The sequence below is a fragment of the Mercenaria mercenaria genome, chromosome 18 (genome assembly GCF_021730395.1).
Source record: "Mercenaria mercenaria strain notata chromosome 18, MADL_Memer_1, whole genome shotgun sequence".
In the NCBI taxonomy this organism is placed as follows: Eukaryota; Metazoa; Mollusca; class Bivalvia; order Venerida; family Veneridae; genus Mercenaria; species Mercenaria mercenaria.
In genome coordinates, this window is record NC_069378.1 from 63,504,141 (window position 1) to 63,570,973 (window position 66,833).

A 66,833-nucleotide genomic window follows, 5' to 3' on the forward strand; every position below is an offset into this window, starting at 1 on the left:
GCCACCAACTACAATGACGAGAAAGTTGGTCTCTTATTCCTTATTCCTTTTTCGAATAAAGAATAAGTAACAAGGTGCTTTTTGTTACTTATTCCTTATTCAACTGCGAATAAGTAACAGACACATTAACACTAGATAAAGTCTCATCTCCTTCACCATTTTTTCAACAAGATAAAGTCTCATCTCGTTCACCATTTCTTCAACATATTTTGATTACTTGCTACAAGACCTACAAAACGTGTTCTGAACACATGTCATATCTTTTTCGTCGAGAAATGATTAAGAAATAAGCAAATAGTTTCATTTTGTTTCTTATTTCTTATTCCTTATTCAAACGCGAATAAGTAACGGACAAATTAACACGATATAAAGTATCATCTTGTTAACCAGTTTTTTCAATATGTTTTAGTAACACACCTTTTAACCTACAAAACGTGTTTGAAGATTATCTCTCACACAAACCTCAACATGTTGTACTTCCTAGAGTCAAATTTAACTGGGCTTTTGTAAAAGCTGGAGTTCCTAAGGGTTCGATTCTCGGGCCTCTTCTTTTATATTCTTATGAATAACACCGTAGAAGAAATCAGATCATGCAACAAAAATATGTTTTTCGCGAATAAATTTAGCAAGAGGATCGAGTCCAGTTTTATTGGACAGGCTACTGCCAGTTGTCAATTCAGTTGCGCTATCCCACTATTGTCTAACACGGAAACTTTTGTCTGCTGTGTTTCCACCCTAGACCGATACGTTCCTCCTTGGACCATCCAGGCTCCCCCGAGTGTCCCATATTGATGTCGAGCTTAGTGCGGACAAACACATGAACTTTTGCATTAATCACTTTTCGTGTCGGCGGGTATCAAAACTTTGTGTTGTCGCCCTTCATTTGTCGTGTCTTCGTGTATTCGCCTCGAAAGTCGAAAGGCGAGCACACGGGAAATAAGCAGCCAATCTGACTAAAGTACATCTCCTATTACGCTACGCATAGGATCTGAGAACGACCTATTCATAGCCTCGTTCTGACGACCCTTTCGCTAGCCAATCAGAGCTTAACTTACAACATTTTGCAAATCTACCTGTAGCCTTGACTTTTGATATTTACAATTCTTATGTCGTAATGTGTCAGATAGCCGGTTAGCTCAGTCGGAAGGCTACTTGCTTTGTAAGCGAGGGGTCCCGGGTTCGAGCCCTGGAATGACTGCACATTTTTCTTACTCTTTGACATTCGAACAAGTCGTCTGATTGGTTAAAATAAAAATAGCAATACTGGAAATCCAAAATATACAGAAGACGTATGTGAATGGGTCGTTCTCAGATCTTCGTTTAGAAGATCAAGTACCTAAGTCAGATTGATAAGCAGCTTTCGTTACAATTACACATATACTGCTGAAATGAATATGCTATCTAAATAATGTGTTCTACCATTTATAAAATAATATTTGTCCTAAAACGAAAAATAATGATTTATACCTGTGTATTTTATAAAGGATGTCATTGTGTAAATATTTTATCACTAGTATTAAATTTGTACATACATTAAGCTTCTGTCAGTCTTACGGGGCATGTCATTACATCGACGTGAACTTTGAAAACTATCTAGATAATGTGTTTTACCATTTGTACAAAAAAATCTTCTCAATTTATGATAGCAAATGTTTATATGCAATAAAACATGTCACTCTTCAAGTATTTCAGTTCTGCCGGTATTAAATCCATATATACATTACGCCCCATTTTGCGTCATTATTATAGTGTATTAAGGCAGACCCTTCACGAAACATTTCACGGTCGTGTGTTCGTGTCGGCAGGTCGAAGTAACGAAGTAACGAAAGGCTGAAAACAGCTCAATTTTCGTGTGTTCGCCTTTCGCCTTCCAAGGCGAATACACGAAGTAACGAAACATTGAAGCCGAAATAACGAAGTTTTAATACCCGCCGATACGAAAAGTGATTAATACAAATGTTCGTGTGTTCGCCTCTGAAATTTCGTTATTTCGCCTTCAATGTTTCGTTACTTCGTGTATTCGCCTCGAATGTCGAAAGGCGAACACACGACAAATAAGCATTATTTCGACCTTTCGTGTTTTCGTTACTTCGACATTTCGCCTCGCCGACACGAACACACGGAATGGCAGAAATCAGTCACCATAAGAACATGATGGACATTACAATGTATATAAGTATAGGAAATGCAGATCACTATAATTGCATCTGTAATATAATAATCCTACCTTTCCTGTACATGTATTACAAAACATGTTCTATTGTGACATTTTGATACAAGCAAAACTGGCTTTTCTTCACTATAAGATACTTAATGGCATTTCATTTTATTATCGCCTTATAAAACAGTCGTTTCTTTTTTACCACAAAGAAGCTGACAAAAAGAAGTAAAGCAGTTTTTAGGGGTAAATCGAACACATTTGTCCAAATTGTTTTTGTTGCGCAAAACGTTATGCCTCCCCCCACCCCCTCCCCCCACCCCCTACCCACAATTGTGTTATTGCAAAGGGAGTAAACTACATTGTAATAGATATCTCTGTCTGTAAGTCAGAGTTGTCACTCCTTGCGGTCACAAACTAGAAAAAACAAAACTGTTATAAATTTTGTAAATTTTGTAAAATCATTTTTGGTTATGTGAAGGACTTGGAAATCAATTTCTAGACTATATTTAATGTCTTTCTTAAGGCATTTCTCCAGGCGAGGCCCGACTACGCTTTTTCATTTGAGCCGCGCCATGAGAAAACCAACATAGTGGCTTTGCGACCAGCATGGATCCAGACCAGCCTGCGCATCCGCGAAGTCTGGTCAGGATTCCTGCTGCTCACTTTCAAAGCCTATTGTTATTAGAGAAACCGTTAGCAAATAAACGTTTTTCACACCGAATACAACTTGAGAAAAAGAAACACAGCATTAGAAAACCCTAAATGTTGGAGACGCAAGGTCTGCTTTCATGTTTCGTGATATCCAGTGTAGACATCAGATCATCTGCCAGTGCATGAGTTTGACGAGTAGGGAATAAAAGTTAATAATTTTGTTAGTCATTTTTGTTTTGGTCGCCATTATTATTTTGTGGAGGAATGTCACTTAGAACAGTGAATAATCTCTACATATTTTGTCAGCTAAAATTCATGTCACACATTGCTTTCAAAACTCAGTAGCGTCCCTTGACTGGCGTAAAAATATGGTCTCTCTGTCGGATTTTGAAGATCTCTACTTGAAAATGTATTGTCACGAGTTCTTATGCTTGAGATTGAGTCATACCTTCTAATATCACTATGACTTAAGGATTTGCGTATTGATGACCTTTCGTTTAAATACGACTTATGCGAGACTCTTGTCTTGTCTGTAGTTTTTATTCTTGCTGTAGATTTTGTCTTTGCTGTAGTTTCATCTTCGCTGTTTTGCCAGTCAGGTGAAAGGTATCTGTTAAGGATGGGGATCTTCTCAACCTGAAAAAAGTCCAGAGAAGACATACTAGGAAACGTGAACTTGGGATGAATAAATTTGTTTTAAAGCTTCGTGGTTTGTTTTCTATAATTATACTCTGCCTTACAGTGACTGGTTTTGATAAGACTGTGACTCAAAGCAGACCTGGAGTGCCGGTATAAATTACAGACTCCGGTATATACCGGATTGAAGCAATTTGAACTAGAAGTATCTTAAACTGTATGTATTTTGTAACCATAACCTTTAGTCAGTATATCATATACATATTATACACTAATTACGTGTTAACATGCAATAATCTGCGTATTTTTGCAGTGCGCTACAATTGATAATCACTTCCGGTCATGCGCAGAAGACCGCTCCAGTTCTGTAATGAGCAACATCGGTTTTGATAAACGCCGAGCAGATATTTCTGCCTTTCGTCCGTCAAGTATTTATGTCATAGATATTTCCCAATACCTTTCAGTAAATATTTCTGACATTCTTTATGTAGATATTTTGACCTCCATTTTGGTAGACCTTATAGCACACTAAATAGCTGTTGTTCTTTATTCTATATAAAACTGACCTATTTCCAATGGCCGCAGCACACATCAGGACCCATTTTAAATGTCTGTAACCTACATTTTCTTGAAGAATATTGTCAGTGCTAAATAAAAATCAGAAGAAAAGTGGGGGTCATGTTTGATGCAAGAAAAATAATTTCAGTCAAACACACAAACTGCAAAATCAGCTAAAAATGAGACCCCAAATTATACTGGTGGTGTATGATCTAGGTTTCCATGAAAAAGTTTGTCATGTTGTTATTTCATTATGAAAATGCTACCTACATGTGAAGCATAGATCTGTCATGTGATTTTAGCAAAAAAAATTGCAAAGAAAATAAGGAAAATAGCTCTCAGAGCAAAAAAAACTGAGGACTATTTGTATCCGCCATTGTGCGACTACCATTTTTTTCGCGCCATTTTTCTATTTAGTGTCTGTATGCCTGGTAGATATTTGCAACTAACTTTAGATCTATAATTTGTTATAATGCCGTGCCATGAGAAAACAAACATAGTGACTTTGCTTTCAAAGCCTACTGGAATTAGAGAAACTGTTAGCGAACAGCATGGATCCTGACCAGACTGCGCGGATGCAAACCCACTATATTGCTTTTCTCATGGCGCGGCTCATTTTTTTTTGTTAAATATTCTTGCAAACATTTGCACGTTGTTAATGAAGATTATTTTGCATTATTGAATATATTTTACAAGATTATTGTACAATTTATAAACATGAGGGCCGTGATAAGCCGGGTCGCTTATTTCAGTTTCACAGCTCAGGCAAGTAACAATTTTGGTGGAGACTTATCAAATTATTAGTGCTGAATTATTTGAAAACTGGACTGTAGATTCTGTGTAGCAGTGACCAGAACTTTATCCTGATCCCATGCATCAATACCCTTTTTCTCATTTGTGTCTAGGGAGTAACTTTTCAGATTTTTATAAAATACCGATTTCTTATCGATTCGAGTTTTTCTTTCTTGAAAGAAACCTGCCAGTCAAGGATACTAAGCAATAGTACTTCTGTTTCTTAAAGATATATCCTTATTACTCACCAAGTCTTCGATCGGTCCAAGAGGAACTTCTTTTTCTTTCTTTATGAAATAGAAACTTACCAAGTATTCGATTATTTCAGGCAGAACTTTTTTTTTGTATGAAATAGAAACATACCTAGATTCGATTGTTTCAAGTGGAACTCAAGCGGGTCTTCTTTCTTTGTCTGGAATCAATACTTACCCAGTCTTCAATTTTTTCAAGCGGAACTTCTTTTTTTGTATGGAATAAAAATTACCAAGTTTTCAGTTGTTTCATGCTGGACTTCTTTCTTTGTATGTAATAGAAACTTAACCGGTCTTCAATTGCTCCAAGTAGGACTTCTTTCTTTCTGTAGAATAAAAACTTACGCAGTCTTCAATTGTTTCAAGCTGGACTTCTTTCTTTGTATGTAATAGAAACTTAACCGGTCTTCAATTGCTCCAAGTGGGACTTCTTTCTTTGTATAGAATAAAAACTTACCCAGTCTTCAATTGTTTCAAGCGGGACTTCTTTCTTTGTATGGAACAGAATTACGAGGACAGCGACAAAAGAAGTCCAGAGAGATAGGAACTAAAATGTTTAACCCAGAGCGGAACACCAGCATTCGGGTCATAATCTTCTTCTTCGGACATATTTTACTGGAAAAAAGGAGAAAGAAAATATATAAAATACCTTATGAGAAAACCAACATAGTGTATTTGCTACCAGCATGGATCCAGACCAGCCTGCGCATCCGCGCAGTCTGGTCAGGATCCATGCTGTTCGCTGTCAAAGCCTATTGCAATTAGAGAGACCGGTGTTAAATGTTAACCCAGAGCGGGACACCAGCATTCGGGTCTTGCTCTTCTTCTTCGGACATATTTTACTGGGAGAAAAGGAGAAAGAAAATATATAAAATACCTTATGAGAAAACCACATAGTGCATTTGCGACCAGCATGGATCCAGACCAGCCTGCGCATCCGCGCAGTCTGGTCAGGATCCATGCTGTTCGCTTTCAAAGCCTATTGCAATTAGAGAAACCGGTAGCGAACAGCATGGATCCTAACCAGACTGCGAGGATGCACAGGCTGGTCTGGATCCATGCTGGTCGCAACGCACTATGTTGGTTTCCTCATGGTGCGGCTCAAATATGTAGTTTCACTAAAAAAATTTTTTTTTTAACAATTGATTGCTTTACATATCATTTAATTGTGAATGTTGTTCTCTAGACAGTTAGTTTATATATTTAATTGAATTAAATTCATTTATTGAAGATTTTCTAGATATAAACTTAGTATCTAGAAATAGACTATTTTAGTAAAAGATGCACACTGGATATCTTTTAAGTATTTCTACATTGAGACGTATATTACAATATCACACTTATAACACAGGTATCATCCAGTACATTTATTATTTTAAGCAATTTTACTCGTCCAGCTTAGAAAATCACATTTTGAAGAACCCCTTGATTTATACTCACTTTTTATTTCATTTATCTTTCATGCGAACAACTCAACTTGAACAATTATGATCAAGTTCATTTTTGTCTGAACATAAAAAAATAATCTTATAATCTACGTTCGTAATGTTTCAGAGCTCATTGATAAAATATTAACCCTTACATGATCAGCATGCACATCCGTGCAGTCTGATCCTGATCAGTGCACTGTTTGCCATTCAGTCGGTACTTTTTCTGGTAAGCACCCCTTTTAACAGTTAATGGTACTGTCCAAATTGAAAGATGGACAAGTTCATTATAGAAACTTAGCAGGATATGGGTTACTCAACTATGAAGAGGTACTTTTATATACATACGAAAATGGCCCCCAGTTTTTTGAAAATTTTGCAAGCTAGTAAGAACGTGCTAAAATAAAAGATTTTTATTAAAGTGATGTCATATCTAATAAAATTTCTATTAAAAGCTCGAGTTTATAGTCATAGTTTACATAAAAACTTTTAAATTTACGATCATTTTCGCCATGGTGTTTCCTTAAGCACATACAAAATGAATCAGACCTTCATCTTAAGCATTTATTTACAATATCAACTCTGACACAGACACTCAAGTTTCGTTATTTGCATATTTGAATAAAACTTATCCAAATAAGGGCTTCGCGAGCATTTATCATTCTTCATGTAACACACACAAAAAAAAAACACTCTTGTTTATTATATGCATATTTGACAATTATACACGTTAGGTAAGTTTGACAGCATCAAGTTCTTTTGAATATGTTATTTTTTTGTTGTTGTTGTTTTTTGGATTCAACTTTTACCCTGCTATATTTCTAAAACTTGTCCATCATTCAATTTGGGCAGTGCCACATATTACCTAAAGAGGTGTTCATTGAAAATTTACTTACTGAGTAGCGAAAAGTGCAGCCCAGATGTGCAGGCTGATCTTGGTCTGCTCTGCACTGGTCGCAAAGGCAGACTCACCACCAGCAGGCTAACCATTTTCCAACTGTGTTTCAATTATGTAACGGCAGTCAGATTCTGTACCGCCAGTTACTGCCATTTCCCCACTTGCATGAAACAGAGGTGATGGACGAATGACTTTAGACACATACGCCTCACCCGATGATAGACCTGACGACTCCTTTGCTCTCCCTATTGGGCTATGTGGATTGGCTCTTTCGAATATGTAGGTGCTTTTTTTAATTAATGACTTTAGTTCTCACGTTAATATACCTTTATTTACGTATATATTTTATCATTGTCTAGGAAGGGCTTCATATTATGTTGTTAGAACTTGTTGCCAAACCCATTTCTTTTTGTCAGTTGTCATATATATATATATGGGCCATTCCATGAGAAAACCTGTATTAGTGACATGATGTAACTATTGTATAATTAGTAGTGTAAAATACTGAAAAATGGCTGTTTTTCTTATGTTGCCCCAGAAACTAGAAACTAATATATTGTAATTGTTTCATCTAAGACCAATCAAATTCTACCATATTTTTCATATAAATGTTGTTTCTGTTGTCATGGCAACGAAAATTCCAAAGCACCCATGCGTCATGAAAATATAGAGGTATTTAGATAAAAGGCTCATAATGAAACTAAAAATATACGGTTAAGTTATTTTTCAGTAAAATCGCTTTAAACTGTTCCTAAATATTCAAATGCATGATGTTAAGTAAGTGTTACGCATAATTTGTTCCATTAATGACTTGAAAAATACAAGCCATACACAACGACGTCATACTGCTTTCATGACGTTCTTAACGTCACGTCTCAAAATACCCTCGGTGACTAACTTAAAAACATTGTAGCTCTTAAGATAGTGAAGATAATCACTTCAAATTTTCGCATGTGAAAGATAAAAGAATGTTCTTTATGAATATGTTATTATCTCAATTTTGATTTTTTTGTTACTAATACGGGTTTTCTCATGGAACGCCCATATATATATTTATATTATATATTAATATATATATATATATATATATATTATATATATATATATAATATATATATTATAATATATATATATACACATAGGTAATAGATATAGTTAATCAATAGTCATTGACGGAAAAATTATACATGTAATATAGTGTTTAAATTCTTTAACTAAAAGTCTATAAACAACGCGTTTTAGGCTTTAAAAATCAACTGTATCGCGTTTCTCTATAAAAATAGACCAGAAATATTTTAGAAATACAAGACACCACTGCACAATAAATCCAGTCAGGTGAATTAACTCAGTCTTGGATCGGGAGCAGTAAAAAATCACTTATCAAATGAAATGTTTTCATTGTACAATAAATCAATAATAAGTCTTCAAAAAAAAGTAAAAACTTACCAGAAAAAAAGGAATATAAGGGGAAACAAATTCCTAGTGGGGCTTGAACCTATGCCCCTTGAAAAATTATAAGTTGTACGAATTGAATGTTCTTCGAAAGGAGGTACCCTATTACATGGGCCATACCTTAAACACAGTCTAATATTGATCTAAATCAAATCAGGGTCATGTATATAACGCAGACATACTTAAACGCACAGAACACGTTCAGGTGTTTCTTTATGTATACGTTCTATATCGTAACTTTCCAGATATATTCATCAGGTGGTGTGCCTTGCATGTAAAGTATGGAGTACATTTTAATTAATATTTTCTGTTAAGATCGATATCATTATATGTTGCGTTCTTTATACGTTGTGTTTCGTTTTTTTCTTTGCTGAGGTAAACGCCACGCTGACACAATTATAGGCAATTAAGTGGCAGGGGCCAGTTTCGTATTGTCGCCAGGGTACGCTTTTTTTTTTAAATAACATTTAAAGGCATCTAGCTGGTTATTAACGATGTTTATAGAACTAAAGAAATGTCATATGATGAAGTGCTTTGTATATGCAATACATCCGCTCTACACTTCCCTCGCATTTCTCTAAATTGTTTTTTTTTTCACTCTGGTATTCACGCAAATCTGTGGAATCTTCAAATTTACTGCCCCTTGCCCCCCTTATTTCCGACAGGAGCGGGTATACCTTGGTAGAAGCGCTGACGTTTTGAAAGCCATACGAAAAAAAATCTACATCCAAGACGAGATTTCGAATGAATGTGCAAAACAAAAGCATCCATTGTGATTTACCTTAACTTCTGTTGTTCACGAGTGAATATTATCTTACAGTACAATCATTATATCATTAGGTTCGTATAGTTTGTTTTTCTCAACTATTACAGCTTTACCCATGCGACGTCACGCGTGACAGTTAATACATGTTCTCACTATATAATGTTTGCCGAAAAAAACTTAAATTGAAAAAAAAATGTTTATCGATTCAGGATTTTATTTTTGTTAGCAATCATGCACACTTACTTTTTTTCAAAGATGCGTTTGGTAGATAACATAAAATGTCACAGCAAAATGTTTACTTTTGATATAATTCACTTAGTATGTCCCGATGTTGTAAACTTCCTCATTCTTTGTAATGTAAAATATGTTTAAATCATGCATAAAATCATATATTTTAAAATAAGTAAATATCCAAACCTTTGACTGGTGTTTACATGCAGTCATGACAGGTGTTGAAGATAGTTTAGTAAACTCTGCATATCCAACATCTTATATTGTATCTATAAATATCACTGTTCTCACAAGCAGAATTTAATGATCTGATATTTTTCAGTATTATTCCAAACTGGAAATTCATGTGATAAACATCTTGAGAATATTTTGTTTAAATAAAACCCTCGTATATATAACTCAATGGTTACTTGATTTTATTGCGAGACACAAATTCCTTAGAGACAACAGCTATAACCATATATATCCGCATTCAGAGATAAACATATGTTTAAACATATAAAAATGATATCCTATGAATATTAATATTACTATACTTGATGAAGCATTGCGTTTATACACTATCAACTAAACCCCCAAAACCGTACATTTTATCGACAGTTCATTTACTTAAACCAATGGGTTACAGATAGGGAACATCCAAAATCTGTCAAAATGTGATAAAATAGTGTCCAAAAACTAGGTTAAAAACTGGGTAATTGAACCTTTGATGAATTGAATAATGTAGCCCGTAAACGTTTACATGGTAAGACTGATATGGTTACCTCCCCTGGTTTAATAATCTCAAATAGGCCTGCAAGTCAATAGCAGGCCGAAGAAGATGGCGGAAGTACAAAAAACACAAAGGTAGGTTACTTTCAGACAAGATATTGCGTCAAATGTCGCTTTGGTTTACAGATGATTAATAGATAAGTATATGGAATAAATCAAAGTTGATTCGGTGATATTATCTTACATAGGTGCCAAACATCTGCATAAAACATAACGGAATTACGGATAGTTTTATTTTGAACCGGGGATCCTAATGGTTTTGGCATTCCCTCTGGTCCATTTTGTCGCTAAGGTGTCATATTCTTGTGGAACCTAATGACTATCTTTTGGTAAGTAATTGACAACGCATTTCTTCCCTCTTTCTCTCTTTTATTCTACCTTTGACCTGTTCTGTCTTTCATAAAATCTACTTCTACATTTATGTAAATATTGTTCTTCTACCGTACACTGTCCCCTTTCCGTCTTTTTACATTATTAACGATTTATTTTTCATATTTTAAGACTATTTTCCTATCCCCATTACATATTTAAGCTCGATATGCTCATACAGATTTATTTTGTCCACAAAGGAGAAGAATTCTATAAGACTCGTCTTTCATTCTTATCCTTTCCTGTTTTGCTTTTATCATAGTAGGACGTATGTACCAATATATGTACTCTATTTTGTACGGTATTCTGTTAGGGCCAGCGCCTGCTCCCTGTTAACGCGAAGCGCGAAGGTACGACGGTATGATGGCGAAGCGCGACAGTACGATGGCGAAGCGCGACAGTACGATGGTGACAACACGACAGTGCGATGGCGAAGCGCGACAGGGTTAAAACATTAGGGTCAGTGGTAAAAAGACAGGATCGGTCTGGTAAGCGGAAACAAACAACTGTATTCTAGACCTAATTAACACTTTTGCATAAAATTTACCCCAAAATTTATAAGCAAAATTTATACAACAGTGTAGGGTTAACGCACGTTTTTTTGTGTAACAACATCTGCAGAATCCCAAGGGATTGGTTGGTGCACGAGCCAGTAGGGCGAGTGCACCAACATAGCCCGAGGGATTCTGCAGATGTTGTTTCACGAAACAAACGTGTGTTATCGCTATTCTTGCATAAAACATAACTAAAGTGCTGGAAATATCGAAAAAACAAGACTATTCAGCTGACATTAGCCGATCGAAGTCGGCCGTTTCAGGTTGTTATGGACACATGTTTTATTTATGCATTTCCAGGGCATACAGAAACAGTGCATATTTTATACTAGCTTAAGATCTTCAGCCCTCTCGGTTTATATACTGGATTTGGACGGGAGGGCTGAAGTGTACTCCGTAGGGAAATCATACCAATAATCGTGCCAGAAATCTGACACGCTCGCGTTTGTACATTTTAAAAGAAATCGGCAGCAGCACTTTCTGATCAGTTATTATACAGTAAAATCTACCATTGTGCCAAATTTTACGCATTAAAGCCCATAATTGATGGCAGAACTACCTGACAATTTCGAACTGGTCTGAAACGTTTACTCTACGCCGCCATCTTGCTCCTTTGAAATACGAGACTGAACTTTCACCCGAGCGAACCGCTAAGAGAGCACTTACATGTGCCGCTTCGCGTTTGAAGTTGCATTAGCATCCCGGTGGCAAAAAAACTTGGGAAAATGGTTATTTTTTATTGAAATTGACTTGAATATTTACTTTCGTTGATAAATCCTTAAGAAAACTTGTATGTATTAGTCATTTCTTTTGTTTACAAGGTGCTGTACATGTATATTTTTAGCGGCTCGCGCGGTTACGTCATGCGAGAATCTCGTTGTAGCTATTCAATAATGGCCGCAGAAATGATGCTGATCTAACAGTGACTTGTAAAAATCGGCGATTTTATTGTAAGGTTTGCTTGCAGAATTTGATAAATGGTGTTAACTGATGTAGAAGTGATTACTTTATCAAGACACCCATACGTCTTCGTTCAGAGTTTCAGCTGACAACGTTTGCGACGAAAAGTTGGACAACTTTTTATTTTGGTATGGTTTCATAGCAGGCCTGGTCCAAAACTCTAAAGCCGCAACTATGAAAAAAACAAAATATAAAAAAGCGGCATTTAGAGTTTTGGAAGCCAGGACTAATTTTATACATGTCGAACGGACATTCTCGTTGTGGTAATTTCTTTAATATTAAATATATGTAAAATGACTCCCCCTTTTTCCGATATATCGGTAGGAAGTTTAGCTTTAGAGGCTCGGAATTATGAGAAAAGGGCATCCTGTCTTTACACAATTTGCAGGTGAGGTGCCGACAGAACACAGTTCTGCTTGGTTTAAATTAATAGTCTGTCCCTTACGCTTTTAAATGTAAATATTATCGTTTAATAGAAACTGGTATCGATACCTATATTCTTCATGTCGTTAAATGAAATCTCTAGGCCTATAACTAGAAAATTTTGCTTTGCACCCCACCCCATCGCGATCAAAGTTTGATAAACACAAAAATTTGAATTTTTCCAACATAGATATAATCAACTTAGATTGGATTTATAAACTCAAACATGGTTGGTGAGATCTACAGATAAATTGAAAAATATATAATAAATACCTTCTGTTCATCAAATGTTCATTAACTATGGAAAAATCCTTCAAACTTTACGCTTCGTCATGTTTATGCTTTACATTACACACCATCACTACATCAGTAGACTGCATAGATTTGTAAAGTAGACACAAACATTTTTCAAAAGTTTTAGTGTAAGATTTAAAGTTAGCATGTCAACTTTCTCGACTCAAATTAATTTGGAAAACGAAATTGAATTTTTGTAAATGTTGTTTGCCTGTCATTTTCAGGGATGAAATCGCCGCGGCGTGTAAACTTACTTCGAGTCAAATACGCGTAATAATACAATAATAAGGAACGTCAATGCAGTCGCGTATCAAGAGAGGTAGCGCTTATTACAAGTTAAAGTAAAGTTAGGTTGAAAAATGATATTTTTAATAAAAATGCAGATGAAAAGATTTCATAAATCTCGGACCTTTCGACTTCGGCCAAAATTGATTCGGGATCCATAATTTAATTACGTTGGACCCGCAACAGCATATTCAAAACGTTCACCAACAGCGCGTGCTCACGAGAATCTCCTTGTTTGTACACGTTTTTTTCCCTGTTTGTGCATGCCCGAAATCGGCAAAAAACAAAGGTTTTATGCAAGAATGTATTTTTATCATTTTTAGCTGACAGTATGTAATAGTTATCGTTCGAGGAATAGGTCTGCATTGTGTTTATAGACCGGTGAGGGATTTTCAAATCTCCTCACAGGTCTATAAATACCATGCAGACCTACTTCGAGAATGATAACTGACTTACCTTAAGTTACCTACATGCTTCTTTGTTATCTAGATATCATGGCGGGAAAAGTGTAAGACGTGTTTTTTGTGTCTCACGGATTATGGCGAAAATATAGCTAAATAGTGGACTGATTTTTAAGAATTTTATATCAGTGAGTAGAGAATGTAACAGGGAATTTGATGGACATAAAACTGTTCTAATATGAAAAATAAAAAAAGAGAGAAAAGGAAGAAAAAAAAGTGAAAGTGATGATGAACAAAATCTGAGTAAAATATCAAAATACGGATTATCCCCGTCGGCTGTAGACCATACAATAGACTTAAGTCAGGTATTGAGTGAGACGAACTCTATTCTATACGAAGAGGAGATTACCCCGCAGGTAACTGTACCTGTCAACAATAGCTTTGATGTATTGAACGATCAGGTGGGTCACGAACAAGTGTCTTTGGTAGGGTCTGGCAATATGGCGGAGGCTAAGGCAGGCGAGTCAAATGGACCCACAAATGCAGACATTATTGCTATGCTGGGAAAAATTAATTTGAAACTGATCGATGTAGATAAGAAGCTCGAATCTCTTGAGTCAATACAAAGAAAAGTAGAAGCTAAGGTCCAAGGGTTAGAAAATAAAGTAGACAATTTTGATTATGAACTTAAAAAACTATGGTTACACGTTGATTCTACATCCAAAGCGACGGATTCAAAAATTGATCATGTTGTAAATCGTGTATTGTCCACTGAGATCGAAAGTGAGGTGGCTCGTAAGAGGATTGAAAATCTTGAAAAGAAAATGATGTCGAAATGAAAGAGACCTTGACATATATGCAATCGCAATCCATGCGCAATAATTTGATTTTCGGTGGAATTAAGGAAGAAACAAATGAAAATCCTGAAAAAACAGAAACTATCCTCCGAAATTTCATGGTTGAAAAACTACAGCTTGCAAGAGAATTAGTTGCAAATATGAAAATTGAAAGGGTACATCGTATGGGTCCTCCTGCACAAGATCAAACTGAAAGGCAAACTAAAATTCGCCGCATTGTTTGCAAGTTCAACCTGTTCCAGGACAGAGAAGTTGTTCGGAAATCCAGTCATAAACTTAGGAGTACGAGTTATTATATCACGGAGCAGTTTCCACCGGAAATTGCAGTGAAAAGGAAAAGTCTTTTCAGGAAAATGAAGCAGGAAATACTGCCTGGGTCTCATACGATAAGTTATACGTCAACGGCAAAGTTGTTTCCGACGCGTAGGAGCTCGCGGATGGACTTAAGTGTTTAGTTTGGAACTGCAACGGACTTAGTTCTGCTAAAAGAGCGGACAAAAATTTCACAGATTTCTTGACGGAAAACGATCTTATATACTTACGGAGTCATGGACTAGTAAATCAAGTAACATTGAATTAGACGGTTATTTTTGTTACAATTTATATCGAAAATTCAGGCATCGCAATGCAAAGCGAAATAGCGGTGGAATTGTGATATACGTACGAAATAGTATTAAAGATGGAATTACTCTTGTAAAAAATGTACATGATACGATTGTTTGGATAAAGTTTGATAAATATTTCTTCAAAAACTCTTCCGATATTTACTTGGCGGCAGTATATTTATGGCCCGGAAATTCCCCGGTTGCAAATATTTTGGATATAGACTTATTTGACTGTTTGCAAAATGATATAGAATATTTCAAAGCTAGAGGCACGGTTCTTATTTCCGGTGATTGTAACGCAAGGACATCGTGTAAAAACGATTTTATCTTATGTGATAGTTATGTGTCGGACATCGACGAGGATGAATATTTTATTGATACGCCCCTGCCAAGATTTTCAATGGATAAGGGAAGTAACTCTTATGGTAACAGGCTAATAGACATGTGCAAGTCTACCTCCCTTAGAATAGCTAACGGTCGTCTAGGCGCCGATTTTGGCAGAGGTGTATATACATGTTATAGTTATAATGGAGCCAGCGTGATTGATTATTTACTATTAAGTGAAAAAGATTTTAACATGATAAATAATTTTAATGTTAGTAATTTCAATGAGTTCAGTGATCATTCTGCTTTAAAATTTAAAGTGTTGTGTCATTCAGGGGTTGAAAATTGCTCCACATCCTTCAATTACGAGTTTGTCAAATGGGATGATAACGCAAAAGAAGCATACCGTGCTGGATTGATAGCAAAGCTACCAGTATTAAATGACATTTTATACCAATATGAGATAAACAATGCAAATAGTATAAATGAAATGGTAAACGCATTCACGGACGTAGTTAGGGGGGTGGCAGACCCCTTATTCTTAAAATATGGCAGTAAAATTGACAATTTCGAAGTCACACAAGAAGATAAGTCGTCTAAATGGTTCGACTATGACTGTAGAGAGGCAAAACGTTTGTATAAACATGCTCTTTCTCAATTCAATAAGTCTCATACGGAGTCTAATCGACTGGAATTGGTGCAGTTAAAGAAATCATACAAAGATCTTATAAAGAAAAAACGCAGGTCTTTTAAATGGCAATTAACAAAAATTTTGAAAACTTAAAAAGGTGCAAACCTCGGGAGTTTTGGCGTTATTTTAAAAGTCAAAAGGGGGCAAATAATAATGGAATAGGAATAGATGATTTTAAACTTTATTTTGAGAATATGTTCTCGGGTGTAAATCATGCTTCTAACCAGAGTGCAGAAAATTTTATTAATAGTCACGATTTTGATGATTTTAACCCTGTTTTTTCTGAATTAGATAGAAATATATCCTATCAGGAGGTATGTAAAGCAATTTCGATGCTTAACAGAAATAAAGCAGCTGGTATGGACAACCTGCTAAATGAATACTTTATTGAAGTAAGTGATATTCTTTCAGGTCATATTACTGAATTATTTAATAATATTTTAGAATCCGGTATTTTTCCGGAAATATGGACAAAAGGTTGTATAATACCGTTGCATAAAAAAGGAAATAAAGAAGATGTACAAAATTACAGAGGTATAACCTTACTAAGTCATCTTGGTAAACTGTTCACTAGTGTATTAAACCAACGAATTACTAAATGGTGCAATGAAAATAATGTGATATCCGATGCACAATTCGGATTTAAAAAAGGTTGCTCAACAATAGATGCTGTGTTCATTTTACAATCCCTGATTGAAAAATTTTTGAATGAAAATAAACGATTGCATTGTGCATTTATTGATTTACGCCGTTGTTTTGATTCCATTTACAGGAATGCACTATGGTATAAATTGTATAATACTGGTTTAAATGGTAAATTACTAAGAATTGTAAGAAGTATGTACAACTCAGTAAAATCATGTATAAAGTCATGTGGAAGTTTTTCTGACTTTTTTCGATATTTCTATAGGTTTACGTCAAGGGGAGATAATTTCGCCTGTAATGTTTTCTTTGTTTATAGAGGATCTAGAACTATATTTACAAAGTTCGGATAATTCTGGTATATGTTTTCAAGATGTTTGTTTGATTTTACTTTTGTTCGCTGACGATATGGTTCTTATTGGTGAAAATCCTTTTGATCTGCAATGTTCATTAGATAAATTACTCGAATATTGTAATAAATGGGGTTTGTAGGTAAATGTGCCCAAAACTAAGATAGTTGTTTTTCGTAAGAGAGGTGGTCTGAAAGCCGATGAAAAATGGACATACGGAGAAGCTGTTATAGAGGTAGTCAATGACTTTAATTATTTAGGGGTTACACTTAATTATACTGGAAATTTTAATTTAAATACTCAAACTTTGTATGGTAAAGGTTTAAAAGCTCTTAGTACCCTCATAGCTAATTTAAAGAAATATGATACAAAACCAAAACTGGCGTTACAGCTATTTGATTCCTTTGTGGCATCGACAATTATGTATGGTAGCGAAATATGGGGGTTTTCTAAGTCGAAAAAATTAGAAAATATTCATATTAGATTTTGTAAAGTTCTTCTTGGTGTAAGACAGTCTAGTTGTAATGTAGCTGTGTACGGTGAGCTTGGAAGATATCCGCTATATATAAATAGATACATCCGCATCATTAGATATTGGTTTAAAATAACGAATGCAAATAATATTATTATCCAGTGTATAGTTGATTCTGGTTTGAAAGATGCCCGTAAGGGATGCAATAACTGGTTCACACAAGTATGAAACTTACTTGAAAGATATGGCTTTTTAGATGTTTGGTTAAATCCTACAAATGTAAACCAGAGTCAGTTTTTGAGTGTTTTTAAACAGAGATTATTAGACGAGTATATACAAGAATGGAGAGCCAGTATAGATTCGAATAATGTTCTTATATTGTATAGATCTGTTAAAATTAATTTTGGATTGGAATCTTATTTAGAAAATATAGTATCGAGAAAACTAAGAATAGCATTAACAAAAATAAGAATCTCAGCACATAGTCTCAGAATACAAACAGGTAGATTTTCACGTGAAAGAGTAGATCGTAACCAAAGGTTTGTGAAATTTGTAATACAAATGATATTGAAGATGAATTCCATTTTGTTTTTAAGTGTCCACCATATGAAAGGTTAAGACGATTGTATATTAAAAGTTATTACAGAAATAGACCAAGTATGTTTAAATTTATACAATTATTAAATAGTAGCAGAAAAAATGAAATTGAAATGTTATGCAAATTTATTTATGAAGCAGTGGAACTGCGATACCAGATCATGAATAGTTAGTCCAATAAATGTAATACATGTATATGTGAAATTATGTTCATACAAACTGAAGTTAAACTGTTCCGAACTACTTTTTGTGTTCTATAGACTTTAGCCGTTTATTGTTGTTATTAAAGCATAAATGTCATTATATCGTGTTTCAAAACTGCGTAATATTGTAACGCAACATGTTTTGTAATGTGTCCATTTTACGTATCGCTACATTATAAAAGTCAGTACCTTAGTTAACTATACATGAATCAGACATGAAGATTTCAAAAATGAAATAAATGCTATGTAAGCATAGAGGTCACATCTATCTACAACGTTGCATAACATGGACATTTTACCGACATGTATGGTTTTGTTGAACCTATGCGCCACTCGGCTTGTATCTTACTAATTTCATTGTAAACTCTAGTTGTTGTTGTTTTTAGTTAAAAACTGATGTTAAGCAGTCCCGAACTACTTTTTTGTGTAGTGTAATTAGTTTACTCATCTGCACTGTAAGCTCTTGTTGTTGTTTTTTTAGTTAAGAAACTGATGTTAAACAGTTCCGAACTACTTTTTGTGTAGCGTAATTAATTGACCTGCGGCGCATAGGTGCGACATTGAATATTATATAATTAACTGTATAGTACTTGTATGCTATTTAAATGTTAATCCGTCCATCCAAATCCTGAAATATCTTACAAATAATTCATAAATATATGTATATGATTAATGTCAAAATCCGTTATAATTGTTTGAATGTCATCTGTATTTTCATGCCATGCAAATATGCTTGTAAATGTATTTATCACGAGGAACTTTTAGTTCAAGTGAAATAAAATTCTGTTCTGTTCTGTTCTGTTTGTTTTACATAGTCCAGGTTGGCTTCGGATTTGTAAAACGTTTGTAACATGTATGTGTAATTAAAAACAAATAATTAAAAGAAGGAACAAGATCATGTGTGCTACAATTTATCGGTTGCTATTAATATAACGAAATGCCCAACTTGCTACGCTCCTGTAAATATATTAGTCAGCAATTAGGACATAACATTTGTATTGCATGAAAAATCCGTGCACATTTGGCAAACATTGAGATTATAGTCTCTTTCTAAGGTCAGCAAGTTTGTCAGAATGTGACGAGAATAGCATTTTATCAGGGTTTTTTTTTTTTTTTTACATATTTGAAGAAACTGTAAGTTTATTTAGTTCTTTAATTTGAAACTTAAATACACATTGCCGTATAAATGTATTAATATAGACTTATCATTACATTATCACAAGAAATTCGTGTCATCCGTATCACATTAGTCAGTAAATGGCGCGTGCCCATTATACAAATAGCGTAATTGGGTTATCTTGTATGTATAGGATATAAGACGAAAACGATCCAATATGTAAAATACTGGACTGTCCGAAGCGCGTTAGCGCTGAGGACCGTCCAGTATTTTACATATTGGATCGTTTGAGGCTTATATCATACTTAAAACATTGTTTTTATGGCATAACCAATAAAAAAAATACGTATAAACCATTGACGTTAAATTTTCTTAAATTAATTCGGTTTTTATGCACTTTACCGCATTTAATAACAGTTGCTATATGATTATGAAATACTCAGTAGAACCTCATGACTATTTTACGCACGTTTTTCTCATAATGTATGACTGCGTTTTTCTCGGGTTTCTCGCCTTCGTAATATTGGACTTTCTTTAGCCCGGGATTCTCGTGATGCTATTAATTGTGTTTACACATGTACGGAATAAGCAGTAGTATTATCACAAGTGGCGGTTGGAGGAAAGAAATTTTGTGACATTTTAGAGACAAAAAAAAAAACTGGATTTATTTTAATTCATGGCAAGGGTCAAGTGATTAATATGTTCTTTTTATTTAAGTGTGAGCAAGGAAACTTGCTTTGTCAAGTTAAAATTTACATGGGTATGGCGAATTAGGATAATCACTGATAATGTTTCACTGAAAGCGTAGTTGGAATCGGACAGCTGGAGAAAATGATTGCTGCATGTGCACTAAATGAGAAAATGGGTTGTTTGTTTACACGCCTGGCAATATAATGTTGTGATTTATTAGTTCAATGACAGTTTTTGTTGGGTTGTACATGAATTTGCCCGAAAATCTTCAAATTTAGTGCAAGAAGACTTATACAGAACAGACAATTTTAATATATTATCGGATACAGCTACTGGTAAGTCAAAACCATTCTAAACTTGTGATATTATTTTCGTTCCTTTAAACCGGTTAACTCACGGAACATAACAGCCAGGCGGAAGCTGAAAACTAAGGAAAACTTGCTTTCAATATGAATTTTATCTATGCACTCGAATTAAGCTACTCTTATTTAAGTTATTATCACAATGGATGTTTAATGTGGTCCCAACTGGAGTGCTGAAAAATATATTTGATATCATTCACTTTGAATTTATTAGATTTATTTTCACTAAAATCTCAGTATTTCATAAAAAAAATAGCAGAAATAGAATATACGAGTACAAAATTAAAAGATATTTCGGCAAAACTAAGGTTCATGTAAGTACATGTGTCCCTTAATTGCAGTTGTTTTTCTTTTCCAATAGGCAGTCTCATAGACTGAACAAATGTGAACAAATGCTTCATACTGGCTTCAAACACAAGAAATGAAGGCAATTTGTTCTTCGTAGGGTGCTATAAACGTTTATATTTTGAAAGGTTTATGAACATCGTGTTTTTTTACATTTTTTTTTCAATACGAATGTAATACTCAAATAAACATAAACTGTAACCATCAATACCCACAACAAAAATATGAGCTGCACCATGCGAAAACCATCCTATTGAAAAGGGGAAATAATTCTACCAAAACTGAAGGCAACAAAGTTATTTTTGTCTCACTTTGTATCATATGAAATGCTTAATAAATGGACCAAGTTTGAAAGAAATATCTTAACTATTTTTCAAGAAATATTAGTGTTTATGTCGAAAGCCCGAACGGACAATGTAACCAGCCTGGCAAACGCACTGTGTGGTTTTCTCACGACGCGGCTCAAATCATTTTCAGGGGTTTACATGAACATTCATAAACGTATAAGCATTTGTTTAGTTTTTTCTATGTACAGATGTATGGATAAATTCGGAAAAAATGGATTGTGACATAACAAAAATGAGCTATGTATACGAGGATGTAATGCTTCACTTAACTTTCGTAAATCGTAAATGATTATTACTATTATTTTTATGCTTCCCGAAAGGCGAGAATATAGTTGACACTTTGTCCGTCCTTCCGTCCGTCCGCCCGTTCCGTAGTATAACTTGAAAAGTATTAACGGCATTTTATTAAAATTTTACATAATCATAGAGGCCATTGAGACAAAGAGGAGTGTTACAGGACCATAACACTACCTTACCTAGCTTTTGAATTATCAACATTTATTATACAAAATAAGGCTTGTCCGGAGCATTACTTGAAAAGTATTATGACATTTCATGTAACCTTCACAAAATCATAAAGGCCATTGACAGTACGGCCTCAAAGAATTATCATGATTGGTCTAATAAAACTGCTTTTTAAACAGAGAGCAATATATTCTTGCACAATTTTTGAAACTGGAAACGTGAACAATATTGAGGAAGTTGTTGCTCTAGTAAGTTGTTGTTTAGGGAGTAAGACTACGTCGATGCATGCAAAATATGTATAATGCTATTTTTAACTTTTTGCGATTTTGTCCATATATATTATGCATCTAGATCTATACATAAAACTTAGTTTTGATATTAATTTTCCTTTTTATTATCAGTACTGTGTTATTATATTGGACTGCTTTCATTTGATTATAATATTTCTATATGGAATTTCACTACATGTATGATAAATATTGGACTACACGAAAACATTAATTCTGTATATAAATCGTTTTCCTTGCACAGTCCAATATTAAAATAATATTGGACTCCACGTGGAAAATACTGTACTAAGTCCCATTGAAAGCAGTCCAATATTAAAAATACAGTACAGCGAGAACAAAGGAGTGACGTCATGACAATGTTTTAAGGTAAAATAATCTTAGCAGGCTGGGCAGTTCTCCCAAGGCTATATCATCTCAATCGGGGTAAATAATATACACCGATCGGTGTGACAGGGATAACATAAGAACAATAGAAAGTTTTGATAACGTTTTATTAAGAAAGTGCTAATACTCATACCATCATGACAACTTTGTAAGATAGATGTATAAAAGTTCAGCATTGTTTACAAAAGGAATACAGATAACATTGTACGCAGGCGTGTTTGTATTAATCGTATGTGATAAATGGAAACTTTCAATAAATGTTGATAAAACAAAAATTGTAATCTTTAGCAAAGGAAGATACCCAAGAAATCTACAATTTAAAATTGGAAATGATACTGTAGAAATAGCCGATAATTATAAATATCTTGGTATATATTTTTCTAGGAGCGGAGCTTTTTTACAAGCCAAAAAGCATATTGCCGAACAGGCAAACAAAGCATTATTCTGTCTTTTGAGGAAGATTAGAACTTTATCACTACCTTTTGACATGCAGATAGATCTTTTTAAAAAAACAGTAAAACCAATACTTTTATATGGAAGTGAAATCTGGGGCTTTGGTAATATTGATGTTATAGAAAGAGTTCCATTAAAATTCTATAAGTACGTTTTCAGTTTAAAAAAGTCGACACCATCCTATATGATCTATGGTGAATTAGGCATCACTCCAGTTTCTGTAGATATAAAGAATAGAATTGTAGCTTTTTGGACAAAACTTGTAGAAAACACTGGTGATGTAGCCCAACAAAAGGTATCATCTAAAATTTATAGGTTGATTTATGAATTACATGCGTCTAAAGAAACTAAATCCAAATGGATTGAGAATATCAAAAATATACTTTGTACATCAGGATACTCAGGAATATGGTATAGTCAAAGTTTTTCAAATCCCAAGTGGTTAATTAGATCATGTTCTCAAAAACTAAGAGATATTTTCATACAAACATGGTATGCGGGAATAGAAAGAACATCAAATACAAATATGTATAAGCTCTATAAAACTGTATATAAACGAAGCACTTATATCAATACTTTACCTACATATTTATGTAAAAGAATGATGTCATTTTTAACAAGAAACCATCGTTTACCAATAGAAGTTGGAAGATGGAGAGGAACACCTTCAAACGAAAGAAAATGTTTATTCTGTAATGATATTGGTGATGAATTCCATTATGTATTAGTATGTTCACACTTTAATGATATAAGAAAGAAATATATAGACAAGAAGTATTACCAACGACCAAATATCATAAAATTTGGAGCATTACTATCTAATGATAACTATAAAGATCTTAAGAACTTAAGTTTATTTATGAATAAGATAATGAAAACTATAAATGTTTAAGGCAAACTGTATAATTGTTATATATTGTGAAATAGTACCCTATTGTTTGATACGTATATGCTGAAATACTATTTCATTGTCTGATACATTTACGCTGACATAGAATTATTTCATTGTTTTGTTAGTACATTGTACTGTAATGGTAAATTTGTTATGTACTAAAAACTATTTGTCTAGATGTATCTTTTATATCAATGTCCTTGGTTACAGGAATCATTGTAATGGTAAATTTGTTATGTACTGAAAAGTATTTGTATACATGTATCTTTTGAATGAATGTTCTTGGTTACAAGAATCATAATCTTAGAAACCATTTAAACAGAAGATAATCTGGCGTTTTCCTAATACTAGCTAGTTTTCATTAATAATCAACATGAATGAAACCGCAAAGCCTTTGGAAAACTGCAATAGTAAACAAATAAATTTTAATTTTATATCGCGATGGTAAATAGTCTAAATTGTCTTCAGAAACAACACATACATTTATGATCCATGTAACAATTAATTATAAAGTGTATAATAAATTAGGCTGCCGTTTGCTAATATATCGCTACACTAAACATACATATGTTACCGCCATTGATATTGTTTGAAATGTTTTTTCTTTACTGTGATGCTTTGCTGTTCATTATGTATGAGCCTAAGTATTGAAATAAAAGTTGAAAGTTGAAAGTTATTGTTGATATACAGGTAAACTAAATCAAAAATATAAACTATATAAAATATAAATGTTAGTACTTTTCTAGAAATATTGTGTTTTTGTTGTTGTTGTTGTTGTTCTTTCTGTTGTTCTTGTATTTCTCTGATCCGGGCAAAGTAATCCGACCAAGGTTATACATGTATACACCGATCAGGCGCGCCAAGATGACACAACGAAATGTGCAAAAGATCCGAGAATATATGAAAACCTTATATCTTCTTGGCAATGAAAGTAAAGAGTACTTCTAAATAATAGGTTTATAGTTCGAGGCCTTTGTTCTCTGTGACATGGCATCGATTTGAATAAACATAATTTCGTTTAAAGTCGTTCTCGTCCTCCACATTTGATTCACGTGAAGAAGTTGTCAGTTACTTGTGGATGTAAAGTCAATACAAGTTTAGAATCCAGGAAACTGACTGCTTTACACAAATGAAAGATTGTCAGGTAAACGGCAAAAGACCGACAAAACTTTGTACAGTACAAAATATATAATTATATTTAAAGACATAAAATGTCAACCGTTAATAATTTGATATGAATTAACAATATTCAGCAAAATTAGAACATTTTTAAGAAAACAAGAAATGTGCTTTGACCCGTCTCCCACCCATTACCACTACTTAAAAACTGCCTTTAAAAATATGTTTAATCTGTTAATCTTATTTCAGACACGTCCGGAAACGTTATAAAATATATCACAAACATTTAACTTGGTTATTGTTAAAAAATACAACTTTGTCATTTATGTTCCACGTTAATTTACGGAAATTTTCATTAGCGGATTAATTATTAACTTGGAAGATATTTGTGGTCTTTGTATTTTTTCCAATTATATCATTATTATTATTATGATTTACAGTTATGATATGGCAAAGTATCGATAGGTCACGTTGTTTTGAGCTCTTAAAAAAATTACGTTTCGGTGCTTAAATTTTGTTAGTTTTAGTGGATTTTATATGGAATTGAAGAGAATGAGTTGTGCTGTAACGTAAGCATAGAATAAAACGAATAAAACAAAGGATTTTTACGTTATTACAAATTTTGTGTGAAACAATGGATTTTATCGGATTATGTGATCTTCGCTCACTAGGTATATGACATTTTTTCGTCCGTGTAAGAAACATTATTTGCCTTGGGGCCTTACTGTTTGTAGACTAATGTAGACTTTTGTGTGGGATCAAAGAACAAAGGAGCAAAGAAACGGAAAAAATCACAATCTTCTCCAAATACGGTGTGCGATACTCCCGCTAAACGTCTAGTTCAGAGCGATAATAGTTATTTGTCAGCTATGGCGTCTCCACAGAATGTGATGCCAAATGGTGTACCTTACCCTTACTACACTCCTCCCCAGTTTGCAAATCAAATGAATCCTTCATCGCCACTAACACAGTCACTGGCCCAGCCATTCCCCTCCCAACTTGTGGCTCAACAGCCTTCTTCACCTACTGCTGAGTTTCAACGGTTAGTGATTGATAAACTTGAAAAACTTGAAAACCGATTAGTGAAACTTGACTCTATTGAGAAACAATTGACAAATATGTCACAGAAAATGGCATTAGTAGAAAGTAGGGTCACTTCGCTTGAGTCGTCTGTTCGCGAAAACAATAGTAAATTGGTGGAACTAGAGGCCAGTCGATCAGTGGATTCGCAAATATGCGATGAAATTAAAATGAAACAGAATAACATTGATACTGTCCTGAAGGAGGAACGAGATCGCATTAAGAAACTTACAAGTGACTGTGAACACCTGAAGAAAAATAACTCTTCCCTCACAGATGAGCTCGTTGATTTACAATCTCGGTCCATGAGGGACAACTTATTGTTTTTCGGGATCTCTGAGGCCACCTCGTCCGAGGAACGTAAAAACGAGAACTGTGCCACAAAAATATTGGATTATCTCACGACGAACTTGAAAATCACTGAGGCAAGGGAGAGAATTAAGATTGACCGAGCCCATCGTATTGGAAGCTTCATTCATGGGAAAACCCGGCCTGTTGTCGTAAAATTTAATTACCATGAAGATAAACTGCTAGTTAAACAGTGTGTCTTTGATGCTAACAAAAATGTAACTGATCCTTCCGTCCGCGTCGGGGATCAGTTTCCCAAGGCCATCCAAGAGAAACGTAAGAAACTTATCCCCACCCTCGTTGCTGCAAAAAAAGACGGTAAAACGGCAAAATTGTCGTACGATAAACTGTTCATTGGTGACAAAATGTTCACTGTTGATACAGTAGCACGTGCTGGATATGAAACATCTAGTTAGGATAACTCACAGAAACAGTTATCTTTTCTTTTATGGAACGTCCAGGGTATTAAGTCTAAATTGGATGATTGTGACTTTTTGAATTTTGTTTCTGATTATGATATACTTCTTTTTACTGAATCTTGGAATTCAAATTTATCCAATGTACAAATTGATGGGTATGACTATTTTGACTGTCCAAGACCGAAAACAAACAGTAGGGCAAAACGCTTTAGTGGTGGAGTTTTATTCTATTATAAAGAAATTTACCGTAATGCCTTAGAACTTGTAGATGTTAATAATAAGGGTATTATATGGATTAAACTTAAAAAAGAATTTTTAAATTCCGATAATGATGTATATTTGTGTACATGTTACATTCCGCCTGAAGATTCAGCTCTGTACAGAAATGTTAACTCTATTTTGTTTGAATTTGATTTTTTTGAATACCTTAATGCTGAAATTAGAAAATATAGTGACCGTGGTGATGTGTACTGGCTTGGTGATCTCAACGCACGGACGGGTGAACAGCCAGACTATATATCTGATATACATTTAGATCGCTATGTCAATTTACCGGAAAATATGGATCACTCTATTCAGTTACCCGTTAGGGTCAATTATGACAAACAGATTAATCCTTTTGGATTAAAACTGTTAACGCTTTGTAAAGAAAATAATCTATCAATATTGAATGGGCGGCGTGAACCTGGCTATTGCACTTTTCATTCTATATTGAGGAACAAACCTGTGTCCAGTACAGTTGATTATTTAATTACGAATTGTGAAAATTTTAAATATGTCTCTAACATGTGTGTAATGAATATTATGGAATTTTCGGATCATTGTCCCATATCATTTTCTCTGAATTATAATATTTCATTAAGAAATATCAATAATTTTGAATCTCATGAAAAAATCGTATGGAACACAGCTGAGAAGGATAAATTTTTGAATCTTCTTCAAAGCAAATCTCATATGTTTACTGATATTACAAACAGGTTGGATTTAGGTGAAATTGATATTGATAGCTGTATGTATACCTTTTCCAATTTAGTGCAAGATATTTCCTGTCAACGTTTTGGGAGACGATTTTCTAATAAACAGATTGTAAAAAAGAAGTCACCTTGGTTTGACTTAAATTGTCGTGCAGCGAAGGAGACGTTTATGCAAGCCAATCGTGTACTAAATTTAGATAACTGTGCCGAGAATAAAAATGCATTTTTAAAATGCAGAAGTCAATATGCTAAAATAAAACGTCATGCGAAAGCTAATTTTTTTAATAAGGAAAAATTGAAATTGTCTGATCTTAGCAAAAATTCTCCTCGTAAATTTTGGAAGTACATTAAGAAATTTAATAAAAATGGTCCCAAATCAAGTGAAGTGAAGTTAGACGATTTTGAACAATATTTTTCAACGATGTATAACACACCGAATTATGATGATAATGTAGGGTTCGATTTTATTTCGCCTGAACCTGATATAAATGTTGAAACACTTGATGCTCCTATTACGGTTGATGAAATTAAAAAAACTATAACTTTATTGAATCGAAATAAAAGTTCTGACATTGAAAATAATGTAGCTGACTTTTTTATAGATGCCAAAGATTTCATTTCACCTCACTTATGTTTAATATTTAATAAAATTTATGAATCTGGAATATACCCAGAATCTTGGTCTAAGGGTATAATTGTACCTGTATATAAGAAAGGTGATGTAAATATTCCTTCGAATTACAGGGGTATAACCATAGTAAATGTTACTGCTAAAATTTTCTCACTGTTGTTAAGAAATAGGATCAATAAGTGGTGTGAAAACGAAAATGTTTATATAGATTCACAGTATGGGTTTCGTGATAATCGATCTACAGCTGACGCTGCTTTTCTATTGCATTCAATAATCCAAAAGATATTATCTAAACAGGCTAAATTATGGTGTATATTCATTGACTACCAAAGGGCATTTGACACTGTTATAAGGGACGCACTCTGGGTGAAATTAGTTAATTCTGGAATAAGCTGTAAAATGTTAAATATGATTAAGAGTATATATAGTGTTGTAAAATTTTGTGTTAAATTGTCTTCAAGTATGTCTATGTCAGAGTTTTTTGATGTTACATTGGGTCTAAAGCAAGGAGAACCATTGTCCCCCCTGCTATTTATATTGTTCATGAATGATATTGTAGACAATTTAGACCTCAATGCTATGACAGATAAAGATCTTGAGTTATTATCAATGTACCTAATTTTGTTTGCTGATGATATCGTATTGTTTACAACTGATCCAAATAGTCTTCAAGCACAAATCAATAAAATTTACGAGTACTCTTCAAAATTGGGACTTAAAATTAATGTAAATAAAACGAAAGTTTGTATATTTCAGAAGAGGAAGACTCATCATGATATCGATTTCTTCATTAACGACGAAAAGGTTGAAATTGTTGATCATTTTATTTATTTAGGTATGAAATTTTCTTATACTGGCAATTTGTTAGGAGCTGTTAAAACTTTGTCCGACCAAGCCTTGAGGGCTTATCACAATCTTCTTTCATTATTTGATCGTGTAAATATGACTGTTAAATTAAAACTGCAGATGTTTGATACAATGGTTGCACCTATTCTTTTATATGGTTCTGAAATTTGGGGTGTATACAATTATACTGAAGTAGATAGAATTCACCTGAGATTTTGTAAATATATACTAAGTGTACGTACACAAACACCAAATAATGCTGTCTATGGTGAACTAGGGAGATTCCCACTATCTATTATAGCAAAGGAGAGGTCTATTAAATTTTGGTTAAAGATAATGAAATCTGACAATTCATCATTATATAATATGTATACTGACCAGTGTAATAATATTGTTGGAACTTGCTGGGCAAGTCGTATTAATTCTATTATTGACCATTGACCCAACTCTATCTATCGTTTAAACCAGTTGACCAAGCATCAAAGGCAGCCACAATCACACGAGTTGAACAATACCTGAAAGAAATCATCTCATGGATGAATTCAAACATGTTAAAATTGAATGCAGACAAAACTGAAGTAATTCTTTTTTCGGGTCAAAAACACTCCAAACATGTCGAAAATCTAGAACTGAAAGTTGGCGAATCGAGCATAAGACCATCAAAAACTGTTCGAAACCTTGGTGCTACGCTTGATTCGAACATGCACATGGACCATCATGTTTATTCTGTGACTCGAACATGCTACGGCCAAATACGACACGTTGGTCATATTCGACCATATTTGACAACTGAAGCCACAAAAACCCTGATAAACTCGCTTGTGACCTCACGATTAGATTACTGCAATGCTCTTTTGTACGGCGTGCCAAAATCAACAACGAGCAAACTGCAAAATGTCCAAAACACAGCTGCACGTCTTATTACGAAAACAACCCGTTTTGAACATATAACACCAATCCTTAAAGATCTTCATTGGCTTCAAATACAAGATAGAATCAAATACAAAATTCTCATTCAAACATTCAAGGCCTTGCATGGACAGTCGCCGGTGTATATGAGAGACTTACTGGAGGTGTACGTGCCAACTAGAAATCTGAGGTCAGCAAATGCAGCAACAACCCTTGTGCCACAAAAAAGTCGACTGGTTACCTACGGGGATAGAAGTTTCAGGGTTGCCGCCGCAAAACTATGGAACTCTCTCCCTGACAATCTCAGAAAAGATTCATCACTTAATTCATTCAAAAGAGCTCTCAAAACACACCTTTTCAAAATTTTCTACAACACATAGATACCAGCTGTGACTGTTTCTACTCATAATAAATATGCCATTGTTATTTTTGTAATACAGAACTACAGCAAGTCATTCGTGACGAAGGTCTCTTAACTGTACAATTCATCATGTAATTAACTAAATTGACAATCCATCTTTTATTTCATCATGTCACATTTTAAGGGTTATGACGTTCTATGTGTGTGTTTTTCGCAAGACTTGAGTTTCACTTGAAATGTGTGGTATTTCTTTCTAAAACAGTACATGATGGCACCATTTACCGGGAGGTTGAACCACTATATGCAGCCCGTCTGGGCGTACCAGATGTTTAAAGGACTGGTATTGGCAATAGGGGTAAAACGACCTCAGGGGTGGGGGGGGGGGTGCGGTCATGGCTGTTTGTTACAATAAGGCTGTAAATATTATCATTGTTCATTTATGATATTGTTGTTATTTTTTATTATTATATACAACGCCATTGAAAATATCATTTATAAAAAAGGCGTTTAATCAAATTGTTCAGTTTCAGTTTTGTGATTGCATATGTCATGTTTTGTTATTTTCCTACATATCTGCGATGTGTCACATGTTTAATTGTAAAGCGCCTTTGAACGTATATTACATATGAAAAGGGCGCTCAACAAATCTGGTATAATAATAATAATAATAATAATAATTTGGGTTTTTCACATCTTTTGAATAATTTCAACAAAGATTTTAATTATTTTCCTATGATAAAAAGAAGATTAAGAGATCAATATATTCAGGACTGGAATGGTTCACTTAATAATTGCTCTAAATTAGACTATTATAAGAAATTTAAAAGTTCATTCGGTTACGAACATTACCTGGATAAAATTGAAAATGATTCACTTCGGATTAAGTTGTCTCGCTTAAGATTAAGCTCACATAGATTTGAAATTGAAATGGGTAGATTTAGAGGGATTGATAGATCTGACAGATTATGTAAAATGTGTAATGCGAATGTCACAGAAACTGAATATCATTTTTTATTATGCTGTACAAAATACTTGCAAATCCGTAGAAAATACCTGACTCACATATCATGGCCAACGATTAATAAATTTAATACTTTAATGTCGTCTACAAATAAAAAAAACATTGTATAATTTGTGTCGTTTTATTAAAGAAGCTTTTGAAATTCGTAATAGCACTCTGGAAGTTATGACTGTTTCTTAAACTGAACTGTATATTTTCTATTTGTAATATGTTGCTGTGCTTATTGTCTTTGCCATATTTCTTGTATATTATTTGTAAATGGCCAAAGGCAAATTGTGTTTTGCTGATTATGCCAATAAACTTGAAACTTGAAACTTGAATTATTATTTTTTTGTTAAATAAAATGTCCTGTTTCATGAAGCATTTTCCACTTAGACAGAAGAGTATACCCGTTTAAACTTGCAGACAAATCTCAAGACCTGTGTAAAATTGAATGTTAAAATTTTACAGCAAAGTCATGTTTATATCAATTTTCAAGATATGTAAAACTGGTCGATTTTTTTTTACTTAAAACGGACTTTCAAAATGGACAAGTGATTTAGAGGTTAATACACGACAGAGCCTGGCCGGGAGGTGATAATCGGCCCGGAAAATGAAAAATGGCCCGAAACATGTTTTGTTTTATGTTCATCTTCATCTTAACTGTCGCGAATCAAACCAGTCTATATTCTCTTTATAACTTTACCGTCATTTCTCTGAAAAGAAGAAAAAAACTGTAACATAGACTCAGGCTGGTGTGTCTTTGATTTATATTAGCTATAAAATGAATTATATTTATGAATAGTATGATGACCGATTTCTGCCACTTCGTTCTGGCGTGTTGATACGACACGCGCCAAGACGACAAAAAGATAAAAAGCGTCACTGTCACAAAAGCCGTATTTTCATTATGAATTGTGTGCTTTGTCCAAACACGTTCATTAAGTACCCATTTAAGTGCCTATTAGTTTCTCAACTTTGATTTTACTTTTCATCTTGAAAATATAAAAAAATCAAGTTTTAACCATTAGATGATATGGGTAAACAGGTCCCAGAAAAGTCACAAATTCGCTATATAGCTAAATCTAGCTAAATATAGCTGGAAATAGCTATAAAACCAATAACAATTGTTCAATATATGTCAATATCAAATATAAAATAGTTATTATCCCGTTCAAGTGGTTTATGAGACAAAAGACAATCACACAGAACGGAGATCTATGCAGTTTCAGTTTCAATACATGTTGCGAATTTCTGCGATAAGTCGTTACAAAATTTGTATTATGCAGCAATGATACTCACAAGTAACACATTCTTCAATGTTTTATCTCAAAATATTGCTGCATTTATTGAAAATGTGACTGCAAAGTTCTTGGTTTTCTGCTATTGTCTTTCATCTTATAAACCATTAAGACGCGATTATGGTCATTTTGCATTTGAATTTGACATATTTTGCATTATTGTTATTGGTTTTATAGCTAATTCTAGCTATATATAGCTAGATTTAGCTAAATAGCGCATTTGTGACTTTTCTGGGACCTGGTAAATAATACAGTCAAATGGGTAATGGGTAATTAAAATATTTATCATAATACAAGCAGAGTTCCACTCCTTGATACCAAAATAAACAATATGTGAAAGGATCAATTAACGATGGTCAATAATGAATGAGAACCTAAGAAACGCAGTGCAAAATCTAGCGTGATAGATTATCGCGTGTTATTTTCAGATATCGGGATATAGTTTTAATTTTGCCAGGTAATTCTATTTATTAATTTAGCGTGTTCAATTTTTTTTATTGAAGTAAGGAAATATTAGATTTAAACTGAATAATTAGATCTCGCTTGTAAGCCGAGCACATGTTATATAGCATTGTCTTACATGGTTCCTGGTTGTGATGATGGCAGGTTGTTTCCGGAAATATTGGCACGTACATTTTCGGATTCTCATACCTAATCAACGGCCTCCATAGCTGAGTGGTAAAGGTCACAGGTTTCGTATTACTTGGTCTTCATTTCTGTGATTTTTAGCCCAAGTCCTGTGGTCCTGTGCAAAATTTATCCAACTGTAACAGAAGATCGGTAGCTTTACCAAGGAACACACCGACCCGATAATGCCAAGAATGCCGTGCGGGGTCTTCATCTTCCAGACGCCGTAAGTCATAAATTGTGTCGGTTTGCCTTAAACCGCAGTCTGACTAAAGTACTTGATCTTCTAAACGAAGATCTGAAAACGACCCATTCACATTCGTCTTCTGTATATTTTGGATTTCCAATATTGCTATTTTTATTTTCGCAAATTTATTTTTGTTTGAACCAATCAGACAACTTGTTTGAATGTCAAAGTGTAAGAAAAAATTGTGGTTAATCCAGGGCTCGAACCTGGGACCTCTCGTTTGAAGAGCAACTGCCCTACCGACTGAGCTAACCGGCTATCTGAAATCTTTTGACATAGAAATTCTTGATATCAAAACCCAAGTCTTTATAAAGCTTACAGAATGCTGTATGGTAGCTTTTGAGTGGCCAGCGGAAGGGTTATCAATACGAGGCCATCAATAGCTCGTTGTCAGATCCTATGCGTAGCGTAATAGGATATGTACTTTAGTCAGATTGCCTTAAACCGTTACCAACAAACCATTACAAAGAAACAAGTTATGGTTTTCGGAGACAATTATTATTATGAATATGTAAATTTGACTTTTTTTCTATCATCCACTGGTAAAACTGGTATAACTCTGTTTGAAAGCTCGAATTTATCTGTTGGTTTTGCTTTATTTCATGAATAAAAGTAAAATCTTTATAGATTATATATTTTTAAACAGTTATTGACCAACGTAAACCCGTCAACAGGTTATAAATTCGTCTATTTAAGACAGTTTTCAAAGGTAATCACCCGAGTTAGATATTTTTCAATAACTAACATGGCATTTGATATTTTGCCTTGATTTTTATCAATGTGAAAGCAATTAGTGAAACTATCCAAATTAAATAAGTCAACGGCGTATAGAAATTAAAATGTGCGTGAAAAGTTCAATCAGGACCCGTTCCGGACAAGTTAGAACTTAGTTGAATGGTATTTAACAACAATAACAAAGTAATTTATATACGTTTACTTAAGAACATTATTTAAATGTGATATGTTAAGTCCACATCTAACGCTTATCATGCTGGACACGACTGATTTTGCCTTTGCGACAGCCTGCACCACCGTGCAGTCTGATCATGATCTGCACTGTTCGCCATTCAGTCAGTATCTTTTTGGTAAACACCCCGTTTAACAGTTAATGATACTGTCCAAACTGAAAGACTGACAAGTTAATTATAGAAATTTAGCAGGGAAATTCGTAGAACAGAACCCAGGTCGTTACTGTGTAATGAGCCATACATTCGCCTCAAAACATAGTCCATTCCTGGATATGGGTGTTTTGTAACGTTAGAAAACTTAAGGTTAAAGGTCACTAATTCAAACTTTGTAACATAAAACACGACAATTTCATGTCGAATTTACGTAACGTGATAGAACGTCTCTTTTTTCTACACTTATTTTTTCATGAAAGTTGTATCATAAATTAACGAAGAAAAAAATGAAAAGAAAATAGGGGGTTGGATGGTTCCTAGTGTATTTCCAGTCAGCGGTGGTCTAGTATCCTAAAATGGCACACATTTTCTCTTGTCCGCACAATACACCCCTACTGTCCGTTTCGATCTAGTATTAACATGAAAGCCGTCTAATGTCATGTTGAATAAATTCTAGAAATGAAAAATTATGTTTCAGATTTGGTACATTTGTATCAGTATCATGAAACTTACTAGCTAGTCTTCAGCAAGTATTATTAATCAATTCACATTAAAAAAAATGGGAAAATTAGGATCTATTTACTCTGGACTTCTTTCGAATACACCGCAGTAATCACACCGCAGGAATCACATTTTCAAGCAAATTACTACCTTTATTCCTTAATTCAAAACTGCGCCATTTTATTGGAACACTTGATAGCTGCAAGTCAAATCATAAAACATGTAAATAAGATCGGATCCATCGCTCAAATCCCATTCTGATGTTTTTTTTTTTTTGTTTTTTTTTGTTTTGTTTTGGATATTTCAATGAGTTATGCACTATAGTATTTGACATGGTAAATACACTAGCGACGTGCGTGAAACACGTTCGCACAGCTGAAAACAAATACCGCATTAATAATACTTGCTGAAGACTAACTAGTAAGTTTCATGATACTGATACAAATGTACCAAATCTGAAAATGATACCTTGCATAGGGAAAACGTTCCGGTATAGCGACGTCTTCATTATGGTAACTTCGTTATCTGCAAAATGTTTCTCGCACCTTTTAATTTTTCGCGGTTTTACCATCGTGATCTCGCGCCTCGCGCTTCATGCATCGCTTTCTCAAACGATATGCAAAGCGCGAAATAACTATCGTGAATGGCGACATCGCGAAACTTTAGCAATTTCGCGCTTTGCTATCGTGATTTCGCGCACGTGAAAATTCTTGATTTCACGCTTTGTCATCGTGATCTCGCGCTTAGCCATCATGATTTCGCGGTTTGCCATCATGATCCCGCGCTTCGAGTATCGCCTGCTCATGATGGAGAAGCGCGAGATCACAATCATGGCAAAGTGCGAAAGAATTCAACAATAGCATTGGGTAGACATTTTAACAAGGTTCAAGGTTCAAGGTTTATTCGGCAAATTTGGCATTATACATGCCTTTGGCCATTAACAAATATAGTAGGAACATGACATATTAACAAACAATACAATACATGTATAAATCTGTCACAGGGTGAGAAAAATGTGCAGTCAGTCCGGGGCTCGAACCCGGGACCCCTCGCTTACAGGGCGAGTGCTCTACCGACTGAGCTAACCGGCTGCCTGACACATATTCTACCCTTACGTGACCAAGTCCGTACCGTGACATACACCCCCACAAATTGGAAATTCGTCCTCGAATTCCGAAGGTACATAATATTGCATGCGTCGTAAGACTGACCAAGAAAGCATGCCACGGTCCCATGTTGGGCGCCAAATGTCACAGGGTGACAAAGTCCGTACCATGACGTGACCAAGTCCGTACCGTGACAAATCTATAGTGCAAAAAAGTAAAAGTGTATGCATACAATAAATAAACGTATTAAGTGCAAAACTTTCCTAGGAAACATCCTAACAAACAAAACATATATAGCAATTTACGTGAAATTATGTGGTATTATTTATAAGTGTATTGATTCTACACTGCGTGGCTTCTTTAAATTAATAAACTAAGCTATCTTAACAAGCACCTCCGCATTTTTTCGAAGCCATTAAATTATTATACTTCTGAATAGTTGGTCATTGTGTATTACAAAGGTGCTTCTTTCTAATATCTTTATATTTACTACAACAAAGAATGAAATGATATTCTGACTCCACAACATTTTGGTTACATATCTTACACAGTCTGTTACTTCTGTCTATATTATTATATCTACCCATCTCAATTTCCAGCAGATGTGAACTTAATCTCATGCAAGTTAACTTTTTTCGTAAATCAGTATTAATTTCACAATATAACTATAAAAACAGAATGGCGTTTTATATTTACAATAACTTTCCAATTTAGGCATAGCATTTATAGATTCACTCCACTCTTGAATGAATTGATCATATAATCTGTTTTTCAACAATGGGAATTAGTTTAAGTTATTATCAAAGTTCATGGGTATATCAGTGTAACCAAGGTGATCTATAATTGAGTTAATTTGATTTGACCAACACATACCGTTAATAGTTCTGCACTGGTCAAGATGAATGTCATATAAAGCAGAATTAGTGTTCCTTATGATCTTTAACCAAAATTTCATTGCTCTTATTTTACAAACAACAGACAAAGGTGGTACCCCTAATTCACCATACACCGCATAATTTGGGGTCTGGCTTTTAACACCCAGGAGGTATTTACAAAACCGAACATGTAACTTATCGATTTCTTTTAACTTGTAGACACCCCAAACATCTGCGCTATATAGTAAAATAGGTAGGACCATTGAATTAAATAAAGACAGTTTAGTTTTTACATCCATTTCCACACAATCAAATAAGGACAGAAGATTAAAATACGCTCTAAGAGCTTGATCGTGTAGAAGCATAACAGCAACTCTGAAGGTTCCTGTACGTGTAAATTTAATACCTAAATAAATAAAACTGTCAACAATATCAACTTTTTTATCATTTATTATGAAAATATCTACGTTATGATTACATTTTCGTTTCTCAAAGATACAAATTTTAGTCTTATCTATGTTAATTTCTAAGCCCCATATAACAGAATAGTGCCACAGACTGTCAATTTGTGCTTGCAGACCATTTGGGTCAGTGGTGAATAAAACAATATCGTCTGCAAATAAAATTAGATATTTAGACAATAAATCTAAGTCATTCTAAGTCAAAGAATTCATATCTAGATTATCAACTATATCATTTACAAAAAAGAATAAACATTATCGGTGACAAGGGAGTAGTATTAGAAATACCGATTTTAAAACAATATAACCCCCCCTGACCCCTTGTCCCTATTCTATAAGTGCACTTTAATCTTGCCCTAAACTTAGAATACTAACTTGCTACCCTTGATACCCTGAAAATCTTTTAAATCTTTAGTTAAACCGAATGAAAACCTTTGGTTTAACCAAAAAAGATTTAGTCTTTGGTCCGGACTGACCCCCTGACCTTTTAACCCTTGGTCCGAACTGACCAATGCCGGACAATTTAAAAAATAAGAAAAAACAGGTTTTCAGGTTGCTTTAACTTGACAAAACCTTACCAATTAACAAAAATGAGAACAAAATCTAAAAATATTAAAAATAATTAACTATAAAATAATTAACTATAAAATGTACCTCCTGTAATATTACTTCCGAATTTCTTATTTATATACTAACTATTATACCGCAGTTAAACAGACGATTTATTGTCGCATTCCTTTTATCAGCTGTTATTTGCAATAATCAATAAAGCGGCACCGGTGCATTAAACCAATATTTGTTTAAAGTTGTTGATATTGATAAACTTGAAAATGACACCGGTGCAATGCTGGTCGCAAACCCACTATATTTCTTTTCTCATGGCGCGACTCATTTTTTTTTTTGTTAAATGTTCTTGCAAACATTTGCACGTTGTTAATGAAGATTATTTTGCATTATTGAATATATTTTACAAGATTATTGTACAATTTATAAACATGAGGGCCGTGATAAGCCGGGTCGCTTATTTCAGTTTCACAGCTCAGGCAAGTAACAATTTTGGTGGAGACTTATCAAATTATTAGCGCTGAATTATTTGAAAACTGGACTGTAGATTCTGTGTAGCAGTGGCCAGAACTTTATCTTGAATATATATCCCATCATGACCTATGCATCAATACCCTTTTTCTCATTTTTGTCTAGAGGGTAACTTTTCAGATTTTTATAAAATACCGATTTCTTATCGATTCGAGTTACTCTTTCTTGAAAGAAACCTGCCAGTCACGGATACCAAGCAATAGTACTTCTGTTTCTTAAAGATATATCCTTATTACTCACCGAGTCTTCGATCGGTCCAAGAGGAACTTCTTTTTTTTCTTTATGAAATAGAAACTTACCAAGTATTCGATTATTTCAAGCAGAACTGTTTTCTTTGTATGAAATAGAAACATACCCAGATTCGATTGTTTCAAGTGGAACTCAAGCGGGTCTTCTTTCTTTGTCTGGAATGAATACTTACCCAGTCTTCAATGTTTTCAAGCGGAACTTCTTTTTTTGTATGGAATAAAAATTACCAAGTTTTCAATTGTTTCAAGCTGGACTTCTTTCTTTGTATGTAATAGAAACTTAACCGGTCTTCAATTGCTCCAAGTGGGACTTCTTTCTTTCTATAGAATAAAAACTTACCCAGTCTTCAATTGTTTCAAGCGGAACTTCTTTCTTTGTATGGAACAGAATAACGAGGACAGCGACAAAAAGAAGTCCAGAGAGAATAGGAACTAAAATGTTAACCCAGAGCGGAACACCAGCATTCGGGTCATAATCTTCTTCTTCGGACATATTTTACTGGAAAAAAGGAGAAAGAAAATATATAAAATACCTTATGAGAAAACCAACATAGTGCATTTGCGACCAGCATGGGTCCAGACCAGCCTGCGCATCCGCGCAGCCTGGTCAGATCCATGCTGTTCGCTGTCAAAGCCTATTGCAATTAGAGAGACCAGTGTTAAATGTTAACCCAGAGCGGGACACCAGCATTCGGGTCATACTCTTCTTCTTCGGACATATTTTACTGGGAGAAAAGGAGAAAGAAAATATATAAAATACCTTATGAGAAAACCAACATAGTGCATTTGCGACCAGCATGGATCCAGACCAGCCTGCGCATCCGCGCAGTCTGGTCAGGATCCATGCTGTTCGCTTTCATAGCCTATTGCAATTAGAGAAACCGGTAGCGAACAGCATGGATCCTGAACAGACTGCGCGGATGCACAGGCTGGTCTGGATCCATGCTGGTCGCAACGCACTATGTTGGTTTCCTCATGGTGCGGGTCAAATATGTAATTTCACTAAAAAAATTTTTTTTAACAATTGATTGCTTTACATGTCATTTAATTGTGAATGTTGTTCTCTAGACAGTTAGTTTATATATTTAATTGAATTAAATTCATTTATTGAAGATTTTCTAGATATAAACTTAGTATCTAGAAATAGACTATTTTAGTAAAAGATGCACACTGGATATCTTTTAAGTATTCTACATTGAGACGTATATTACAATATCACACTTATAACACAGGTATCATCCAGTACATTTATTATTTTAAGCAATTTTACTCGTCCAGCTTAGAAAATCACATTTTGAAGAACCTCTTGATTTATACTCACTTTTATTTCATTTATCTTTCATGCGAACAACTCAATTTGAACAATTAGGATCAAGTTCATTTTTGTCTGAACATAAAAAAAATAATCTTATAATCTACGTTCGTAATGTTTCAGAGCTCATTGATAAAATATTAACCCTTACATGATCAGCATGCACATCCGTGCAGTCTGATCCTGATCAGTGCACTGTTTGCCATTCAGTCAGTACTTTTTCTGGAAAGTACCCCTTTTAACAGTTAATGGTACTGTCCAAATTGAAAGATGGACAAGTTCATTATAGAAACTTAGCAGGATATGGGTTACTCAACTATGAAGAGTTACTTTGATATACATACGAAAATGGCCCCCAGTTTTTGAAAATTTTGCAAGCTAGTAAGAACGTGCTAAATAAAAAGATTTTATTAAAGTGATGTCATATCTAATAAAATTTCTATTAAAAGCTCGAGTTTATAGTCATAGTTTACATAAAAACTTTTAAATTTACAATCATTTTCGCCATGGTGTTTCCTTAAGCACATACAAAATGAATCAGACTTTCATCTTAAGCATTTATTTACAATATCAACTCTGACACAGACACTCAAGTTTCGTTATTTGCATATTTGAATAAAACTTATCCAAATAAGGGCTTCGCGAGCATTTATCATTCTTCATGTAACACGCACACAAAAAAAAAAACACTCTTGTTTATTATATGCATATTTGACAATTATACACATTAGGTAAGTTTGACAGCATCAAGTTCTTTTGAATATGTTATTTTTTGTTGTTGTTTTTTGGATTCAACTTGAGTAGCGAAAAGTGCAGCCCAGATGTGCAGGCTGATCTTGGTCTGCTCTGCACTGGTCACAAAGGCAGACTCACTTGCCACCAGCAGGCTAACCATTTTCCAACTGTGTTTCAATTATGTAACGGCAGTCAGATTCTGTACCGCCAGTTACTGCCATTTCCCCACTTGCATGAAACAGAGGTGATGGACGAATGACTTTAGACACATACGCCTCGCCCGATGATAGACCTGACGACTCCTTTGCTCTCCCTATTGGGCTATGTGGATTGGCTCTTTCGAATATGTATGTGCTTTTTTAATTAATGACTTTAGTTCTCACGTTAATATACCTTTATTTACGTATATATTTTATCATTGTCTAGGAAGGGCTTCATATTATGTTGTTAGAACTTGTTGCCAAACCCATTTCTTTTTGTCAGTTGTCATTTGGTATATATATATACATAGGTAATAGAATATAGTTAAATCAATAGTCATTGACGGAAAAATTATACATGTAATATAGTGTTTAAATTCTTTAACTAAAAGTCTATAAACAACGCGTTTTAGGCTTTGAAAATCAACTGTAATCGCGTTTTCCTATAAAAATATAGACCAGAAATATTTTAGAAATACAAGACACCACTGCACAATAAATCCAGTCAGGGAAGTTAACTCAGTCTTGGATCGGGAGCAGTAAAAAATCACTTATCAAATGAAATGTTTTCATTGTACAATAAATCAATAGTAAGTCTTCAAAAAAAAAAAAAAAAAAAAAGTAAAAACTTACCAGAAAAAAAGGAATATAAGGGGAAACATATTTGGTCCTAGTGGGGCTCGAACCTATGCCCCTTGAAAAAATTAAGTTGTACGAATTGAATATTCTTCAACAGAAGGTACCCTATTACATGGGCCATACCTTAAACACAGTCTAATATTGAATTAAATCAAATCAGGGTCATGTATGTAACGCAGACATACTTAAACGCACAGAACACGTTCAGGTGTTTCTTTATGTATAAGTTCTATATCGTAACTTTCCAGATATATTCATCAGGTGGTGTGCCTTGCATGTAAAGTATGGAGTACATTTTAATTAATATTTTCTGTTAAGATCGATATCATTATATGTTGCGTTCTTTATACGTTGTGTTTCGTTTTTTCTTTGCTGAGGTAAACGCCACGCTGACACAATTATAGGCAATTAAGTGGCAGGGGCCAGTTTCGTATTGTCGCCAGGGTACGCTTTTTTTTTAAAATAACATTTAAAGGCATCTAGCTGGTTATTAACGATGTTTATAAAACTAAAGAAATGTCACATGATGAAGTGCTTTGTATATGCAATACATCCGCTCTACACTTCCCTCGCATTTCTCTAAATTGTTTTTTTTTTCGCTCTGGTATTCACGCAAATCTGTGGAATCTTCAAATTTACTGCCCCTTGTCCCCTTATTTCCGACAGGAGCGGGTATACCTTGGTAGAAGCGCTGACGTTTTGAAAGCCATACGAAAAAAATCTACATCCAAGACGAGATTTCGAATGAATGTGGACAAACAAAAGCATCCATTGTGATTTACCTTAACTTCTGTTGTTCACGAGTGAATATTATCTTACAGGTACAATCATTATATCATTAGGTTTCGTATAGTTTGTTTTTCTACCACATTACAGTTTTAACCATGCGACGTCACGCGTGACAGTTAATACATGTTCTCACTATATAATGTTTGCCGAAAAAAAACTTAAATTGAAAAAAAAATGTTTATCGATTCAGGATTTTATTTTTGTTAGCAATCATGCACACTTACTTTTTTTTTAAAGATGCGTTTGATAGATAACATAAAATGTCACAGCAAAATGTTTACTTTTGATATAATTCACTTAGTATGTCCCGATGTTGTAAACTTCCTCATTCTTTGTAATGTAAAATATGTTTAAATCATGCATAAAGTCATATATTTTAAAATAAGTAAATATCCAAACCTTTGACTGGTGTTTACATGCAGTCATGACAGGTGTTGAAGATAGTTCAGTAAACTCTTGCATATCCAACATCTTATATTATATCTATAAATATCACTGTTCTCACACGCAGAATTTAATGATCTGATATTTTTCAGTATTATTCCAAACTGGAAATTCATGTGATAAACATCTTGAGAATATTTTGTTTAAATAAAACCCTCGTATATATAACTCAATGGTTACTTGATTTTATTGCGAGACACAAATTCCTTAGAGATAACAGCTATAACCATATATATCCGCATTCAGAGATAAACATATGTTTAAACATATAAAAATGATATCCTATGAATATTAATATGACTATACTTGATGAAGCATTGCGTTTATACACTATCAACTAAACCCCCAAAACCGTACATTTTATCGACAGTTCATTTACTTAAACCAATGGGTTACAGATAGGAAACATCCAAAATCTGTCAAAATGTGATGAAATAGTGTCCAAAAACTAGGTTAAAAACTGGTAATTGAACCTTTGATGAATTAAATAATGTAGCCCGAAAACTTTTACATGGTAAGACTGATATGGTTACCTCCCCTGGTTTAATAATTTCAAATAGGCCTGCAAGTCAATAGCAGGCCGAAGAAGATGGCGGAAGTACAAAAAAACACAAAGGTAGGTTACTTTCAGACAAGATATTGCGTCAAATGTCGCTTTGGTTTACAGATGATTAATAGATAAGTATATGGAATAAATCAAAGTTGATTCGGTGATATTATCTTACATAGGTGCCAAACATCTGCATAAACATAACGGAATTACGGATAGTTTTATTTTGAACCGGGGATCCTAATGGTTTTGGCATTCCCTCTGGTCCATTTTGTCGCTAAGGTGTCATATTCTTGTGGAACCTAATGGCTATCTTTTGGTAAGTAATCTCCCTTGTTCCGGAAACCGAATTAAATTGACAACGCATTTCTTCCCTCTTTCTCTCTTTTATTCTACCTTTGACCTGTTCTGTCTTTCATAAAACCTACTTCTACATTTATGTAAATATTGTTCTTCTACCGTACACTGTCCCCTTTCCGTCTTTTTACATTATTAACGATTTATTTTTCATATTTTAAGACTATTTTCCTATCCCCGTTACATATTTAAGCTCGATATGCTCATACAGATTTATTTTGTCCACAAAGGAGAAGAATTCTATAAGACTTTTCTTTCATTCTTATCCTTTCCTGTTTTGCTTTTAACATAGTTGGACGTATGTACCAATATATGTACTCTATTTTGTACGTTATTCTGTTAGGGCCAGCGCCTGCTCCCTGTTAACGCGAAGCGCGAAGGTACGACGGTACGATGGCGAAGCGCGACAGTACGATGGTGACAACACGACAGTGCGATGGCGAAGCGCGACAGGGTTAAAACATTAGGGTCAGTGGTAAAAAGACAGGATCGGTCTGGTAAGCGGAAACAAACAACTGTATTCTAGACCTAATTAACACTTTTGCATAAAATTTACCCCAAAATTTATAAGCAAAATTTATACAACAGTGTATTTTTATCATTTTTAGCTGACAGTATGTAATAGTTATTGTTCGAGGAATAGGTCTGCATTGTGTTTATAGACCGGTGAGGGATTTTCAAATCTCCTCACTGGTCTATAAATACCATGCAGACCTGTTCAGAGAATGATAACTGACTTACCTTAAGTTACCTACATGCTTCTTTGTTTTACATAGTCCAGATTGGCTTCGGATTTGTAAAACGTTTGTAACATGTATGTGTAATTAAAAACAAATAATTAAAAGAAGGAACAAGATCATGTGTGCTACAAATCGGTTGCTATTAATATAACGAAATGCCGAACTTGCTACGCACCTGTAAATATATTAGTCAGCAATTAGGACATAACATTTGTATTGCATGAAAAATCCGTGCACATTTGGCAAACATTGAGATTATAGTCTCTTTCTAAGGTCAGCAATGTTTGTCAGAATGTGACGAGAATAGCATTTTATCAGGGTTTTTTTTTTTTTTTTTACATATTTGAAGAAACTGTAAGTTTATTTAGTTCTTTAATTTGAAACTTAAATACACATTGCCGTATAAATGTATTAATATAGACTTATCATTACATTATCACAAGAAATTCGTGTCACCCGTATCACATTAGCCAGTAAATGGCGCGTGCCCATTATACAAATAGCGTAATTGGGTTATCTTGTATGGTAAAATAATCTTAGCAGGCTAGGCAGTTCTCCCAAGGGTATATCATCTCGATCGGGATAAATGATATACACCAATCGGTGTGACAGGGATAACATAAGAACAATAGAAAGTTTTGATAACGTTTTATTAAGAAAGTGCTAATACTCATACCATCATGACAACTTTGTAAGATAGATGTATAAAAGTTCAGCATTGTTTACAAAAGGAATACAGATAACATTGTACGCAGGCGTGTTTGTATTAATCGTATGTGATAAATGGAAACTTTCAATAAATGTTGATAAAACAAAAATGGTAATCTTTAGTAAAGGAAGACAGCCAAGAAATCTACAATTTAAAATTGGAAATGATACTGTAGAAATAGCCGATAATTATAAATATCTTGGTATATATTTTTCTAGGAGCGGAGCTTTTTTACAAGCCAAAAAACATATTGCCGAACAGGCAAACAAAGCATTATTCTGTCTTTTGAGGAAGATTAGAACTTTATCACTACCTTTTGACATGTAGATAGATCTTTTTGAAAAAACAGTAAAACCAATACTTTTATATGGAAGTGAAATCTGGGGCTTTGGTAATATTGATGTTATAGAAAGAGTTCCATTAAAATTCTATAAGTACGTTTTCAGTTTAAAAAAATCGACACCATCCTATATGATCTATGGTGAATTAGGCATCACTCCAGTTTCTGTAGATATAAAGAATAGAATTGTAGCTTTTTGGACAAAACTTGTAGAAAACACTGGTGATGTAGCCCAACAAAAGGTATCATCTAAAATTTATCAGTTGATTTATGAATTACATGCGTCTAAAGAAACTAAATCCAAATGGATTGAGAATATCAAAAAATATACTTTGTACATCAGGATACTCAGGAATATGGTATAGTCAAAGTTTTTCAAATCCCAAGTGGTTAATTAAATCATGTTCTCAAAAACTAAGAGATATTTTCATACAAACATGGTATGCGGAAATAGAAAGAACATCAAATACAAATATGTATAAGCTCTATAAAACTGTATATAAACGAAGCACTTATATCAATACTTTACCTACATATTTATGTAAAAGAATGATGTCATTTTTAACAAGAAACCATCGTTTACCAATAGAAGTTGGAAGATGGTGAGGAACACCTTCAAACGAAAGAAAATGTTTATTCTGTAATGATATTGGTGATGAATTCCATTATGTATTAGTATGTTCACACTTTAATGATATAAGAAAGAAATATATAGACAAGAAGTATTACCAACGACCAAATATCATAAAATTTGGAGCATTACTATCTTATGATAACTATAAAGATCTTAAGAACTTAAGTTTATTTATAAATAAGATAATGAAAACTATAAATGTTTAAGGCAAACTGTATAATTGTTATATATTGTGAAATAGTACCCTATTGTTTGATACGTATATGCTGAAATACTATTTCATTGTCTGATACATTTACGCTGACACAGAATTATTTCATTGTTTTGTTAGTACATTGTACTGTAATGGTAAATTTGTTATGTACTAAAAACTATTTGTCTAGATGTATCTTTTATATCAATGTCCTTGGTTACAGGAATCATTGTAATGGTAAATTTGTTATGTACTGAAAAGTATTTGTATACATGTATCTTTTGAATGAATGTTCTTGGTTACAAGAATCATAATCTTAGAAACCATTTAAACAGAAGATAATCTGGCGTTTCCCTAATACTAGCTAGTTTTCATTAATAATCAACATGAATGAAACCGCAAAGCCTTTGGAAAGCTGCAATAGAAAACAAATAAATTTTAATTTTATATCGCGATGGTAAATAATCTAAATTGTCTTCAGAAACAACACATACATTTATGATCCATGTAACAATTAATTATATAGTGTATAATAAATTAGGCTGCCGTTTGCTAATATATCGCTACACTAAACATACATATGTTACCGCCATTGATATTGTTTGAAATGTTTTTCTTTACTGTGATTCTTTGCTGTTCATTATGTATGAGCCTAAGTATTGAAATAAAAGTTGAAAGTTGAAAGTTATTGTTGATATACAGGTAAACTAAATCAAAAATATAAACTATATAAAATATAAATGTTAGTACTTTTCTAGAAATATTGTGTTTTTGTTGTTGTTGTTGTTGTTGTTGTTTGTTGTTGTTCTTTCTGTTGTTCTTGTATTTCTCTGATCCGGGCAAAGTAATCCGACCAAGGTTATACATGTATACACCGATCAGGCGCGCCAAGATGACACAACGAAATGTGCAAAAGATCCGAGAATATATGAAAACCTTATATCTTCTATGCCAATGAATGTAACGAGTACTACTAAATAAGAGGTTTTTAGACCACGATAATCCGTAAATAGCCAATCGCAAAGCAGACTTGTACCCGTCTATATTTCGTATACAACAGTAGCGTTGTATATATATCGGGTGAATCTTGGGGGGAAAATGCGTGAATTTCGTGTCAGTTTACCATCTAACAATACAGGCTAACGCCATAGTTAAATGACCTTGCAATATTCTCACCAGTTATCAATGGGATAAAAAATAAGACTGACTTGAAAGTAAATTCAGTTGACAACGTCTAAATATTAATATCGTAAAAATGACCCATGTTATTGGATATCAATAAAAGGGTTCACTGGAATCACTATACATATAAAAATCAAATTGAATTACAAGAAACTCCGTATTTGTAGTGTAGAACCGACTGGGTAAATACGTAAAAAATAATTTACACATTCACTGAAACGTTTCCAGCAGTTGTAACTTTTTATGTTCACTTGTTATAAAATAGACATGTCAGCACGATTCTTACATTTGCAACTAACTGGCTTCAGTTGTTCGAAACTTTAACAGGCGATTGAGCTAAAGGTCGATTAACTTTATTAGTATATTCCGACAGTTCAGAAAACTTAGAAAAACAAATGTACTTATTAAGTATTATAAACACTAAATCATCTTAACAGTAAAATTAAAACATCATACTAGTGTTTCCCACCCAACAAGACTAGTATCTTGAATAGAAATTTAACAGGCGGTTAGTTTAACAGCTTAATGCAGGGGCCTTGGGTTCGAGCATCATTGGGGTCACGACCATTAATTCTCATATGACCCTGGTACTGGCTTTCCATGGAAACGGACTCAAGAGTGGTTACAATAAGCTTAAAGCTTTCACCACAATCGAGCTAAAAGAAATCAGTATAAACTAAACTAAACTAAACTAAACTAACAGTCAGTTAAAGTTTCGAACAGCTGGGCCCTGTTAGAAAGTAGAACAACTACATCATTTTAACAAGAAAGGCACGACATAGTTAAAAGTGTTCGTAGTCCTACGAGCATCTACGCACTAACTATATCCTAACAGATAGATAGATAAATAAATAAATAACTAAACACCGACACTGGTTCCTATTTTCATAAGAACAAAAATGAGTATAACCATAATTATTTTGTCACTTTATACCGATTGTTGAAATGTGATTTCTAATAGAATCTGATCATTTGTATGTGATTATGTATATTACCAGTAAGCACTAGTCCATACTTAAAATACCAGATTACTTCAAACAACAATATTTTTTATCCAACATGTTTACCTCCGATTTGCTGTAAGCCTTTTTGTGCTTTCGGAACCCGGCTATCTTCTTGAATCAACGTATCTGTCATCGTGTTTCGCAAACATGCAAACTCCTCACAAAACCTAATTGTTCAGCAATTTTGAGTATTTTTGAGAAATCCATATTTAACTGTCTAGCATTTGCGATTGAAAATGACTCAAAGTGTTAATGAACGTCAAATTTGAGTAAATCCGTTATTTGAGTAAAACTGAATTTATACAAAGTAACCTGCATTCTTTCACATGCCCTACTGACAAACAAGCGCTAACGGTACAAAGATTATATCACTTTTATAAAAACACGTAAATCCTAATTTCTATAGAACGCATGGGACAGTTTTCAATGATTGCAGTTTTTATGTCACGTGGTCTAAGTCGGATAGACAACTCGTGCCGTTGTCTACGGGATATATACAACTCGCTTTGCTCGTTGTATATATCCCGTAGACAACGGCACGAGTTGTCTATCCTATACGTAGTTCGAGGCCTTTGTTCTCTGTGACATGGCATCGATTTGAATAAACATAATTTCGTTTAAAGTCGTTCTCGTCCTCCACATCTGATTCACGTGAAGAAGTTGTCAGTTACTTGTGGATGTAAAGTCAATACAAGTTTAGAATCCAGGAAACTGACTGCTTTACACAAATGAAATAAACGGCATAAGACCGACACAACTTTGTACAGTGCAAAATATATAATTATATTTAAAGACATAAAATGTCAACCGTTAATAATTTGATATGAATTAACAATATTCAGCAAAATTAGAACATTTTTTAAGAAAACAAGAAATGTGCTTTGACCCGTCTCCCACCCATTACCACTACTTAAAAACTGCCTTATATGTCATTTTTTATTTATTTTTTTTTTTTTGTTAAATAAAATGTCCTGTTTCATGAAGCATTTTCCACTTAGACAGAAGAGTATACCCGTTTTAACTTGCAGACAAATCTCAAGACCTGTGTAAAATTGAATGTTAAACTTTTACAGCAAAGTCATGTTTATATCAATTTTCAAGATATGTAAAACTGGCCGAATGTTTTTACTTAAAACGGACTTTCAAAATGGACAAGAGATTTAGAGGTTAATACACGACAGAGCCGGGCCGGGCCGGGCCCGGAAAATGAAAACTGGCCCAAGGGCTTTAGCCCGAGGGCCATTATGAATTCCGGGCCGATTATCACCTCTCGGCCAGGCTCTAGCGTGTATTAATGTCTTTAATACATATGTTTTGTTGCACTACTCAAGGGGAGTAGAACTACAACTCCTGTCGCTAGATTTCAATGGCTAAATAGTTTGGGGTACTTTTGTCCCAAAGTTTGTGTTTGTTCGTAGCCGGAAGCAATTTGGGGTCATAAGTGAGTGTACTACAGTAGGCCTAAACTTATTCTTTCACATGCAGACAAATTAGATCTACAATTTCTTGTCTAGACTGGCATCAGTCGTTAGACTAACTTTGAGCCAGTTCATGAAAAATAAATGCAATTTTATTAACAATAGCTAGATATCTAGATCTATGTTTATGAAAAGTAGTCATAGCATTTTCACTGAGAAGAAACCCGTTACTTCGTCGAAATTGGTGCGAATCATGCTGTTTTACAACGCATACTCGAACACTGTTGAAACTCGGTTCACCGGTCGGATTGTGATTATGAGTTTTCGTCCCGGGCCGATAAGTGATAATCTGTGCGTGAAAGCAATAACCTACTGAAAACACATTCATTTTTGTTACTATATATAGTAACATATGTATTAAAATGTTATTTACGGAGTCACCGTAAATGACATGCAGGGACTTCTCATGCTTCTACTGCATTGTTACGGTCGCTCTCGCATAACCTGTACGTTTAAATTTAATTTCTGACAACTGCGTAAGTGTGTCGACTCTTTGGCTCAGTGGTTAGAGCATTGGACTATCACACGAGCGACCGGGTTCGAATCCTGCTACAAGCACTTGGGATTTTTCGTCATAAAATTTTCGTGTAAACAATAGACGTAGGACAGGTCTGGTAATTGTTATATATTAAGTGATCTGTAAGGAGTTTACAAAAGAAGCCGGCAGGTACATACTTTTAACGTTTCATAGCTTGAAATATATGAGCTGATTAAACAACAGTTTCTCACAAAACAATTAATTACATGTAAATACATTATCATTTATTTTTCCACAGAGAGGGTAATTTTGAATACAATGTTATTTTGTTCATAAATAACACCCGGTTGGGAGATACTCGTTTTTATTATCCCTCAAGTAAACAATGTAAATTGGTCCATTGACCAACGGAGCTTATTTTGGAATAATACATTTCAAACAATATTAAGATATGATATTTTGTTAATATCATAATGCCAAATGATATTCATTTGAGTATCACTCTGCCGTGGAATTTTCATTTGAATAAAATCAGGTCTGGTGATTTTCATTTCAATAATACCGGTGCCGAAAGACGTTCCAATTATTTGAACAGAGGGCAGAGTTGACAATACTATACAATACAGAGTTTAATTAAAGTCGGCCCTTAAGTAAACAGAGAAACGATAGTGAAACGCGACAGTACGATGGTGACACGACGATGGTGAAGCGCGACAGTGCGATGGCGAAACGCGACAGTACGATGTTGAAGTGCGACAGTACGATGGCGAAGGGCGACAGTACGATGATGACACTACGATTGTGAAGCGCGACAGTGCGATGGCGAAGCGCGACAGTACGATGGTAACACTACGATGGTGAAGCGCGACAGTTCGATGGCAAAGCGCAACTTCGATGGCAAAGCGCGACAGTACGATGGACTGTCACCATCGTACTGTCGCGCTTCGCCATCGCACTGTCGTGTTGTCACGATCGTACTGTCGCACTTCGCCATTGTACCGTCGTACCTTCGCGCTTCGCGTTCACAGGGAGCAAGCGCTGGCTCTAACGGAACTCCGTAATTTTGGGAATAAATATATTTAAACTAAGAACATCCAGGAAAAATTATAGCAGACTCGGTTTGAGTGAGTATGTTAATGACAGGTATAAAATGTGCTACTCCACAAGCGCCCCTTATCACCGCCTTTAGCGGAATTCTGTGATAGCTAAATTAAAATGTTCTGATGTTGAGCTAGTAAATAAACTCTATGTAAAGATCCTTTGGAAGAACAGAACGTAAATAATCAACATAATTACAGACTCGTATTGATTGAGTCTGTTCAGGAGAGGTAATGGAAGGTGCAACATCTCTAACGGCCTGGCACCGGCTTATACCTTAGAGATTTTTGTTACATAATCTTTGTTTATATGTTATTGGGACTTTACTCATGTCTTATTACCTGGGAAGCATCTCAGATGTTTAACAATCGTTTGCTGACTGATGATTTAAGTTTGAAAGATGGGTGTTTGCAGAAACACGGTACTGTTCATACCGAAGATGATATTGCGTTAAATTTCGCTGAGTGTCTTTGTTTTGTTTTTGTTTTTGTTGGGTCTAACGTCACACCGACACAATTATAGGTCATATAGCGACTTTACAGCTTCGGTGGTGGAGGTAGACCCCAGGTGCTCCTCCGTGCATTATTTCATTACGGGTTGGTACCTGGCTAGAATCACCGACCTGCCGTAAGCCTGCTGGATGGCTTCTTCACATGAAGAATTCAACGCCCCAATGGAGACTCGAACCCACATTAGAGAGGGACAAGTTATTCGAAGTCATCGACCTTAACCACTCGGCCACGGAGAACCTTTTGAATGTCTTTGAGACAACTTCCTCTATCAGCATGTCGCGCAGCCGACACCATGCATGTATTATGTTGGACTTAACTATTACCAAGGAGAAGTCGGATACAGAAAATATTGATATCTGGTGAAGTGATCGTTCCATAATTTCTTTTGAATGAATTCTTCATGAAGAGAAGAATGATGTCAGTTTACTGCAAACAACTATCATTCAAATTAACCCTTATTTCTAAAATGGACTGGTCCATCATTCAGTTTGGGCAGTACCACTTATCATTTAAAGGAGTGTTCACTGAAAATTTACTGACTGAATAGCGAACAGTGCAGACCATGATCAGCCTTCACGGCTTGGTCTGCACTGGTCGCAAAGGCAGAATCACAGAATGCCACCAGCAGGCTAAAGGTTAAAATCATCAGTGAGCAAATATTTGTCACATCTCTAAATAGTAAGACTTATAACTTAAATGGTACCAATAATAACAATAATCCAGAGTGTGACATTCTTTGCTTTCATAAGGAATTGACAAATTTTCTATGACAACATAACAGTCCTTTGAGAAATGAAATAATTATAATTCACTTTATATAGAAAATCTACATCGAATTCATAAATCTGATTTTAAACCAAAGCCTGACTGTAAATTTAAACCTGTCTGAATGGCATCAAAGGGACACGACATGCATGGTCTAAATATATGACAACCGGACTAGACGTAGATTTTCGAAAGTGCGAAAGTTAGAAATGAGACTTATAAAATTGTAAAAAAGGCAAAAAAAAAAAATCTAAGAAAAAACATTCACAAGAAAAAAAAATCTAAGAAAAAAAATTTAAGAAAAAATACGTGTGCTTCTGCCCTTTCGCCAACAAAAGATTAAACAATCTCTACAAACAAATCCCTTGGAAGCACAGCCAGCAAGGAAATAACGGAGGCTTAGTACGATAGAATCATCAAAGCTTATGAAACACGTGTAACACTTTAACATCTCTAAAGATCCCAAAGGATCGGAAAATACAATAACATTGTGCCATTGATGTGATAGTTAATAACTTTTAAAGTGATCTGTCGAAAGCAGTGGATGCATCTGAGCAAAATAAAAGAGATTCGGGTTGATTGAGTCTGGTAATAAACATGCAATACATTATCATATCACGCTCCTGGCACCTGTTTAAGGGTGTTTATACTAGTGCCTAAAATCTTTTAACAAGTTAAAGCATAGCAAAAGTTCCTTCTAGGGCACATCTATATAAATATAAAATGATCATCTTGTAAAAGTTTGGTTGCAATGTCTGTTTTATACTGCCAAAAAATTTCAAGTAAGTATTTACCCTAGTTATTTAACATAAATTGTTAAATCCAACAACAAATTAAATCTGTTACCACTTTCAGTAGAGTAAATACGGCAATAAGACATTGGCCCGGTTAATCATTTACGATTCGATGCGTGAATTGCGCATAATTAGAGGGTCGCAATGGGGTTTGTTTTCATATATTAACTATGCATTTCAAGGTAACTATAATATTTAGTTGTTTACATTTAAATTTGCTGATATATGTCTATCTGGTCGACTGAATGTATGTTTTGTTCTTCAAGAATGGAGGAAATAACATCCTCGGGTTTAGTAATATGTAATCCACGGAACGCGTTCAGTCAGAGAGTCGCCTCAATAAGGAAAGAATAGTCTAACGTCAGAGGTTTATATTTCTAAGGTCACGGAGTTTTATTGGCCAGCTTGTAATGACAACAGCTTTCGGTATCACTAGCTCAGTCAAGTGTGACTTATTGAACTATGATATTCCATCTCAAGAGAAGGCATAACTACTTGACGGAGGCACGTTGTAGATTTTTTTTTCATATATGACTTTTTTACACAAAAGCGTAAAATTAATTTGAAATAAGCTATCAATATCCTATAACTTTGTTCCTCAAGCAATGAATATTGTACACGTTAAAGTACAAGGGGAAAACCCATAGCAGTACTCTCATAAGTAACATCTATATTTTTTGTTTCACACGCTGTTTCTATGGTGCAGCTTTAACCGATTTAAAAGTTGTGAAAGAGTAATAACAAACTTTTTTCTTAACTTTAATCGGAAAGTTATACAGGCTGACCAGGATTTTTGTAAAATAAATGCAGGAAGTATCTCTTCCATGGCGTGGCGATATTTTTATATGGTACTGTATACTTAAGTTTATTAGAACTATTTCTTTAAGAGAAAAGTGTGACAAAATATATTTTTTTCTTTTGAGTATTAGGAAAAATTCAGTTTTCTTTGGAAAATTGTAGTAGATCAGAGTATAAGTTTGCACTTATACTGCCGTGCTATATTAGCTAGCTTTAAAAGCAATGTGATAGATAGGGAGGTGGGACAACCAAAGTTGTAATTAACAAATCAACAATGGCTTCTTCATTGTCTTAATTTTGGCCATAACATAATTGTAGTGACACCTTATATATATCGCTGGTCAAAAGATTTTTTTGTATAACCGATCTATATCCCACGCATGTTTAGTGCGCAGAAGAAAGTGAACGCCTTGTAGCAAAATATTTATTTAACGGTTTTCCAGTCAATAGTTAACATTATTACATGATTCTTAACATAAATCACGAGTCCATAGTTCGCACTATTGACCGGTTGATAGATAAACACTAAATGTTGCTCGGCTAAAGTCAGAACTGGAAGACAAAAAAGTGGAAAATTATTTCTGATGTTATGTAAACAACACTTATTGATTGGCTTAAAGTCAGTTGTCAATACAATGGGCACGTGGTCCTTCGGACCTAAGGTAATGGTTTTGACTACTGACCGTCAAGCAATTCGATGTACAAGTGTATACTGTGTGCGTTCGGTCCTTCGGAGTTCGGCCTAATAGTTTTGACTATTGACTCGCATGCCATTGATTGAGTGTATAATGTTTATCATTAGCCATTCGGGCCTCGGGAAATACCTTGATTCAAAGAGTTTGTATTATGTGTCAACGGTCATTCTGGTCACGGGTTGATAGTTTTGACTATTGCCCTGCATGTCATTTATTAAGTGTGTACAATGCACCGTCTGTCCTTCGGACCTCGGGCTGGTAGTTTCAACTATAGACCCGCATGGCATTCAATAAGTGCGTGCTATTTTTATCAATCCTTTGGAAGTCGGACTGATAGTTTTGACTATTGACCCGCATGTCAGTGTATACAGCTTGAGCTAGACTAGCTCTTGGGCTACTGCACATGTTTTGTTTTCTGTTCATCTTCATCTTAACTGTCGCGAATCAAACCAGTCTATATTCTCTTTATAACTTTACCGGCATTTCTCTGAAAAGAAGAAAAAAACTGTAACATAGACTCAGGCTAGTGTGTCTTTGATTTACATTAGCTATAAAATGAATTATATTTATGAATAGTATGATGACCGATTTCTGCTACTTCGTTCTGGCGTGTTGACACGACACGCGTCAAGACGACAAAAAGACAAACAAGCGTCACTGTCACAAAAGCCGTATTTTCATTATAAATTGTGTGCTATGTCCGAACTTGAACAAATGTCCTTTGAAAACAAGTAATTTCTTTTAAACCATTATCTATATTAACGACCGTTTTAGGTAAACACGCTCATTAAGTACCCATTTAAGTGCCTTTTAGTTTCTCAACTTTGATTTTACTTTTCATCTTGAAAATATAAAAAAGTCAGTTTTAACCATTAGATGATATGGATAAACAGGTCCCAGAAAAGTCACAAATTCGCTGTATAGCTAAATCTAGCTAAATATAGCTAGAAATAGCTATAAAACCAATAACAATTGTTCAATATATGTCAATATCAAATATAAAACAGTTATTATCCCATCCAAATGGTTTATGAGACAAAAGACAATCACACAGAACGGAGATCTGTGCAGTTTCAGTTTCAATACATGTTGCGAATTTCTGCGATAAGTCGTTACAAAATTTGTCTTATGCAGCAATGATTCTCACAAGTGACACATTCTTCAATGTTTCATCTCAAAATATTGCTGCATTTATTGAAAATGTGACTGCAAAGTTCTTGGTTTTCTGCTATTGTCTTTCATCTTATAAACCATTAAGACGCGATTATGGTCATTTTGCATTTGAATTTGGCATATTTTGCATTATTGTTATTGGTTTTATAGCTAATTCTAGCTATATATAGCTAGATTTAGCTATATAGCGAATGTGTGACTTTTCTGGGATCTGGTAAATAATACAGTCAAATGGGTAATGGTTAATTAAAATATTTATTATAATACAAGCAGAGTTACACTCCTTGATACCAAAGCAAACAATATGTGAAAGGATCAATTAACGATGGTCAATAATGAATTAGAACCTAAGAAATGCAGTGCAAAATCTAGCGTGATGGATTATCGCGTGTTATTTTCAGATATCGGGATATAGTTCCAATTTTGTCAGGTAAATCTATTTATTAATTTAGCGTGTTCAATTTTTTGTTTTTATTAAAGTAAGGAAATATTAGATTTAAACTGAATAATTAGATCTCGTTTGTAAGCCGAGCTCATGTTATATAGCATTGTCTTACATGGTTCCTGGTTTTGATGATGACTTGTTGTTTCCGGAAATATTGGCCCGTACATTTTCGGAATCTTATACCTAATCAACGGTCTCCGTTGCTGAGAGGTAAAGGTCACAGGTTTCGTATCACTTGGCCTTCATTTCTGTGATTTTTAGCCAAAGTCCTGTCGTCCTGTGCAAAATTTATCCAACTGGCTTGCAGAAGATCGGTAGTTTTATCTTCCAGACACCGTAAGTCATAAATTGTGTAGGTTTGCCTTAAAACCGTTACAAACAAACCATTACAAAGGAACAAGTTAATGTTTACGGAGAAAGTTACTATAACTATGTAAATTTGATTTTTTTCCTATAATCCACTGGTAAAACTGGTATAACTCTGTTTGAAAGACAATAATCAGCTCGAATTTATCTGTTGGTTTTGCTTTATTTCATGAATAAAAGTAAAATCTTTAAAAATTATATATTTTTAAACAATAATTGACTAACATTAACCCGTCAGCAGGTTCGGGATGATTACCTTTAAGACCGCTATTAAAGGTAATCATCCCAGTTAGATATTTTTCAATAATAAACATGGCATTTGATATTTTGTATTGATTTTTTATAAATGTGAAATCGATTAGTGAAACTACCCAAATTAAATAAGTCAACAGCGTATAGAAATTAAAATTTGCGTGAAAAGTTCAATTAGGACCCGTTCCGGACAAGTTAGAACCAACCGTTGAATGGTATTTAACAACAACAACAAAGTAATTTATATACGTTTACTTAAGAACATTATTTAAATGTGATATGTTAAGTCCACACCTAACGCTTATCATGCTGGACACGACTGATTTTGACTGTTCGCCATTCACTCAGTATCTTTTTGGTAGACACCTCGTTGAACAGTAAATGGGACTGTTCAAACTGAAAGATTGACAAGTTAGCAGGGAAATGGTTAAGTGGGAACTTGGGATGAAACTGGTGAACTTTCGTAGAACAGAACCCAGGTCGCTACTGTGTAATGAGCCATACATTCGCCTCAAAATATAGTCCATTCCTGGATATGGATGTTTTGTAACGTTAGAAAATGTAATACTTAAGGTTAAAGGTCACTAATTCAAACTTTGTAACATAAAACACAACAATTTCATGTCGAATTTACGTAACGTGATAGAACGTCTCTCTTTTTTCTACACTTATTTTTTCATGAAAGTTGTATCATAAATTAACGAAGAAAACAAATGAAAAGAAAATAGGGGGTTGGATGGTTCCTATTGCCAGTCAGCGGTGGTCTAGTATCCTAAAATGGCACACATTTTCTCTTGTCCGCACAATACACCCCTACTGTCCGTTTCGATCTAGTATTAACATGAAAGCCGTCTAATGTCATGTTGAATAAATTCTAGAAATGAAAAATTATGTTTCAGATTTAGTACATTTGTATCAGTATCATGAAACTTACTAGCTAGTCTTCAGCAAGTATTACTAATCAATTCACATTAAAAAAAAATGGGAAAATTAGGATCTATTTACTCTGGACTTCTTTCGAATACACCGCAGTAATCACACCGCAGGAATCACATTTTCAAGCAAATTACTAACTTTATTCCATAATTCAAAACTGCGCCATTTTATTGAAACACTTGATAGCTGCAAGTCAAATCATAAAACATGTAAATAAGATCGGATCCATTGCTCAAATCCCATTCTGATGTTGTTTTTTTTTTGTTTTTTTGTTTGTTTTGTTTTGGATATTTCAATGAGTTATGCACTACAGTATTTGACATGGTAAATACACTAGCGACGTGCGTGAAACACGTTCGCACAGCTGAAAACAAATACCGCATTAATAATACTTGCTGAAGACTAACTAGTAAGTTTCATGATACTGATACAAATGTACCAAATCTGAAAATAATACCTTGCATAGGGAAAACGTGCCGGTATAGCGACGTCTTCATTATGGTAACTTCGTTATCTGCATAATGTTTCTCGCACCTTTTAATTTTTCGCGGTTTTACCATCGTGATCTCGCGCCTCGCGCTTCATGCATCGCTTTCTCAAACGATATGCAAAGCGCGAGATAACGATCGTGAATGGCGAGATCGCGAAACTTTAGCAATTTCGCGCTTTGCTATCGTGATTTCGCGCACGTGAAAATTCTTGATTTCACGCTTTGTCATCGTGATCTCGCGCTTAGCCATCATGATTTCGCGCTTTGCCGTCATGATCCCGCGCTTCGAGTATCGCCTGCTCATGATGGAGAAGCGCGAGATCACAATCATGGCAAAGTGAGAAAGAATTCAACAATAGCATTGGGTAGACATTTTAACAAGGTTTAAGGTTCAAGGTTTATTCGGCAAATTTGGCATTATACATGCCTTTGGCCATTAACAAATATAGTAGGAACATGACATATTAACAAACAATACAATACATGTATAAATCTGTCACAGGGTGAGAAAAATGTGCAGTCAGTCCGGGGCTCGAAACCGGGACCCCTCGCTTACAGGGCGAGTGCTCTACCGACTGAGCTAACCGGCTGCCTGACACATATTCTACCCTTACGTGACCAAGTCCGTACCGTGACATACACCCCCACAAATTGGAAATTCGTCCTCGAATTCCGAAGGTACATAATATTGCATGCGTCGTAAGACTGACCAAGCAAGCATGCCACGGTCCCATGTTGGGCGCCAAATGTCACAGGGTGAGAAAAATGTGCAGTCAGTCCGGGGCTCGAAACCGGGACCCCTCGCTTACAGGGCGAGTGCTCTACCGACTGAGCTAACCGGCGGCCTGACACATATTCTACCCTTACGTGACCAAGTCCGTACCGTGACAAATCTATAGTGCAAAAAAGTAAAAGTGTATGCATACAATAAATAAACGTATAAAGTACAAAACTTTCCTAGGAAACATCCTAACAAACAAAACATATATAGCAATTTACGTGAAATTATGTGGTATTATTTATAAGTGTATTGATTCTACACTGCGTGGCTTCTTTAATAAACTAAGCTATCTTAACAAGCACCTTCGCATTTTTTCGAAGACATTAGATTATTATACTTCTGAATAGTTGGCCATTGTGTATTACCAAGGTGCTTCTTTCTAATATCTTTATATTTACTACAACAAAGAATGAAATGATATTCTGACTCCACAACATTTTGGTTACATATCTTACACAGTCTGTTACTTCTGTCTATATTATTATATCTACCCATCTCAATTTCCAGCTGATGTGAACTTAATCTCATGCAAGTTAACTTTTTTCGTAAATCAGTATTAATTTCACAATATAACTATAAAACAGAATGACGTTTTATATTTACAATAACTTTCCAGTTTAGGCATAGCATTTATAGATTCACGCCACTCTTGAATGAATTGATCATATAATCTGTTTTTCAACAATGGGAATTGGTTTAAGTTATTATCAAAGTTCATGGGTATATCAGTGTAACCAAGGTGATCTATAATTGAGTTAATTTGATATGACCAACACATACCGTTAATAGTTCTGCACTGGTCAAGATGAATGTCATATAAAGCAGAATTAGTGTTCCTTATGATCTTTAACCAAAATTTCATTGCTCTTATTTTACAAACAACAGACAAAGGTGGTACCCCTAATTCACCATACACCGCATAATTTGGGGTCTGGCTTTTAACACCCAGGAGGTATTTACAAAACCGAACATGTAACTTATCGATTTCTTTTAACTTGTAGACACCCCAAACATCTGCGCTATATAGTAAAATAGGTAGGACCATTGAATTAAATAAAGACAGTTTAGTTTTTACATCCATTTCCACACGATCAAATAAGGACAGAAGATTAAAATACGCTCTAAGAGCTTGATCGTGTAGAAGCATAACAGCAACTCTGAAGGTTCCTGTACGTGTAAATTTAATACCTAAATAAATAAAACTGTCAACAATATCAACTTTTTTATCATTTAATATGAAAATATCTACGTTATGATTACATTTTCGTTTCTCAGAGATACAAATTTTAGTCTTATCTATGTTAATTTCTAAGCCCCATATAACAGAATAGTGCCACAGACTGTCAATTTGTGCTTGCAGACCATTTGGGTCAGTGGTGAATAAAACAATATCGTCTGCAAATAAAATTAGATATTTAGAAAATAAATCTAAGTCATTCTAAGTCAAAGAATTCATATCAAGATTATCAACTATATCATTTACAAAAAGAATAAACATTATCGGTGACAAGGGTTCTCCTTGTGTTAAGCCGATAGTGACATTGAAAAACTCTGACATTTTTATAGAGCTTGACATACGTACACATGACTGAACATTGTTATATTATTGACTTAATCATTCTGATCATCTTGCAACTTATACCTGATTTAATAAGTTTCTCCCATAATGCCTCACGGTTGACAGTATCAAAAGGTAATTATAATATTTCAATAACTTATAATGAATATATTATGTTATTCTTTCCCTGCAATTTGCAACAGTTTATTTTGAAAATTCATTTGATCTCAATTACATTCTGTTCTGACTACAGCTAAAATACATAGAACAGACTATAAGCTATTATAAGGTCAAAGGTCACTCTAAAAGGAAAAATCGGTAAACTTAGGCCCAGCTAATCACAGATGCTTTAAATAAGCTGTCATTTCACACAATAATTTGCTATAGGATTATGTATCTACAAACAAAAAACAAGAAAAAAAACAAATTAATAGAAAGAACATTTTTGGGCAATTTAAAAAGCGACAATGAAAGTGAAAGAAGAAAGTCAATATTTTCTTATCGGCTTTTCTTTCACAATTTCCATTTAAAGCGTAACAGTTTACTTTCATACTATATTGAATAATCCATAAACATTATACTTACCGTTTAAATGCATGAAAAATCCTCATGGAACCCGTAAACTTATAATCACAGGCACTTGGTTGCACTGATGGTATGTCGAAAATCCGCTTTTTAAAGAATCTTAAAAATTTGGTCTCAGGATAGATATAAAGTGAAGGTATTGCACTCCGCCATTATCGGCCATTATCGGCAACGGAACTACGGTCGACTGGTTTTGCAAACGGTAGTAAGCCACTAATTTATCGTGGCGTGGTAACTAGAACTACCTAACTTATTTCATGCGTTAATATTACATATTAACTCTGTATTACTAAAACAGATCAATGGAACAGACTGTAAAACGAACTGGAGTACATGTCGCTTTTTGCCTACAGAGCCAGAACAATAACACAAGACACGTCGACAAAGATTGTACAAGAACTGACATTACAATTTTTCACAGAATTCATGATGGACCTCCAGAAATTTATAATTTTAACATGACATCACCGTACACTAGGGGTTCTAACTGACCAATCAGAGAGCTGCATTTTCGAGTACCTGCCAGTTTCCACTTGGGTATAACGAAGTATATTTACAATGAAAATATAGTGACTAGAAATAAATATCACACTATTTTAGATATCAAATTAAGATTTTTCACTGCACATGCTTCAGATGATGCTACAAACAACAAAACTTTCAAGTTTTGTTCAAATATTATATGGATTTAATACCTTTATTTTAGTTTAAAGTTTGAGATTTTACAAAGGGGTCTACGATAAAGTCCGAGTGAAATGTAATAATCACCAAAGTGGAAATGAGTATCATTGCGCAATGTTTTGGACATGATAAAATTATGAATGGTAATAACTGATTTGGTCTATTGCTGTACTTTTTTTTTCTTGTCTCTTGACATGGTATTTTTCAAACATCTGATGTTGTTGGAGGAATACATAAGGTGTGCCTGCAGGTATAACTTCATTAGACACCTGGGTAGAACCATCAACCTTCCATGTACCAGGATAAATTCTTCAAGCGAAAGATTTCTACACCAAAGCAGGACTTAAAATCCACACTGGTGAAGAGCATGTAAATGTAACTCCTCATTTATGATGATAGTCTGTGTAAATATTTACTTACCAGCACTATGTAGGGTTATGGAATAACCTTTTTGACATTTCACTGGTTTAAGACCACAAACACTATAATAATCTATTTCATTTTCAAATGTAAAATTATCAATCCGTATTTAAACAAATCACCACTTTATCTTAGACAAAACTGACTTCAAAAACTTAAAATTCTATAGCCTTCTGAACATTGCCTCCATAATATCTGAAATTTCCATCGATAAAATGGATATTCTCAAATTGCTAGCTAACCTAAAACCAGACAAAGCTGCAGGACCAGACCATTTTTGTCCAGTTGTCCTCCAGGAACTTAATGATGAAATTGTTGATGTTCTACTGGTAATCTTCCATAGTCTTTCTCCTCAGGCACTGTTCCCACAAAATGGAGATAAGATTTTGTTTGCCCTCTATTCAAGAAGGGGGACCCGCATGACTTGGCAAATTATCTGTTATATCATTCACTGTGTAAAACACTAGAACACATCTATGCCTCCGATGTCTCTGTCCACCTTTCTAAACGTAACTTTCTTTATGACCTCCAACATGGCGTTTCTAAAGGAGATATTGTAAAACTCAACTAATTGAGTTAATAGGTGAGCTGATTAACAGCATTTCCAGTCGTAAACAAACTGAATTAATTGTACTCGACTTCAGTAAGACTTTTGTTAAGATCATGGTGTCTGTCCACAAGTCATCAAGTGGTATTATGCATTTCTACTTGAAAGAAAGTAAATTTGTAGTTTTTGAGGGCGAAATTGCAAAGAAGTACCAATGGCATCTGGGTTTCCACAAGGTTCCATCCTTAGACCTCAGTTTTTTCTATTTTATATTAGCGATCTCCCATTTTCAATCAAGTCTCAAATCCGACACTTTGCCGACGATAATGTAGTATACATATACCTTATTATGATATCAATTCTGTGGATGGAAACAAAATCCTCCAGGAAAATCTGAACAAGCTAGAACAATGGGAAAATAAGTGGGACTTCGAGTTTAATCCTTCTAAATTAGGCACTACATGTCACAAAAATCAAAGCTGTCATCAAAACCAAATATTTACTCCATGGCTATATTTTATAGTTAATTGTCAGTGCTAAATAGTGTGACAGATGTAAAATATCACTTAAATATCTTTAAATGCTAATAAACGCTTAATTTCATAATCATCGCAACAACAAACGAAAACGCCAAAACATAAGCATAAAAATACTTGTCCGTCCACAGCTAGAATATGCATATACCATCTTGCACCCAAGTTATACTATGGAATAACCTTGACCTTGTAGAATAACCTGACCACAAAGTTTCAGATGTACTGTGGAATAATCTTGACCACCCTGACCTTGAAGCTTTCAAAGTGGTTGTAGCAACTATAAAGTACATGTACTAGACCAGAGTGCTATGGGTTTTTTATCTTTTGTTTGTTTGTTTGTTTTGGGTTTAACGCCGTTTTTCAACAGTATTTCAGTTATGTAGCGGCGGGCAGTTAACCTAACCAGTGTTCCGGGATTCTGTACCAGTACAAACCTGTTCTCCGCAAGTAACTGCCAACTTCCCCACATGAATCAGAGGTGGAGGACTAATGATTTAAGACACAATGTCGTTTATGATATAGTCACGGAGAACACACGCCCCGCCCGAGGATCGAACTCGCGACCCCGCGATCCGTAGACCGACGCTCTACCTACTGAGCTAAGCGGGCGGGTTCTTTTTTATATTTTAATGCTTGTTCTTTTTTAATCACACTTACCATGCTAACATTCCTTTAGCCTTTTCATTTTAGCTGATGTCGGACCCATCAGTCTTTTAGAACACTTTTTCAACATAACTAGCAAGTCGACGTGTATCCCATGTCTCTATCAGTCGAGAGATGACTTGACATTATGAGAGAGAGAGAGAGAGAGAGAGAGAGAGAGAGAGAGGGTGGGGAGGGAGAGGGAGAGAGAGATTACCTGCCTGCAGCCACTTATGAAGTATATACCTACCTTTCATACAGAAATACATTTTCAATTTTTATAAATTAAATATCTGACATGTGCATTGTGAATAAGTTCTTTTTCTATAATTTAATGTTGTGAGCTTGTTTTTGAGCTTGTGTAACCAATTTATTTTTATTACATAGTTTAAAAAAAGACAACAGTCATGATCAACGCTCAAAAGCCGGAAATAATTTAGTGGTTCAAAACCTTTTCATTACCCGTCATACACCGGTCATACACTTCCGTTGCCTCGCGTCAGGTATACCTTATATGTAATAATATCTAACCTAAAATTTTAACTTTTTTAATAAAATGGATTCACTTACAGTAAATAATGTTTTCGAATACAGGGAGCACTGGTGCACGTATTAAAACCAACAAACAGTAGGTACAGGCCAATATAAGAAAAATACTATCAGTGCAACCAAGTGCCTGTGCTTATAATTTGTTGATAACCTCTCGGTTTTCGGCCGTTTTCACGTGAAAATACGAAACCGGTGTTTACATAAATGTTCTACTTCCGGCTGTATTCGATTGCGTAAATCGGCTCTAGTACTATGTCTACACTATGCAGATTCGTATCTACGTTAAAGCAGCTACGCGCCTGACATAATTATCATGCTCCTAACACCCGTTTCAGAGTAGCTCAACGTCGTCAAAAGGTAGTTTTATACTAGTGCCTAAAATCTTTAAACTACTTGATGGACACATGTTGTAGATTTTTACATATATGAATATTTACACAAAAGCATAAAATTAATTTGAAATAAGCTATCTTTGTTCCGCAAGCAAGGAATACTGTTCACGTTAAAGTAATGTAAAACAACACTTATTGATTGGCTTAAGGTCAGTTGTCAAGACAATTGACACGTGGTCCTTCGGACCTAGGGTAATGGTTTTGACTACTGACCGTCAAGCAATTCGCTGTACAAGTGTTTACTGTGTGCGGTCGGTCCTTCGGTTTCGGCCTAATAGTTTTGACTGTTGACTCGCATGTCATTCATTTAGTGTATACTGCATATCTTTGGTCATTCGGGCCTCAGGCAATAGCTTCGATTCAATGAATTTTTATTATGTGTCAACGGTCGTTCAGGTCACGGGTTGATAGTTTTGACTATTGACTCGCATGTCATTCATTTAGTGTATACTCATAATACTGTATACATATCTTTGGTCCTTCGGGCCTCAGGCAATGGCTTCGATTCAATGAGTTTGTATTATGTGTGAACGGTCGTTCTGGTCACGAGTTGATAGTTTTGACTATTAATCTGCAAGTCATTCAATAACTGTGTACAATGCGCCGTCTGTCCTTCGGACCTCGGGCTGGTAGTTTCAACTACCAGTATAGACCCGCATGACATTCAATAATTGCGTGCTATTTTCATCGATCCTTAGGACGTCAAACTGATAGATTCGACTGTTGACCCGCATTTCAGTGTATACAGCTTGAACTAGACTAGCTCTTGGGCTACTACACATGTTTTGTTTTATGTTCA

At 34.6% G+C, this 66,833-nt stretch overlaps 1 protein-coding gene and 1 non-coding gene across 3 annotated transcripts; both read right to left on the minus strand.

Moving 5' to 3' along the window:
- Nucleotides 1–2,473: 2,473 nt before the first annotated feature.
- Nucleotides 2,474–43,764, minus strand: LOC123538787 (uncharacterized). 2 transcript variants are annotated; one of them, XM_053530437.1, is made up of 3 exons: nucleotides 43,310–43,764; nucleotides 39,576–39,734; nucleotides 2,474–3,448 (listed from the first exon to the last, which is right to left on the minus strand). In XM_053530437.1, exons 2-3 carry the CDS (start codon nucleotides 39,726–39,728, stop codon nucleotides 3,131–3,133), a joined length of 471 nt encoding a protein of 156 aa, XP_053386412.1. In that variant the 5' UTR covers nucleotides 39,729–39,734; nucleotides 43,310–43,764; the 3' UTR covers nucleotides 2,474–3,130. The 2 variants fall into 2 exon arrangements, with proteins under 2 accessions (XP_053386412.1, XP_053386413.1); XM_053530438.1 differs by lacking the exon at nucleotides 43,310–43,764 and adding an exon at nucleotides 43,135–43,153.
- Nucleotides 36,469–36,541, minus strand: Trnat-ugu (transfer RNA threonine (anticodon UGU)). The gene has a single exon. It is a non-coding gene; the product is annotated as a tRNA-Thr (tRNA).
- Nucleotides 43,765–66,833: the final 23,069 nt, after the last annotated feature.

Bases quoted from the DNA above. Each gene is read 5' to 3' on its own strand.
- LOC123538787 (XM_053530437.1), bottom strand. From the start codon at position 39,728: ATGTCCGAAGAAGAAGATTATGACCCGAATGCTGGTGTTCCGCTCTGG. The intron at 3,449-39,575 runs GTAAGTTTTTAT...GACTTTTTTCAG, and splicing joins TTGAAACAATTGAAGACTGG to GTTGAGAAGATCCCCATCCT.